General features: G+C 42.7%; 8 protein-coding genes across 10 annotated transcripts; 3 read left to right on the plus strand and 5 right to left on the minus strand.

Annotated features, from left to right (window-relative positions):
* Window positions 1–6135: 6135 nt before the first annotated feature.
* LOC121969417 (probable LRR receptor-like serine/threonine-protein kinase At4g37250) lies at window positions 6136–8806 on the minus strand. The gene is made up of 2 exons (XM_042519515.1): window positions 7111–8806; window positions 6136–7022 (listed from the first exon to the last, which is right to left on the minus strand). The coding sequence occupies exons 1-2, from the start codon at window positions 8804–8806 to the stop codon at window positions 6289–6291; spliced, it is 2430 nt and encodes an 809-aa protein (XP_042375449.1). The 3' UTR covers window positions 6136–6288.
* A 2305-nt stretch (window positions 8807–11111) lies between these two features.
* LOC121969418 (probable E3 ubiquitin-protein ligase HIP1) lies at window positions 11112–16350 on the plus strand. Of its 2 annotated transcripts, none has more exons than XM_042519517.1 (8): window positions 11112–11605; window positions 13304–13750; window positions 13841–14562; window positions 14726–14776; window positions 15228–15320; window positions 15405–15551; window positions 15620–15743; window positions 16084–16350. In XM_042519517.1, exons 2-8 carry the CDS (start codon window positions 13333–13335, stop codon window positions 16098–16100), a joined length of 1572 nt encoding a protein of 523 aa, XP_042375451.1. In that variant the 5' UTR covers window positions 11112–11605; window positions 13304–13332; the 3' UTR covers window positions 16101–16350. The 2 variants fall into 2 exon arrangements, with proteins under 2 accessions (XP_042375451.1, XP_042375450.1); XM_042519516.1 differs by having other exon boundaries at window positions 16111–16350.
* A 1142-nt stretch (window positions 16351–17492) lies between these two features.
* LOC121969420 (AP2-like ethylene-responsive transcription factor TOE3) lies at window positions 17493–20490 on the plus strand. Its single transcript, XM_042519518.1, has 10 exons — window positions 17493–18518; window positions 18633–18658; window positions 18805–18835; window positions 18905–18992; window positions 19081–19226; window positions 19336–19380; window positions 19450–19541; window positions 19621–19775; window positions 19861–20034; window positions 20110–20490. The coding sequence occupies exons 1-10, from the start codon at window positions 18061–18063 to the stop codon at window positions 20296–20298; spliced, it is 1404 nt and encodes a 467-aa protein (XP_042375452.1). The 5' UTR covers window positions 17493–18060; the 3' UTR covers window positions 20299–20490.
* Window positions 20491–21930: 1440 nt separating this feature from the next.
* LOC121969421 (probable sucrose-phosphate synthase 4) lies at window positions 21931–31686 on the minus strand. 2 transcript variants are annotated; one of them, XM_042519519.1, is made up of 13 exons: window positions 31177–31686; window positions 30992–31081; window positions 30022–30263; window positions 28302–28365; window positions 27239–27931; window positions 26767–26883; window positions 26511–26642; window positions 26216–26392; window positions 25195–25248; window positions 25059–25121; window positions 23977–24927; window positions 23164–23291; window positions 21931–22652 (listed from the first exon to the last, which is right to left on the minus strand). In XM_042519519.1, exons 1-13 carry the CDS (start codon window positions 31360–31362, stop codon window positions 22376–22378), a joined length of 3174 nt encoding a protein of 1057 aa, XP_042375453.1. In that variant the 5' UTR covers window positions 31363–31686; the 3' UTR covers window positions 21931–22375. The 2 variants fall into 2 exon arrangements, with proteins under 2 accessions (XP_042375453.1, XP_042375454.1); XM_042519520.1 differs by lacking the exons at window positions 28302–28365; window positions 30022–30263; window positions 30992–31081; window positions 31177–31686 and adding an exon at window positions 28051–28272.
* Window positions 31687–35212: 3526 nt separating this feature from the next.
* Window positions 35213–36239, minus strand: LOC121969422 (ethylene-responsive transcription factor 3-like). The gene has a single exon (XM_042519522.1). It carries the CDS (start codon window positions 35985–35987, stop codon window positions 35358–35360), a length of 630 nt encoding a protein of 209 aa, XP_042375456.1. The 5' UTR covers window positions 35988–36239; the 3' UTR covers window positions 35213–35357.
* A 300-nt stretch (window positions 36240–36539) lies between these two features.
* On the plus strand, window positions 36540–41388 carry LOC121969423 (serine/Arginine-related protein 53-like). Its single transcript, XM_042519523.1, has 6 exons — window positions 36540–37261; window positions 39634–39685; window positions 40368–40457; window positions 40765–40829; window positions 40921–41079; window positions 41152–41388. The coding sequence occupies exons 1-6, from the start codon at window positions 36584–36586 to the stop codon at window positions 41218–41220; spliced, it is 1113 nt and encodes a 370-aa protein (XP_042375457.1). The 5' UTR covers window positions 36540–36583; the 3' UTR covers window positions 41221–41388.
* Window positions 41389–41555: 167 nt separating this feature from the next.
* LOC121969424 lies at window positions 41556–43648 on the minus strand. Its single transcript, XM_042519524.1, has 3 exons — window positions 43518–43648; window positions 43341–43429; window positions 41556–41923 (listed from the first exon to the last, which is right to left on the minus strand). Exons 1-3 carry the CDS (start codon window positions 43554–43556, stop codon window positions 41773–41775), a joined length of 279 nt encoding a protein of 92 aa, XP_042375458.1. The 5' UTR covers window positions 43557–43648; the 3' UTR covers window positions 41556–41772.
* Window positions 43649–45004: 1356 nt separating this feature from the next.
* LOC121969425 (protein trichome birefringence-like 19) lies at window positions 45005–47926 on the minus strand. The gene is made up of 2 exons (XM_042519525.1): window positions 47340–47926; window positions 45005–47173 (listed from the first exon to the last, which is right to left on the minus strand). The coding sequence occupies exons 1-2, from the start codon at window positions 47787–47789 to the stop codon at window positions 46352–46354; spliced, it is 1272 nt and encodes a 423-aa protein (XP_042375459.1). The 5' UTR covers window positions 47790–47926; the 3' UTR covers window positions 45005–46351.
* Between the last annotated feature and the right edge of the window lie 21443 nt (window positions 47927–69369).

Raw genomic sequence — 69369 nt, forward strand, 5'->3', positions numbered from 1 at the left:
CAGCTTCGAGACACCTTCTGCTCTCCCTTGACCTCCCCGACTTGCTCGCCGACCGGAAACTTGATCTTCTGATGAAAAGTGGAGACGGTAGCCCGGAACTCATGCAGAGCTGGCCTTCCCAGGATGACGTTGTAGGAGGAAGGCGAATCCACCACAATGAAAGTGCTCATCCGCGTGCGCACCAATGGCTCAGTGCCCATGGAAATGGCCAGCTTGATCTGACCCATGGGTTTGATTTCATTACCTGTGAACCCGTACAAGGAAGTGGTTACAGGTTGGAGCTCAGCGGCGTCGATCTGCATCTCCTCAAACGTAGCCCTGAATAAAATGTTGTCCGAGCTCCCGGTATCCACAAAGACCCGAGCCACTCGGCTGTTAGCAATAACGGCCTTGATTATGAGGGCGTCGTCGTGGGGCAGTTCCAGGCCCTCCAGGTCTTGAGGTCCAAAGCTAATAACGGGGCCGGAGGCCTGCTCGTGGCTGCATCCCACGGTTCCCACATACAACCGCCGAACGTGCGACTTGCGGGCTCGGCCTGAGTCCCCGTCAGTGGGCCCTCCTGAGATCATACCGATCTCTCGCACAGCAACGTTGCCCCGATTCTCCAGTTCGCCGGCATCCCTTCGGTCTTCCCCGAGGCCAACTTGGTTAGATGGGCCGGCTAGGTCGGGCCGGGTCTGCCGAGCACGCCCAGCTGCAGCCCGTTCTTCCTCCATTCTGAATATTTAGGGCGCCAACGCCGGGGGAGGCAAGCCCTGCTCCGCAGCTCGCCTGGAGTCGCGGGCGAATTGGAAGCAGTTACTGAGATCGTGCGTCCTGGACCGATGATATGTGCAATATGGTGCCCCCCTTGGGCTAGGCCTGGGCGCGTGTACGGCGGCGACTCGCGGAGCTGGCCTGACTCCTTGAGCGGGCTGGGGAGCAGGCCTGCGTTGAACGCGCTGGAAGGGCTGAGCTAGCTGCGGTGCTCTCCTTTCAGGTCTGTTGCCCGGAGCCACCGTCTTCTCGGCCTTCCGCCTAGCGGCCTGCGCTTCTTCCACCTTGATGTAGCAAGAAGTTTTCTCCACCATATAGTCGAAGCTTCGGGCGGGGTTTTTGATGAGGTCCCTAAAGAATTCCCCTTCTCGTAATCCGTGGGAGAAGGCGCTCATCAACATTTCTGAGGTGGCGGAGGGGATGTCGTTGGCCACCTGACTGAACCGGTTGATGTAGCTTCGCAAGGGCTCAGTCGAATCCTACTTGAGAGCAAAAAGACAGTGGTCGATTTTTTGATACTTACGACTACTGGCGAACCGGCGCAGGAAGACCGTTTTGAAATCCACGAAGCGATTGATGGACTCTGGGGGCAATCCATCAAACCACTTTTGTGCCGACCCTGACAGGGTGTGTAGGAACACTCGGCATTTGACAGCGTCGCTGTATTGATACAAGATAGTCGCGTTCTTAAACTTCCTCAGGTGCTCTTCCGGGTCCTTGCTCCCATCGTATTCTCCAATGTTCGGGGCTCGATACCCTTTAGGCAGGCATTCCCTCAGGATATGAGCCGAGAAGGGTACCTTGTCATCCGGATCCTCAGGCAGATCTCTGGCAGGGATTATAGCTTTCCCCTTTCCGGAATCCCGAGGTGGATGTAGAGAGCTTTCCGCCACCGACGGCGGCGGCTCCTCTTTCTTTGGACTGTGCGCACGAGGTTCGGCTCGATGATAGTTGCGGCGAGGCTCCCGAAATGAAGTACGAGGGAGTTCTTCCTGCTGCTTCCTCTTTGAGCCCCTGTCGGAGGCGGGAGCCGGTTCCTTGGACGTTTCAGGTGCTAGGCGGGGACGTGAAACTGTTCCTTGCTTCTCAGAGGCGGCTTGCTTTCTAACCTCCTTGAAGAGCTCGTACTCCCCCGCGGTCATGGTTACGTTGATCCTCCTGCTAGAGCTGCGACCGGAGTCCTCCATCTTCACGCTCCGGAACAGGTTGTTGTGTTTTCCACAGACAACGCCAAATTTGATCCCGTCCGGAGGCTGAGTCGGACGGAGGCTGGTCGAGGTGGCCTGGCTGTTGACGGGAAGTCGCAGAAGATGATTCGGCCTCCACGGGTGGCTGACGCTGCTGCAGGACCCTGCGCACACTCAGACGATCTCCCCCTTCACGTTAGAGACCGAAACACAGGGAAAAAGTCCCCGGATCAGGCCCTCCGACGCTCAAGTCAGGTCCTTTCAAGAGAGAAGAAGAAAAAACAGTTGTGGAAGAAAGTGACGAGGGAGTGTGTGCGCGTACCTGCGTACGAGGGATCTCCTCCCCTTTTATGCCTTGTCCCTCTTAGAACCTGCCATCCTGTCAGAAAACGTTAGACGCTGGGCTTTGTCGTCTAGTCCCGGACACTTGTCGTATCGCCATTTGTCGTGGAAGCATCTTTCTGTTTAGGGACCTCCGCCTTTGCGCATAGGTTTTGTCTTGTAGCGAGAGACAGCTGGCAGGCTGCTACTGGTTGTGAGGGCATCTTTTCGTTTCAGGAACCTCCGCCTTTGCTTGCACTATTGGAATGTAATGATTATTCTCGCAGGACCGCTGAAATTCTCCGCACCCGCACTACTTAGCTTCTCCGATCCATTGTGACCTGTATCGGTTTCGCTTCTCCCTATCATTTCCAGCCTCTAAGTGTCACCTGCCGGATGGTCTGACTCTGCTCAGCTTTGCCGATCTCAACCTGCCTCTGCGCTTTGTATTTCCTGGCCCTCCACCGTAGACCTGTAGATCGAGCTGACTCTGCTCAGCTCTGCCGATTCCAACCTGCCTCTACGCTTTGTATTTCCTAGCCCTCCACCGCAGACCTGTAGATCGAGTTGACTCTGCTCAGCTCTGCCGATCCCGCCTTGCTTCTGCCTGGCTTTGCCAATCCCAACTTGCTTCCTCCTGGCTCTGCCGATCCCGATTTGCTTCCGCCTAGCTCTGCCGATCCCAATTTGCTTCCTCCTGGCTCTGCCGATCCCGATTTGCTTCCGCCTGGCTCTGCCAATCCCAATTTGCTTCCTCCTGGCTCTGCCGATCCCGATTTGCTTCCGCCTGGCTCTGCCGATCCCAATTTGCTTCCTCCTGGCTCTGCCGATCCCAATTTGCTTCCTCCTGGCTCTGCCGATCCCGATTTGCTTCCGTCTGGCTATGCCAATCCCAATTTGCTTCCTCCTGGCTCTGCCGATCCCGATTTGCTTCCGCCTGGCTCTGTCGATCCCAATTTGCTTCCTCCTGGCTCTGCCGATCCCAACCTGCCTCTTCCTCTCCCTCTCTCCTCGCTCTGCCGATCCCGATTTGCTTCCGTCTGGCTATGCCAATCCCAATTTGCTTCCTCCTGGCTCTGCCGATCCCGATTTGCTTCCGCCTGGCTCTGTCGATCCCAATTTGCTTCCTCCTGGCTCTGCCGATCCCGATTTGCTTCCGCCTGGCTCTGCCAATCCCAATTTGCTTCCTCCTGGCTCTGCCGATCCCAATTTGCTTCCGCCTGGCTTTCTCCTCATTCTCCTACATCTTTTCTCACGATCAACAAGTCTGTCTGACCCTTGGCTACCCCCCATGCTGAACTCTGACTGCCCCCTCCACCTGATTTTTCGACCGCCAAGTCGCCATGACTATTGACTGCCACCTCCTCTTGACTTTTGACCGCCACCTGACTTTTGACTCCTTTAATCCTTTCCTCTTGGGCCCCTCCATTACCAACCGTATCAATTATAGTGATAGCATCTCACTTTCCATTTTCTTCTTTTAGCCTACACTTAATTGAATTTATTAGTTCTAAATTTTTTTTTGAATTTTCTTACCATAAACGTCGTTTCGTCATTGTCAAAAGATGTTTCAGAATCTGGTTCCTCCATTGTTACCTTTAAGGCAATGTTCTGCTTCGACTCCTTTAGATATGCGCATCTAGACTCATGAATTTCAAAAATAGAAAATAGTTCTTCTAAATTATTTATCTCTAAGTCTTTAAAGATGTAATATGTAACTACTAAAGTTAATCATTCAGGAGTTATAGGAAAAGTGTTAAGCTCATACCTTAATGAATCTTGGTTAATTATCTTTTTTTTTTTTTTTTTAATTCATGAGTTTGGTGGTTAGCTCTTTAGCTTGGTGTGCAGTTGAGGGACTGTTTCACCTTCCTTTAGTCACAGATTTGTTAGTTGGTTCCGAAGTATATCTCTTCTTGTGAGCTTGGCTTTGGAGGATCCTTCATGAAGCTCTAGGAATTTTTCTCAAAGATCTTTTATAGATTTGTAAACTCCGATTATGTTTACCTCTTGTGGTGGCAGCGCACTTTGCAGATGGAATTCGACTTTTCTGTTGACCGCGAATTTAGCTTGTTTTTCTTTGTTCAGATTTCTTCTATTTTTTTTAGCTCATCGATAGGTACTGAAAAACTATTTTTTAAGATTGGAAATATATCTAATTGGTTTTCAAATATACATCCATTTTTTTCTAGTGTGCGAAGTCTCCCTCGAACTTCGATGGGTAGATGCTTGTCCTGACCATCATCTTTTATGCTTCATTTGACAATTAGTCCTTCTGAAGCTGTTGGGCTCAGATACTAATTGTAGGTCCCTTACGGTCGACAAGAGGAGGGTGAATTGTCCTATACAAATAAACAACAAATACCTTTCTCAAACAATCGAGCCTTAAACGATTACACACTTTAAAAAATACTACATAATTAAAAGGAGTATGAGACAAACAATTTACTTGGTTGGCAATTAAAGGATTGCTACTTAAAGACAAATAAGCTCACTATGAAGATTTGCTTTTCGAACAAAATGTTGGAGGCGGAGAAGCCTCATATACGAAAATTAAGCTTGGAAGTGAAAAACAGAAGAGATTCGAAGTACAGAGTATTGTACGAAATGGAGAAGACCAGAGTTCTATTTATAGCCCATTGGTCGAAACTGACCATTTGCCGACGTGGCATGGTCCGAGCGCCCCCAACTTGGCATATATTATCTTCTCGCAAACAGCTAGGCAACAGAAGTGGGATAAAAATTTATCCCGCTCCGAGCGTCCATACCCTTGCTGATCCTGATCCACAACGTCGAGGAGTCAAGTCGCCTCGGCTGGCACCAAAGTGGTCTGAGTGCCCGAACTCTGGGCACTCGAACAAGAGTCAACTCCCCAGTTGACTTTTTGTCCGAGCTTCCGTTCTGGCTCCACTCGCTTAGGTCATTTCTGTCATCCATAATTGGGCTCACCCTAACCCATTTTCCGACCTTCTTGAGCAATCTTTCGCTCCTGCTTCTCATCCCTCAGAAATGCAGCACGCTTCCTTCTCATCCGCTAGCATACTCTTTTGCAGCACTTCGTCCCTCGGATGCACCGAGCTCGTGGACTCCTTCTCGTGCTATCCTTCTCGCTAGCTGCGTCTCTCACTTGACTTCTTGTGCTCTTAAGTTCCTGCACACTTAGACACAAGGATTAAAACACAACAGAACCTAACTTGACTTGGTTGACTACATTAAAACTACATACACACCTAGACATAAGGATTAAAACATAACAGAATCTAACTTGATTTGGTTGATCACATCAAAACTAGCATGGGTTACTTACATATCCTAGGTTGATTATGATGTGATCAACCAAGTTAAGTCATGTTGTGTTTGATCTTTGTTTTTAAGTGTGCAAGAACTTAAGAACACAAGAAATCGAGCGAAATACACAGTTATCGAGAAGGGTGACATGAGAAGGGTGTAGATGGACTTGGTACATCTGAAGGATGAGGTGCTATGGAAGAGTATACCGATGGATAAGAAGGAAGTGCATGGCACATTCAATGGATGAGAAACCGGAAAGGAAGTTTGCTCAAGGAGAATGTCGGGGTTGAGTTCGGCGAGCTCAACTTCGGACGACTAGATGATCACCCAAGCGAGTGCAAGGAAGAGTTAACCTTTTGAAGTTTAACTAGATGGAACAAAGGCACCTCCAAGCGACTTAGAGGCACTCTCGCGCCTCTTGTTGAAGGTGCCTTGGATCAAATTGGAGACTTTTAGGATCGATTGATATTAGAAAGAGAGGGGATGAATAACTGATCGTACTCCATTTATTACTTCAATGTTATTAATATCTAACAGAAAGAACTCAAAATAAAACTCATACTATTAACCCATAAATTTACTTATATCCAACTAACTAAGAATATACAATTTACATACGAAATAGTATGTCTAGTTACAATAGATAAATGGAAGAGAACGAACATGTAATTATTCTCTCAAATAGTGTGCAAAGATTCATATAAATTATTCTAAGTCTACTGAGTTGTCACCATCATGATTCTGCAATTGCGAAAGCAGTGGATGCGGCGGCGGAGCATAGCGCTGCCTTCTCCAACACTAAGACCGCATCCTTAATGGAGGGCCTCCGATGCGGCGCTATCGAGCAGCAATCAAATCCCAGCCTGAAGCAGCGCAGCAGCGCCTCCTCCCGCCCCTCCACCTCCCCCCTCACCGCCGGGTCCGTCATCCTCAGAATCCGGTTCCTCTCCTCCACCACGAAACCCGCTGCCCCCTGCCCGATCTCCGCCTCCGAAAGCGCTCTCCCGGCGACTAACTCCAGAAGCAGAGCCCCGAAGGAGTACACGTCCCATTTAGCGTTGGGCTTCAGGTTCTTCAGCTTCTCCGGCGCCTGGTACCGTGCCGCCGCAACCAACCCAGCGGCCGCCGCCGTGCCGGAGGTGGATGCGCGAGGGCTGACTTCAGTGACCCCCGACAACGCCGGCGACGGAAGTTCCGTCGGGTTGCTCGGCGATTGCACCGGCCGCTTGGTTCCGAAGAGCCGAGCTGATGCGCTCAATCGGGGGACGCCGTCGCCGGAGATGAGGCGTTCCAGGCCGAAGTCGGCGATCTTCGGCTCCATCTCTGCGTCCAGGAGAACGTTGCTTGGTTTGATGTTGCCATGGGTGGCCTTCTTCTCGTGGAGGTAAGCGAGTCCCTTGGCCAGTCCTCTCGCCACTCGAAGCCGCGATTCCCAGTTCAGGTGCAACGCCGACGAGCCAAGCTTCTCTAAGAACCACAATTGATTGCACATAGTTGGTGAATCAATTCCGTAACGAGTAAGAAGAGAAAGAGAGAGAGAGAGAGAAATTTTTACTGGTAAATGAGACGTTGGCTAGGCTGCCATTCGAGGCGAAGTCGTGGATGAGGAGCTTCTCGTCGGCGCCCCAGTAGAAACCGCGGAGGCGGAGGAGGTTCGGGTGGCGGAACTTGGCGACGCTACGGACCTGCGCTTCGAAGTCCTTCAATCTGTCAACGGCGCCGCCCTCTCCGATGCGACGCACGGCGAGGGCGGTGCCGTCGGTGAGAACCGCCTTGTAGACGATACTCGACCCGGTGGCGCCGATCACGAAAGCCGAAGCCTTGAGCAGGGTTTCGAGCTCCAGCTGCGGCTCTCCGTCGACGGTGACGAGAGTGGCCCTCTGTGGCTTCAGCTGCCGCGGTAGTGGAGGGGTCCCTCCTCCGCCGCCGCCGCCGTCACCGTCATCCCTTTCTCTTCCCTTGTGGAGTCTCTCCTTTGCCTCTGTTTCGACGGAAGTGGACTCGCCGGAAGTCTCATCGCTGTGATCTTCGTCCCCTTTCTTGGTAAGGCAACACGGAAGGCCACCGAAGACATGGCATTCAGTGTCAGCAGCCTCGGCTGCCTGGTGCTCTTGACTTATTTCTTCTCTATGTTCTCCACTCTTCTTCTTCTTCGTCTGGTACACGTAAAAGAACACTGCTAAAAGAAACCCAACTCCGGCCAGGTCGCCAACTGCTATCGCAATGACTACCGCCGGGCGGAGCCTGCCCTGAGATTTTCCCACACTCGCCGGTGAATCCCCTTCGGCGTTTTTGGGCAGGACAGCGAAAGCGGGAGGAGACTTGGACGCCAATGGGGCTTCGGTTGTTGGATCCGGCGGCTTATATAGCGTGGAGGGGATCGTGCAGAGATTCTCGAGTGGCTTCCCGCAGAGCTCCGGATTCCCGGCGAACGCTTGCGGCTTCTGCGACGCGAAAGCACCTACCTGTGGAACTGCTCCGGTGAGATGATTGAAGGCCAAATCCACGGTGGCGTTCACCGGAATTTCCGAGGCGAACGCCGGCGGAATTTCGCCAGTTAACTGGTTGTGCGACAGGTTAAGGTACCGAAGCCATCGTCCGTCGAAGTCCTGCGGGATTGTGCCGTTGACGAGATTGGAGCTCATGTCCAAGTACTCAACTTTGCCAAATCCTCCCTTGGTGAGCTCGCCGCAGAGGTGATTATTCGCCACGGAGACGACGGCGAGTCTCGGAAGCAGCGCGAGGGTGGCCGGTATTCCGCCTTCCAAAGCATTGCCGGAGAGATTAAGCACTTGGAGGTTGCTCAAGCGACCGACATCGGGGAAATCGCCGGAAATCTCGTTGCTAGCCAGGGAGAGGATCCGCAGCTCAGACACGTTGAGAATGGATGCCGGGAGTGTGCCATAAATCGCGTTGCCGGAGAGGTCGAGGTGGCGAAGATGCTCGAGGAGGCCGAGCTCCGGCGGGACACGGCCTGAGAGGTGAGAATCAGGAAGAATCAAAGATATAACACGGGAGGCAACGGACGCAGTGGCATTGTCCACAGCGGGGAATCCCATGCAAGCGACTCCGTTCCAGAAGCACGGCGTGGCGTCGTCGGAGTTCCAGTCAGCGAGCGCGGCGAGGGGGTCGGAGACGATGGACCGCTTGAAACCGAGCAGCAACTCTCCATCTCGATTCATGCCCAGCGCAGGGGCAACGGAAAGAAGGGAACAGAGAACGAGAGCAAGAACGCCGGTCGTCTGCAACATTGATGGATGACAAGGAAGGTGTGGAAATGGATATTGGCGTCTCGCTACCAGATATATTCCTCTAATCCAGATTCGCCTTTTGCAATACATGTGCCGGGGATTGGACAAAATCAACGAAACACATTGGAAAACATCCTTGATTTGAAGACTTGCTTTGATTATGGTGGTCCAGACTAGCTCCGGAAGAGAATCTTCAAAACAGTTCGTGAATTACCATGCAAAACAGAGGATCGTAAGTTTGTAACTTCTATTTCACAGTGTGCAGTGTTTTCTTGTAGGAATGGTTTCAAGGCGCTGCAGCATTCAGTGAGTAATTTGCTGCTGCTGCTGCTGCACAGCGAGCCCTGTAAAGAAGAGCAGTCGCCATCTGAAATTAAAGCTACTTTCTCTTTGAGACGTAAAATATTCTTCACCTTCAGGCAGCCAGAGAATAACTGTTCCTCCTTTTCCTTTTAATCTTGGTAATTTCATTTTCACTCCACGTTTGAGCTGATAGACAAAGACGCAGTTCTTGGCAGCAGCCATTGTAGCATTATTTAGCGACGACCCCACGAGACTCCGTCCCTGACGATTAGAAACGCCCATTGAATTGGGCACTGAAAGGTAGGAGTCGAGCCCTTGTTTGTCGCCATGGCAGGGACCAGGGACCAGGCCCGGAAGGATACATAGTCCTGTGAGTTAGGCAATTCATCGAGCACTTTGAACGCTATTTGCTCTGCTTCGAAACATGAGCTTGTTCCTCTTTTAGCCAAGAATTCAAAGCGATGGTAGCATCGAAATCGAGCATTGATTGCCCATCAGATATCCCTGCCCACGTAATTGGCGTGCAAACGTTCTTTTCAGTTTCATGGTGTGAAGGATCTGTTGGCCACCCTGTGCATTAATTACGGACGGCAGAATAAATACAAAACCTAATCCTCTGATTACGCTAGGGATGCCCGAGAGTTATACAAGTTGTCCGTTTATCAGTTGGAGTCTCTCTCCTTTCCTCTTGAATAGGGTGTAATTGAGTCTAGTCAAGACGAAAATAAGAAACTCGAGCTTGGATTTGATTTGGTATCCCAAAACTCGAGCCCAATATATATATATACATAATCGAGTCTAGTCGAGACGAAAATAAGAGACTCGAGCTCGGATTTGATTTGGTATCCCTAAACTCGAGCCATATATATATATATTTCATAAATCAAATACTATTAAACTTGAGTTCCATTCAATAATATTTTAGAGCTCAAAATCATGTTCAAACTCAACTCATCAACTTAATCGAACAAGTTCGAATGAACTTTTTTTTAAACCTAGAGCGGGGTAGTTCATGAGTGAGTTAACCCGTTTACACCCCTATTTTTAACACAGTGAATCCTGAGGTTGAATGACCGTTTATCTCTTCTTTCACAGCCAATGTTTATGGTCCACTCCAGAATTCACTCATGGAATAAATAGGGCAAGGACCACTAGTCACTCATGAATAAATTGCTCTTTGTTTTATAAAATATTTTCTTAAAATATTATTTTAAATACTTATATATATATATATATATATATATATATGGCAGAATTCACTCCTTTAAATAGGAGAATATATTAGAATTGTTAAAAGGCTGTTATTTAAAATATATATATATATATATATATTTCAACATTATTATAAGAACTATGTGGTAGTTGCCTCGGAGTTATTGTATATTAGTTATTACAATTCAACTTAATAAAAAAATAAGGCATTTTTATATAAAAAATTCTTTATCAATACCTTTAAAATGATTTAAATTTAATCAGAATGGATTACATATTTTAAATCTTTATAATACTATTGTTACAACATTGTATTAATCAATTAATGACTGCTAAATAATATTATGATGATTTTCATCATGTTAAAATTATTTTGATTAAATTTAAATAGTTTTAATAAATTAATATAATAAAAGGACAGTATGATTTTATGATCAAAAGTTTAAGTTATGAAAATAGTCTTTTGTAGGAAGATTACGTATAATATATCAAATGTGATTCTATTCATTTTTGAAATTTTATATCAGTAGGAGTTTTGGTTCATCATATTATCTTTTGATGAATTAATATAACGCCGTAGTAGCCAATTGAATGTAGTTTTAATTAAGTTAATAAAAAATAAATATATAAGTGATTTAGGTATAATTTTTTTTAACTTAATTAAATTAATTTATTTTAAAATGGTACAGTTGTACCGAACACTTTATAGTTTTAATAATTAAGGATATTTTTTTTAAAATTTTTATCCAAAGATATATGCATTAAAAATTATATAAGTGGAGCTAAAAATTCAAAGAATTGACATGTTTCCTATTTAATCTCTTTGCGTAAGCTAACTATTTTTTTTCCCTTGGCTATTTATAAATTTTAGAGGCATTTTTAAGATATTTTTTTAAAAAAAAATGGAGCTCAAGTGTGAGGGTTAAAATGGAATTCTTCTCATTTAAATTTAAAACTTTGGCTCGATAAATTGGCAGTGGGTTGAAAATTAGAAGAATTACGAGGGCCAAGGAAAGAAAAAGCGAAGAAAAAAAAGATATATAAAGAAACGGCAACCAAATTCTTTGGACTCCCCATTTCCAATCGCATTCCTCATTTCTTTCATTTGCTTCCTGATTTCATTCGGCGTCTTCTCGCCGCCTCCCTCGTCCTTTTAAGGCCGCCTCCTGTCGCCTTGTCATCGGTCTGGGAAGGGCAGCAGCCGAAGACGGCAGCGCGGTTTGTGTGGAGTTTCGCAGGGGAGCGGCGGAGGAAGCTTCTTCCAGATTGGTTGGCGCTTCGAAGGTGATCACTTTAGGTTCCGCTTCCCCGATTCCATGTCAAGATTCAGTTTCCGAGAGATTTTTGCATTTACTCTTGTTTTCTGCTAGGAGAAAAAGAACGATTTTGCCGATTGATCTTCTTTGGTGGTTAGATAATGCCATTTCGTATCGTTTCTTCACTGAATATTTTCTTCCTCTGTCTTTTTTTTTTTCTTTTTGTTTGAGGAGCTTCTTCTTTTAGGGGATGAAGCAGTGATGCCGATGTTTCAGATATTGTTGGCTATATATTCTTTTTCTTGTGTTCTTTATTTGTTAAGCACTGATCATTACTAGTGCCGAATCTTTTCTCGCATTATATTGCCTTTGGTTTCTGTTAACCAGTGTTTATGAGTCGAATCCTTGCAATGCATATGAAATCAATCATCCACTGGTATGAGAGCTCATCATTTGACATGAGAAATCGTTGGATCAGCTGCCATGCTGATTAGAATTGAACAATATGATGCATATCCAAGACCTGTAGTTTTTCACTTCATCTAAGGGAGGATGCATGGTCAATCTTCGAATTCTATGATTTATCCATAAGAATTATCTGATGGAGCAAAATATATACGTTGAATATACACATGATATGAGCAAAATATCTTGTGTCTTTTATTAGGAAGTATGAGTGATTACTATCACTAATAGGATCAATGTAACCCCCTTGGACAAGAAAATGATCTTCATAAATAGCACACATTCAAGGCCTTAGGTTAAAAATGGTAAAGTGAGATGCAACAGTATAGTTGCAAAATTGTAAGTTGCTCAGTGAGTATTCTTTTTAGGAATCTTGAAATTTAACTGGCACCTTGATACCATGTTCAATTTTATGTATGATATGAAGGTATTAGGAATCAGCTGTAGGTAAGTTCCCAACTAGCAATTGGAATTTTTCTACGGAAGTTAGCTATTGCCTCCTGATTTGCTAAGGATAAGCCTTACGATTATCTATCCTTTTTAATTGATTTAGGAGAAGCTTATTCCAACTTGACATAAAATGAAAATAAAATGGAAAATTGAAGTTTGTTCAACAAGGATATATCCCTTTTTCTCATCTGATACATTTTTCATTATACATGGTGACACTTGTAGGATCGACACTTTTCCTTAATAAGTTTCCGTCATTCACCTATGTGTATTTTTTCATTACCTTTTTCATAAATTCTTGTCTAAGGATGTTAAGGTTGTTGTGCCTACCAGAATCGAATGCTGACAGTTGAATGATGCCTTAGTAATTCTGTGGTCTACTAGATGTTCTGACAAGTCAAGAGCATGAAGCAAATTTTGTAATAGCACGAGTAATGTCAACGTTTTGTCTTTGTTGTCCATAGTGAGAATATATGCTACATATCTTCATTCCATAAAGATAGGAAATATATGTGGATAAATGGATTATCTGAAGCTCTTATAATTTGCATTGATATTGCAAAATTCACTATTCACCGAAGTTGGTAATTGTTTTCTGTTGAATTTGATATCAGTCCCACTTTAATAATTTGGAAATCTTTCTTATTTTGGTTAAAAGCCTTCTTTCATTTATCAAAGTAGTGATTTGCTAACACTTATCCTTCATAGTTATTTGAAGTTTGATCTATTAAAGAACTGGTCTTTCTTCTTCCATTTATGTACAATTTCCTATGCACCTACTACTGAGTTGTTATCTAAGCTTTTCATATAGGTTGACTTCCTAGTTCAATCAATTCTGTCATGGATCAAAAAAATCTCCGGAATGAACTTGTCCCTGTTTCAGCTGAGAGCGAGGGCTTACTTGACAACTCGCGATTATCTAGCGGAACTGTCTCCTGCGAAAATGAAGCTAGCCAAGAGAATGCTAGCTTGAATATAGCCCACCGTGACTCAAGCTATAATACAGGGCATGCTGAACTAAGCAGACAGGTTCCTGAATCAGGACTTCATTCAGAAATCAGTAATCCAAGTTTAACACTGTGCCAGCAGGTTTCCTTCCCTGAAAACTCCTCAGGAGGGAGTTCTTCTAGGGCTTCCTTTTCCAACAATGATGGAGAGGAACAAAATGTAGCAGAATGCTATTCAGACAAGCGAAAGAACATTGAAAGAGACCTCGGGGAATGCTCAGAGAGTCAAAATTCTAGTAACCTTAATGAAGGTGAGAATATTTTTGAGACTTCTCTTTTTTCTCTTCTTTTAGGAGAATATCTGGTTTATTTATGTAATTAAACAGGTGTAAATCATGCAGGCAATGAAATAAATGCAAGAATCAGCAGTGTACAAAGAGATGGAACTTTTGACCATACTTCTGTTTGCGAAGCTAGAACTAGTGAATGGTTTCAGCGGAATACCCGAAGGAGAATCAGCCATGTTGATGGAGCTAATGCATCTGCACCTGATATACGGTCACAATATAACAATATTAATCATAATCCTTTGTCTCCCCAATCATCATCTGCACTAGTCCTGCCTAATCAGCCGATGTATGTTAGGTTTTTGGGTAGCAATTTGGAGCCATACAGGCAACACCATGTACGTAGTGTTCCTTCCCGGTTCCGACAGAGTGGCATTTCAAGAATGGAAATAGGTAGTTCTTCAGGCTCCAGGGCAGATGTGGTTGATCGTGCAGCTGCAGAATTGCATCTGCTATGTGTTCCAATCAATATCTCAGGGCAAGTCTTTGTTCTCCCAATTGCCATTAGGAATATGATACAGGACCAAACAACTTCGGCTTCAGCCAGTGGCAACCCAGTTTTATTTGGTAATTCACTGCTTACATCACAGGTCGTTATCGAGTTTGGTGTCTATTCATTAGAAGGAGCAAATTGGTTAGCTTACCTAAATCAACACCAGATATCTAGTGCTGTTTCCCGTGTTCAACAGCTCATATCTAGTGGTGCTTTGGGCATTCCCATGATCGCAGATATTTTTGCAGCTGCTGCAAGAGAAGGAAGGAACTGGATGTCAGCGGTATGTGCTAGGTTGATGAATGGTGCTATTAGAAAGTGTTAAGATTGAAATGGTTTAGTATTTGATATATATATATATATATATATATATATATATATATATATATAATTTTATTTTCTTTAGTCTTGCTTAATATGGAATGACATTATCCTTACTATTGTAGATTCAGGATATTATGCATCTCATTCGCCAGGGTGATAATGTACTTCGTGAGGTTAGTTCTATTTTTTTCCTTTACTACATTTGTGCAGCATTTGTCCTCCTTTCAGCAGTTCTGTGAATATTGTCTTATGTATGCCTTATTAGACATGGTTATACTTTTAAGCATTGATCAATGCCAACTTGTTACACAAAATATAAGATGACCAAAAAAAATTTGATTAAGACCTCACTTGTGTCATCCTTGGAAAAGACAGCACTAGTGCAATGGCTGATAACTGTAATGGTGCGGTGTTGTCTAGCAATTGGTCTGCATAACATAACATCAATTGCTATAGGTTATAGGTACAAAGAGTCCTTTAACATAAGATCAATTTTACTTATAGTAGATAATAATAACTAGACAGTCTAATACCTGCAATGTCCTATGTCTTTGTATGGTTGTGCTCACACTAAGTGTTATGGTACGATGCTACTGAACTGGTACTGTTAATGCATTCGGTCAGGAAGTTTTACGAGCCGGGTCAGCATTTTTAGGCATCAATCTCCAAGACAGTTACAGATATATGCGAATGGATGTTGATAATATGTCTTATGAGGTAGCCAAATTCTTCTCTTCTGGATTTACTTCATCGGATTAAGACGTGTCAAACTTTTGTTTTTAATGCTTCTTCATGCTTCAGGAATTGCTGGCACTGGAAAACCGAATAGGTAGTGTCAACACTGGACTAAGCGATGATAAAATTCTCCACTGCCTACAGCAATGCAAGTATGTATCTACTGTCTCTGAAACATCTGCGGCAGAAGTAGAGCCATGCTGCATTTGTCAGGTGAGTCGATATCTGGCTTTATGCTCGCCCTCAACGCAAAATAACTGCCATATTTTGTCTTGTGGCAGGAAGAATTCACCGAAGGGGAAGAGCTTGGGCGATTGGATTGTGGTCATGATTTCCACTATGCGTGCATCAAGCAATGGCTGACAATAAAGAATCTATGCCCCATCTGCAAAACAACTGCCCTTGGTAAGATGGATGAGTGATGCTTTAAAAGTAGTACATGCCAGTCTTTACTGAATTACTCCAATTCTTGATTTCTTTTTGTTTTGGTTATATTCTTTTTCATTCTGGATATCAAATATTATGTTCCCATGATTTTTGCAATTTACATAATATGAACAATTTGTGCACTTGATTCTGGTGTCCTTGGAAGGTAAACAGTAGGACTTCAACAGTCTTCTTGTGTTTCCCTATTTTCCCTCTTCCTCTCTAGTTTTTTTCCAAAGGAGACAAAAAAGAGAAGAGATTAAATATCATTTTTAACCATTTTGTTTTAGTCCATGCGTTTTTTTTTCTTATCTGATAGAAAGCCAAAGAGATTGATGACGGTCAGGTGAACCGAATGGCCCAGTGCACAATCATTTCCAACGTGGAGGGACAAGGATGGAGAGGAAAAGGAGGAACTGATATGATCTTCCTAATCAAATAGAGTGAAGTAAAGGTGACAGATTTAACAGTAGTGCAGACTTGATTGAGGTGATGTAACTGATGCCTGTGGCTATTTGTTGAAGACACACTCCTTCAGATTTCAGTAAAAAAGAGGAATTTTCTTTTTAAAAAAAAGAAAGCAAGTTTGTTTCAACAATTTTCGTTGGATTCTTCATTCAACATTGTACTTTAGGCCCTTGTATTGTGTTCCACGCTTTCTTTCTTCTATTTAAAAACCCTATAGCTAACTAACCCTACAAAGAAGCCCCTCCTCCTGACCTACAGCATGAACAAATTTACTCTAACTAATAACCTAATACAATTATTAACTCACTAACTCTACAATATAAAATATTAACATCTAATGTCACTTAATTATTTAAATCTTAAATTAAAATAATCTTGTTTTAGTTTAGTATAGTTTGATAAATCGTGCTTCATCCATACTGGATTAGTTTTTACAGACAACTTATAAAAATTGTAAACTGTCTTTAGTTCCCACCACAAATATTATATAGAATCAGACCAATTAAAGAATGGCTACAACTAGTGAGTTTCGAAAACAAAAAACAAAAACATAGTTTAATGAGGTGGAATCTTGTCTTCGAAGTTAGAACATGATCACAATATCTAACACTGGTTGGCTGCAATTATCATAATCAGAAGCCAATAGACAAAAAAAAAAAAAAAAGGAGGCAAAATGATTCCTGAAACAGATAGAGAGGCTAAATCTCCCGGCTTTGTTTAGTGGCTGCCCTCGATAAAAAGATTAACACGTGAGTTCGATTCTAGGAATTGTTTACTCGTCGTCGGCAGATCACGTAACCTCCACAAGTTTATAGTATTTCTTGCGTGTGCCATTCTTTAATGATTTAATTCGATGAATGGCTCACCTTCACAATAAAGCCATCAACTTTCTTCATTCACCCTTCAAACTAAACGGATTTTTTTTTTTAAAAAAAACTATTATGAAGGATAGTAATGATTTTATTTAGCCCCGGGTTATGAGGGTAAAGACATGTTATTTTATTTTTATTAAATTATAAAAAAGTAAGATGTAAAATTTTAAATTATGTGGGTAAAAGAATAAATAAAATATAGAGAGCAAAAATGAAAATAAACAAAAAAAAATCTGTAATATTTCGGTAACACAGACATGACTGAGAGTCTGAGCTGCATCGGAATTTGGAAGCGCAGCGCATAAAAGAAGAGAGAGGGGAAAAATGATAAAGAGGGCTAAGAAACGCTTTGAGGGCAGTGTTTTTTAAACAGAACCTATTAGTGTTTTCGATTTGGTTAACGTGGGAGGGCAAGGCGAGGAAGTGATTCTTTGCCGTTTTCTACTTGTGCGGCAATAAATGGGGCTGGTGTGGGAGGGAGAGGAGAGGACTCAGAGAGAGAAGAGAGGCGATTGGTTGCTGCAGAGGAGCACAATAAAGGATATCATTGAGCAAGATTGCCAAAAGGAGAAGGTAAAAAAATAGTAGAATAATTCTGTTGCTGTCAATTCACAGCACAGCAAATTGAAGAAATCTCCTCGTCGCCTTTATAATAATTTTAGCCGCTGCTGCCGCTGATGATGATATTGATGCCTATCTGTGGCACTGAGTTTTGTAAAGCTGCTGCTTTTTGGCATCGGTCTGTTTCTTCTGCTTCTTCTTCTTCTCCTCACCCCTTCTGCCATTTCTTGAGCACTTGAGTCTGCCCCGTCCTGTGTTTGGAGCATGGCGGAGAAGGATTTGCGGATCGTTGGAAGGTAAAGATTGGATTTTTGAGGTCGGGAGGTGGGAAAGGTTGGATTTTTGTATTGGAAAGGCGAGAAAGGTGGGAGTTTTGGTTGGATTTATTTTTTTGGATGGACGACGTGTGGGATCTCAACGACGAGCCGACGGCGTCTCCGGCGGCCTCCGCCGAATACGGGGAAGAGGACGAGAAGGGGAAGGCAGCGGGGGTAGCGTCGGCCGATGAAGAGAACGAGGATTCCGCCGAGACGTCCGAGGAGCGGGAAGCCGGCGTCGGAAGGATCTTCGGGTTCTCCATTTCTGGCTCGTCCGCCGTCGTGACTCACCAGTTCTTCCCTTCCGACGACGGGGAGGGGGTTCAGCCTGGGGAGAGCTCGGAAGTGGCGGCGGCGGCGGCGCCCCCTCACCCGCTTTGGAGTGGGAACAACCTGCGCCACCCGTCGGTGTCGGCGGTAGCGGAGGCGAGGCTGGCGTCCGTGAAGAAGAGCCGGCGAGGGCCGAGGTCGAGAAGCTCACAGTACCGTGGTGTGACCTTCTACCGAAGGACAGGCCGATGGGAATCCCATATATGGTTAGTTTCATTCTTCTCATCTTTTCCCCCTTTTGTAGCGAACTTCCGATTCAACCACCAAAAAGAAAACAAAAAACAAATCTTTTGATTTAGATTCAAACAAACTTTTTGCAGGGACTGTGGAAAGCAAGTGTATCTAGGTACGCACGAATCAATCATCTCCTGCTCAAATTTCCAAATGCTCATCAAGATTTCATCTTGTTCTTGTTCGAAACATTAAATAGGCCTATGAATGTACCTAAAGATCTCATCTTGTTCTTGTTTGCGATGCAAATAATTGTTGTAGGTGGATTCGACACAGCATATGCAGCGGCAAGGTTTGTCCCTAATGAACTCTAAACTAGTTCTTGTTCCAAGATCTCAAGTTTTCGAGTTTTCTAAACCAGAGCATACGATCGAGCCGCAATCAAGTTCCGCGGATTGGAGGCTGATATCAATTTCAGTTTGGATGACTATAAGGAAGATATAAAACAAGTAAATTGTGTATCAAAATCCTTCTTTTATTCCTTGTTTGTTCTGAGAATTGTCTAATTCGAAAGGAGAATGCTTGTTGATGGTGAAGATGGGCAATGCGACCAAGGAAGAGTTTGTTCAAGTGCTCCGGCGCCAAAGCACGGGCTTCCCTCGAGGGAGCTCCAAGTTCAGAGGGGTCACCTTGCACAAATGTGGGAGGTGGGAGGCCAGAATGGGCCAGTTCTTAGGCAAAAAGTATGCCTCTTTGCCTTCAGTTTATCGAATTGCATCTTGTGTTTAACTTGTTCTTCTCATCACGTGCTACTTCATCGCAATGCAATACTGGTTTATGTTTTTCCCCCAGATATGTATACCTGGGGCTCTACGAGACCGAGATCGAAGCTGCAAGGTATTTGAAGTTCTTATTGTAATTGCTTCAAGAAAGAGTTCTTGATAAAGTCTGTTTTGGAATATCTAGAGCTTATGACAAGGCAGCAATCAAGTTCAATGGGAAGGATGCTTTAACCAATTTTGATCATAAAATCTATGAGAATGAGTTTGACATACCGAGTAAGAAGAGCACTAATCACTTCGCACAATCTTTGTTGTTGGTCAAGTTGATCATCTAACACTAAATCTACTCTTGTAGCTGATTCTGCTGAGCATGATCTGGACCTAAGCTTGGGGACTTCATGCTCTAAAAGAAACAACATCGAGGTTGTGGACGATAACACTTCCGATATCGTCAATAAGAATTTGTACAAGGCTTCTGATTCAGGATGGAATCAGAGAATGGGATTTAAGGTATGATGATCTCTTTAGACTCTTTCAGATACTACTTATTCATAAAGGAATCGTGAATTTTCGCATAATTCACTTCGGCTGCTAGGCTGAAGGAAGAAACAACCCTGGAATGTTCCAGCATAGCAATGGGTTCATTCAGTATCCAAGTCCTAAAGTCAATGAAACATTCAACTACATTCCTTTCCAATCGAACACCAGCAGTGCCTTGTCGATGTTCGACGTAATGCCACAGCAATTCAACCTCAATAGCTTGCATCAAGTGTGTGGCACTCAACCTAATCGTTCTGAATTCACTTTGATCACAATTTTAGCACACTCTCCTTTCCTGATACAGTTTCCAGGAGGCAGCAGCAATGGAGAAGGATCAGGCAAATGGCCTGCATTATCGAGCAGCGATGAGGAACGACGACAGCGGCACATGGGTTGGGGGTCGGGCTTCAGCTTCGGTCCACAACTCCGTCCGCCGCCGAACGGTTCGCCGTCATTAGTTTTGCAGCATCATCAGGATTCCTGCCACCGGTAGCAAAATCAACCTCCAGTGAGCAACCATGTTTTCCTTCCACCCCCCCTTGCACACCACGACAACAACGTCAAACATTTGCAGCTCCTTTTACGGTGTAAAAGACGATTAATAGAGTGTCTGTTGTGCCGTTTGGTCAATTGTTCCTCTATTTCTTTGAAGATTAAATCAATCAATAAGTTGCAGCTTCTTGCATGCCATCATTCGGAAGCACAGTGCGGTCCTTTGAATCAGAGAAAGGACACTGATGCGAAAGGGGGATTGCACCATCAGAACAACAATTTGTCCATCTAATACTCATAATTGACTACATAGAAATAATGACATTGCAATGGCGTGCCAGTACCTCTCACACACTTCAATGTCCTTCCATGGCGTCTACGCAGGGAGAGAGAGAGAGAGAGAGAGAGACGGGATGATGCCTTCCTCTGTATAGCTAAACTACAGCAGTACAAGAACGAGTTTTTGTTTCCCAAAAGAATCTGATAGATCTATGATAGCTCCCTACTTCCTGTCTGACACTTAGGGAGACCTATACTTTTTCGTGCTAAATAAGCAATGTTTCCTTTTCAGCGAGACGTCGTGATGAAAGCCAGCACTTGGGAACAAATTTAAGGGGTCCAATTATAGTTTGCAGATCCATGGTGCTTGCTATATCTTCTGATGCAGCTTGTTGTGGCAGTGCATGCATGCAGCTTCGCTGTTTGGGGGGGTTTTCTTCAAAGGGTAATGAAGTACGTGTCTTGGTTCAGGGTACAAATAGGAACTAGCATGCAGTGTGCGAGAATCAGTATAAAAGGACAAGAAAGGATGTATATTTTGGGGTTAATATGGATTCTGATTTGGATTTAAGAGTGTTTGTCAGTCTAATGACGTTAAAATCCTTTCAATTTATAGTCTTTCACTATATAAAATATAATAAATATATCATATAACCAAAATTATATCAAGAATTTATTAATTAATCTATGGAGTGTTTGCACGTTTAATCATCTTTTAATCCACACTTTTTATTATGTTATATCTCAATTTAGGTATCAAGGATTCTTGATAGAATTATATTTGCATGATAAATTTATTATTTTCAATAGTGATAATAAATTTATTAAAAGCTATAAAGTATCCGATAATTTTAATAGTTAACCTTTTCTTTAAAAATTAACGTACTGTATTATAAAATTTAATTAAATTTTGTTAAATGTGACACCCACTCTATAATTTGTAGCAGAAAAAAATATTAATTGTGATCTGCCTAAACATGACACATTGGTCATCAGTATCCTTCAACCAATATGCACATGTGACAGAAAAACAATTAATTAGCATGGCTGGCCGTAAAGGTTTTATTAAAAGAGAAAAAAAAACAAGGCACTAAAGTATATTTAGCAGGCAACCATTCAAGTTACACAATGATGAAAATCCATGTTTTTACTTTTACCCCAAAGAAGTTGCACGAACCACTTTGATCGCAGTAAATGAATCGAGATTTTCAATTGTTCTGGAACGGGCAAAATGTTCAGACTGACTGCTTTTATTCTCTGGTTTTCGAAATGTAGCTGCACCAACTGACGCGGACATCGAAAACGAAGCAAGTTCGCCCAATAAGCTGAAACAGGTCTGAGGAAAAGTTAAAGATAGAGCAATAATCAACAATTTTATAGCCTACTAAGTAAATTTAATTCTTTACAGTTGTACTATTACTCCCAGCGACTACAAACTGTCGTCATCCTTTCAGAACTTGCCCAGCTTCATGGCCACAAGCTTTTTTGTCGAAGAAACAGTGACCCAGTCGGAATCACAAGCTTATGGAACACAGAAATATTGATATAGAAAGCTTTTCCAGAAACGAAACCAGGAAAAGCTTCATAGTCCAAGAACTGTAATTCAAATGTTAAGACACAGCTCTGTGTTTTATATTTACATGATCACCGCACTGTATTGTGCGATAAAAGCTTTGAGCTCTGGTAATATTTATTCAACCAAAAGCACCCTCATGAAGGAACATATTGCAAGAAAGTTGCACTAAAAACAGTGTCCGTCCCTTATTGATTAACTCAAGTCTCTCTGTGTCCAGAGGCAGTTACTTCTTCAGTATACCCAGCTTTTCTAGAGCAAACTTGATGTCGTTCGCCCCATAACCTTGAATCTGAAGAATATTAGGGTTGTCAAAGGCCACAACATCAGACAGTGGATAGCCTCTTGCTGAGTGGACCTCACTTGGAACAGTGTTAAAAGAACCCTTCAGTATTACAGATTTGTGCACTCCGCCAAGTAGTCCTTCATAGTCTGAGTCACCACTTTCACCTACACATACTACCATATTTGGGAGTTGTAGGCCCCATCTAACAAATAAATACCTGCAGAAACACAGTAAAATGAAGATGGCTATAAGACATTTCTTTGCCATTTACTAATATGATTACTATTAAATTTGGGCATCTCCTGAAAGTCACAGAGTTAGTTGATAAAATATACAAATGCAACATAAGATGGATGGAAATACGTTGATACATTTTACATTGTTTTAAAATATGCAAATGCAACATAAAATTCAAACTCCATTATTGGTTTTAATGCTGAACTTCCATGATTTTGTGTTCTTGTTTATTGTACTAAACAGTCACAACCTTTAATGATGTGTGATGTTTGCCAACCTCACTCAAAGTCTCAGTTATCAGATTTTAAAACCGAGATTGCAAAATCTGCATTGAGATTTGAATAAAGATAATACTCGATTTAGTTTGTGATCAAGAGATATTAACCGGTAAACAGTTGTAGGAAAACTAATATATTAGCAGCAAATGACGGGAAAAGACTAAATGATTTAGAAATGTTTCCTAAAACGAGAGAAACTAATTGATTTGTCACCTTAGTGCTTGGGATCGAGAAGCTAGTACTGGAATGATGTTTAGCTTGCTACCATCATGGCTATAAAGAACATGACAACGAAGGGCCTGGCTTCTCATCGGCTTCCGAAGCTCTTTGATAGGAGGAGCCTGTGAATAATTTACGAACCAGAAAATATGCAATTACATAATAGGTTTAGTTCATGCATATTCCAAGCAAGTAATTAAAGAGCACTATCAACATTGTGCCAAAAAATTAACAGCTTAAGTTGCACAGTTACATTTTGTAACTGATGTAACTACATTTCAACTTGTTAATTGCAGGCAAGACTTGCAAGATTAAGTGATAAATCAATGGGAAGAATAGAGAAAGTCACACGCATCCTAATGGTATACAAATATAAGAGTTTTCCCATACAAACTGACCTCAAAATCAGCCTGCATGATCTGTGATTTAGGCCAAAAATGAGATGTGCCATCATAATATTATTGTGTTGATAACAAATTAATGCACTAACATTAAAATTTTAAATATTATTACTGTCATTTTCTTGAGATTTGCTACCACCAGAATCTGAGTATTTTAAATATTTCTTTTCTCATACATTTAAATGGAAACACCTAAAATCTGAGGTTTCCTATCACTAGAATGATCATATATCACCTGACAATTTTATCTTACATAATATTTGTATCCCGTGATTTACCTCCCTTCACATAACTTGGGAAAGGCTGTGAGGGGTGCCTAGGGTGTTGCTATAATATATCACCTGACAAATTTGACTGCCTAGTTTGTGAGGTGAAATCATTTTACAGTAGACAAATAGAGAATTACCAGAGATGGGTTCTTCACTTGAAATGAATGGCAATAGGTTGAGGAATGTTCCACATCTTCAGTAACAATTTCTTTTCCTCCATTTTGGGAATTCAGTGTAGCAGCCCACCGAACTAAGGTCCTTTTCAACCCTTCTCCGCCCCATCGATACTCGATTTGTGAATGATAGTCTATGTCAAGATCAAAAGGTAGCTCAGAAGGGTAAATGAGATCCTCAGAATTTGAAGATGGATAGTAGATGTCACTTCCACTATTGCAGATAAAAGCATCAAAATCAGTAGAAACCATGCCACCAGTTGTAAGGAGAGAGTGAATCTCTGATACTGGTAAATGTGTTGCCAGTATAAAGCCTAAGGAACCAGACATACTGTCACTTGAAGCCACAAAAATACTTTTTATTATTGAAATAAGATCTGCATCAACAACAGAGTCCACTGCAATCACCATAACATACTTCCTCCTCAACAATGGAAGCTTATGAGAGTTATGATCAGTTCTTTCACCAGATGAAACCTTCTCTGCAGGTCCTAAAGCACCCTTCGATAACTTTGCAACTGCATTTTCCAAATTCTCCTTCCCATTAGCAGCAGTGGCATCTGCAGAACCTGTGATATTGCCAACAGTACCACTATCTTCGCTTTTTCCGCCATCTAGTGAAAGCTTTAAGTTCAATGATATATCTTTGATATCTCGTAATGAATCATTAGGTGAATCTGGTTCAGAATCTTCATACTGATCATCTCTCCTCTGCCAATGAGGATGCCTTGGTCGACATGAAAATATTTTTGATAAGTAGGTTTTGCAATGTTCTGGCCAGGAAAATTGGTGAATATTCTTCAGGCCGTGCTGCCGACACCGTGCCCATAATTGTTTGTCAGAAACCAGCTTGTAAAGTGCATCGGCTATTGCTTGTTGATCATGGGGATCAACAAGAATACCATTGTCAAGGACCTGGAGCACATTTGATTATAAAAAATAATTGAGAATCAACTCAACTTATAGGATACACTTCTGAGAAGAAATAAAAAACCCAGCGTGGAAGACTTGTATCCAAGACAAATAATGAAAATCAAAGAACAAACCTTGTGTATATCAACAGGGCCACCATTTTTTGTAGCCACAATAGGTAGACCACTGGCAGCAGCCTGCTCTAACCAAAAAAGGGAACTTTACACAAAAAATACATTGATAAGAAAAATAATCTAATCGTCAACCAACCTCTATCAAGGTAAGGCCAAATGGTTCAATGAAAGCTGGATTGATAAAAACACCCTGAAAAAAGAGTCAAGCCAATAGGTACACAATTGACTGTCAGAATTGCAGTAATTTTGTACCAATTGTGAACTATAACTAGAACACCGGAGAAAGTAAACATGGCACAAAAGAAGACTCACAAAATAGCTATAGAACAAATGAAAAACATCCATTTAGCCAAAGCCAAACGTTGCTGAGGTAACAGCACCAAATGAAAGAGAATTGAAGTCCCAAGTAAAACATTTTGTCATTTGTAAGGTCATATGTGAAGCAGTAGAAAAATACTGGAAAAAAAAATCAATGCAAGCAAGGATAACTAACTGCTCATAAAGATAGATATCAAGAAATAATAAAAAGAACCATTTCCAGCTAACCCAAATATCAAATTGACACCATAACAAATCTAAAAACTAAGGACACTCTAATCAAATTGATGATCAACAAACTGTAAACCAAATGGATAAACACTTACAAGCTTCAACAAATAAAAACAAAAATGACAATTAAGGACAAAATTCCTCAAGGACACTCTAAGGACACTCTAATCAGAAGGATGAAAATCAAGGTAAGTGATGATACAATAGTGGAGGTCCAGAGAGAAATAAAATCTTCTAATCACAGATTCCCATTACTCAATTTACTCTGTTGGGCAAATACAAGGAAATAAAAGAAGCTTTATTGCTGTTTGAGAGAAGAAGCAATCATGAATCCCTCAATTTTTCTTTCCTTTCTATTTCTCCAGCTTCTTTTCCTTCTAAATAAACACATCCTAAAGAAGAAATTGAAAATATTTTGAAACTTAACTCTCATTCTACAAGCTCATAAACTTAATTCTCATTCTACAAACTCATAAATCCAAATCACTAGCTCACATATTCATCCATGGAGACATTGGAGCATTGTTGCCTCTAATTTGCAAGCCACTGATTTTCAATAACAAAACAAATAGAAGCATTACAATTGTGATCATATGTTAAAAACGCACCTTTGTTTTTGCTGCCAAACGATAAATTTCAGTAACATCTGACTGCCTGTGATGTTTTGGATATGCCACTAGGCCATACAAATCATACTTGTCGATTAACTTCAATACAGTAGTCAAAACTGATGAATTTGTACTTGACATTTCATCTATATCATCACGGTTACCCATTATGAGAGTCTGTAATCCGTAAGTTAAACTTGAGTTAGTTTATACAAACTCATATAAAATGGTTGCCCAATATCTACAAATAATGATAGTAGATAGATCCAGTCAAAGAGAAGAAACTTCCACATACAAGATTTGCAAGCTCTCTTAGTGGGCGACATTCACCAAATGCTTTCACTAGAGTAGTAATGTTCTTTTTTGGGTCTGGTCTTGAAAGTGCAAGAATCATAGGCTTCCGAGGATTTGTAAAGAACCGCATTATCTGATTGAGTGTTTATATAAAATCACATTTAGTATGAAGAAATGTCATTTAAATGAGGCTACCATCCAAAAAATATTAGAAGAAATGCACAACTAAAATCTAGAGTCCATGAATAGTATGAGACCTCGGACCAAATCAGTGGATCAGGGTTTGCTGGATTGTCATCATTTCCTTCAGATTCACCATCAGCATCGCCATCATGTGAAGCAATGTCTTTAAATTCCATGCCCGGAGGGATAACCTGAAAAATAACATCTAAATATCAATATTCAAAAGACAAAGAATACATCTAACTAGATAGTTAAAGTCCATAGAAACTAATGGAGAAAGTTTAGGGTTTTTTAATCCATGATAATACTCTACCAATATTTATTGTTCCTCAACATAAAAATTACATTTTAAAGCTTGTAACACATGATATATACAATTAGGCCCCCAATATTTACAATTAGATTGCTATAAGTCCGAAGTAATTAGTTTTGTAAATGAGAAATACAATATCAAAGGAATTGAGTGTGATAATTCAGAGCTAAGTATATTTCTTAAAAGCAGATATAAATTAATTTTTTTAAAAATAAAAGAAGTAATATACTTACAACCATACGAGGCATATGACGACCATAACAGCTTACACCACGCTTGATTCTAGCTCGTAGTTTTCTCTCAAGTATAACATCAAAACCATCATATAACCGCCACTGTTCTTCTATCTCCTGTCTTGTACTAGTGATAACAATCTCAGAAGCATCAAGAGAAAGTTCCTCTGCCTCAATCCTACGCATTATCTTGTATGTTACATTTATTTCTTCTCTTGTTTGTCGCCCTTGCTTCAGTAGTTGCTCTAACTTATCTCTTCCAAGGGAGTGGCCTGTGAATAGCATTGGAACATTTAATGCCCCAGAGAGTAAAGCAGCGGAGTCGCCTGCATCTGCATAATGTCCATGAATAGCAACAGGCCATACTGGCTTCCCCCCACCAATTTGCTCCCCTAGTACTTTTGACATCTGCATAACATGGCTAAGTGCACCATCAACAAACTCTTGGATATGTGGCCATAAAAGTTCTTTAGGAATGTATTTATCTTTTGGTCCAAATGGAATGCGAATTATATATGCCCCACTGCTCTCGCCCATCTCATGCATATCAGAGGTTCTTGGAGTCAGCATTTCTGTTGGTTCACCATAGCTCCAATCAACATCTGGCGCTGATATTTGCCTCGTAAGTAAATCAACTCTATATACTCCAGGCATTGAACCCAATGCTCTTGCAAGTTCAACAACATACTTCACCTAAAACATTCATCAGAGAATGAGTAAGGTCATTTATCTAGCCATGTTTGAAGACTAATAAAACCCACAAGTTGTTGCATAATTCATCATAGTTAATTTCAGAATTCTAACTAACATACTTAATCAAGATTTATGCAGGGTTGGCATGATCGTGCAGTCAAGTGAATCATGAGTTTGAATAGGATGGCATGTCAGTGGCCCAGTAGCACATCAAATAATTCCTTTTTCCTACTTACACTTAGAAACGTATGGGATGAGAAATATTACTATCATATCCGAAGGTTGAAAAAAATACAATGACTTGTCAGCTTTTGAGTAATCAAGGTAATCATTGTCAAACCTAACTATGGAATTCCTTAGCTGCATGTACCTGGCCACCGGTATCAGAATCGCGACCAAGCTCCATATTTTCACCCCGTATGAGACCGTGAATGCTGCATAGCAAAGAAGTTTCCTCGCAAATGACAAAAACAAATAGTACCATGCATAGGGGAACAAGGCATTATCTTACCACCCAACATACACACACAATAAAGTGATATAGAGATTTTAGGCCATAGCTTAAGAAAGATGGAAAAAATGAAAGTGATCAGGATAATCATCAAAAAAGAAAACAACTCAAGGCAAATAGAGATTCTTTCTACAAACATAAATAGTTTAGTAGTTATTCAATAGGCACAGACTATGGGCAATGTATCAATGATAGAACATAATAAAAATTTCATTTATTATTTTCCCATTTACTATGGTTACAGGTAAATACTAATGAAACAAATTACTTAAAACAACATTAAATTGTAGCTTTAGTCCTTGATATAACATACATCTTAGCAGAATGTCCATTATATAATACACATACAATGGATATATTAAATACTGGCTAATTTTTTTTTTTAAAAAAAAACAATAGCTAGAACAGTGTAGATGGAAATTCTAAGATTAATATTCGGAATTCCTAAAAAATGTAAAAAATAATCGAAATTACTATTATCTAGAAGCAAATATGTGCAGCTCTATAAATGAAAAATGAGAGAAAAGTGATAAAAATGGTATAGACAAACTTACCACATAGTCAGACAAATTGAATTGTGGTAGAGGAAGATTAAGGAAAACTTTAGTTAACATAATTAAATGCAATTTAAAGATTATATTTCTAATGATAGAGGTTACATATTTGAATTTAGTTCTCCTTCCATGGTGATTGTTTAAGTTCTACAGAAACCAAACTCATCGATGTAGTTATTAGACATTATTTGCTTTTGAAAACAATGAAATACTCTTTCTAGTCAGCAAAGATCGTGCATTCCTTCCAAATTTCTCTATATTTTTCAATTGTGTTATTAAATAAATAGCATTATATTTAGTCTTCTTGAAATGAAAAGAAGTTGTTTCTCATGCGTTTGTTTTATTCCTCTCAATAATACTTAACAAAATTTTCATGGCATGACACATCTACTCAAGCCATTATAGGAGCAACACTGTAGGTCACCTTTATCTTTAAAAATTTATACCAGAAAACTCTTCCTCTATTCCTCAGGCATCTTTTCATTCAAAACTTTGTTGCTTACTCAGTTGACATTTATTTCCTTTCAGCAGATGTACTTTGAAAAATTAGATGAAAATCATTGAAGTCCAATACTTCCTTTTAACACAGGAAATAATATACAGAATAATAGTAATCACCTAAAAGCTAAGAATTGTGTTACACTTTTGTTCAGAAAGCCTAGGTTTACTCAACTATTTAACGAAAAAAAGGCCACAATCTGGCCTAGATCAGTCACAAATCCAGAATTAAAGTGTCAAGTAGGCAGACTGACCAGCTGATCTAGTTTTGCAATTTTTAATTTTATGCTATTGTATTTTTCTCAGACCTGGTTGAACTGCAAAAGGTTTGGTCCTTGGAATTGTTGAGGTCCATAAACAATGGTGCACAAAGAACTGACTCTCTAAAAATCATTAAAGATGATGGTTATTCTTCTATATTCATAAGCATATTCAGATAGCAAATTAGAAAGCAAGAATGACATGAAATAACATCTAGGGAAGTATACCAATATTTTAGCTTATGCATTTAGCAAATTGGTCCTTACCTTATCAACACTATATATAATTTTCTGTCCTTATACTGACTTGCCCAGGCCTCAATGGCTTCAGCAGAGCTAATCCTTGGCATTCTGCCTCTGTTACTGTCACCATGAGTTGGCATATCATTATTGGCATCTCCTTTTTCTCCTTCAGAGAGGTCTTCAGACATATCAGCAGTTGCATCACGACGGGCTCTTTCACGTTCAAGGCGGCTTTTGGAAATACCTAGAGCTTCCTCTCCCTCAATCTGCTCTTGGACATTAAACGGGAACAGAAATTGGATTTAGTCACAAGTAAATTTTATATAATTAAGATTGCAATTGTCCAGCCAAAATTCTCTACTACAACAACAAGATGCAGCCACGATTCTTAACTATTTTGGATCATTTTATTTTTCTGTTGAACTCTATGTATACTTAATAGTTAATATTACCACTAGCATCCAAATCTATTAAATTACTTTTTTTCATTTATATTCTGTCTCCCTCTGTCACACATGCATTTAAATCTAATCGATTCAACTATTTATTGATCATCTTTGAACATATTTATATCATGACAACCTATCTTTGAAATTTTGATCAACTATTAGAACTATACTTAATCACTCCCGGTAGTAGCATTTTGAAATTATCTTTTCAAATAGCTACCTCCATCCATATTAATATTCTCAACTCTACTACACTACAAAGGTCTCAAAATTTTAAGTACAAATAAACCCTTCGCAAACTCTTGATGCCATTCTTTTTTTCCTCCTTTTTCTTTTGCAATGTTAGACCGACGGGCTCCAGGAAATTTTTAAAAACAACTACATCGATAAATTGAAGAGATAATCCAAAATCAGGCTGATCAACATATCCAATAATTTGGAACGGCATTTCTCCCCAAATTTAACTCCAGGAAAAAAAAAACAAAAAAGACATATAACTGAATTTAGAGAAAAAAACAAAGAAGAGGAGCAACAATAGCAATCACCTGCTTCTTCTTACGTGCCAAATTCCAAATCCTCCAGCACATGTTCTCCAGTCGCGTGTTCCTTTCCTGCAGGCTCCTCATAGCCGCGGCCTACCAAATCAAAAATTTCCACCCAATAAAACCACTATTTCATTAAATCGGAGAACAAGATCCCTTCGACCGGCCGCAGAAATAAAAAAACTCACCCGAACCCAAGTCTTGTACAGATCCGTCTCATCGAAGCCGGTGATGACCTCCTCCACGAAATAGCGTGTGGGGCTGAAGCTCCCCCTCTCCCGCAGCAGCAACGACGAGGCCTTGGCAGCGTCGATGCCAGGGCCGGCGTCCAGGATCGCCTCCAAGTAGCTGTTGATCCAATCGTTTCCTGCCATGGCTCAACTCGCGAGATGAACAGGGAAAGAAGTAAAGCACGCTGCTCGCCTTCGCCCCCTCCCTCCCCTCTCTCTCTCTCTCGCGCGCGTTATTTATACTCCCTTGCTCCTGCCACAGAAGCAAGGGCAGAGGCGGTGACGGTGCGGCGAGGCAAATAACGGAGCGAGAGAATCAGCTAAGAAAATGAAAGGCTGCGAATCCAAAAGGTCCCGTGCGGTCCTTCTCACGAAACCGATATGCGGTACCGATCATCCACCTTGACGATCGTTATTTCCCTTATGCTTGAATGCTTCCCGATTCCCGAATAAAAACTAATGGAAGATGTTGATGATGGTCCCTTAAGTTTTACAGGACACACATAATAGTGGGTACGAAAAATAATTTTATTCATTTCAATAAATAATATTGTTTATTATTATCATTTAAGTGGAATTACGAGAATTAAATAATGAATTAAAAAAAAAAGAAAACAAAACAGTAGAAGATGGAACATATTCTAAGAATTATGCTTGGTTGATTCCCTAGCTTCCGTGTCGGAGAAGAAAGTATTATTGTTGCTTTAAATTTGATTTCTAAGTCACAATTATGGACTAATCAATACCATAATTAAATTAGTCGAAAGGGTATGATCTGGATCGGATCAGCCTATTTTCTTATCGTGCCGAATTGGGTATGGCAATTATGGTTAGTTGTGGGCCGCCCCCGTAATGATCTGTGATGTGTCAGTGATCAGACACAGGTTCGGCCTCCGTCAAGCTAGGTTAGTTGGTGCCTTGGTGGTGGCAGTGAACCACTTGCGCCGGTCACTTTGTCGACGGGAAACTAATCTTCGCCCATGTGGAGGCCACTCCGGTTTTAGTCCAACAGTGCCATCATCAAAGGAACAAACGGCAACTGGCTCTGCCCGGGTAAAGTGAGTTGTGGGCTTGCAGGATAAAAGAGACGCATGTGATGTGGTATGACTCAGCATCATCTTCGTTGGGAGAACAAAAAAAAACAGATGGGTAAAAGGATCCTTATGTTTTTGGAATCATTCAAGCATCTGTTTTTAACTTTTTTTTTATTTACTATGTCTATTTTTATCTCCGTCTAAATCGGTTAGGTCCACTATAATATATTTGTAACAATTACTATTTAGTAACTATTATAATACATACTTACCTTATTTAAAATGTTCACATTATATTAATTACTATTTTATTGATACTATAACGCAGATTTAATTATGTTCACCTACCATTCATAATGTAACAAATATAAAAACAATAGTTACTATACATATGATAACAGCTATAAAATCATAATTGCTACACAATTGAGTAATTATACCTAGATTGCAAGTAGAATGGAGTGATCTTTTGAATAAAAATAAAAATAAAAATAAGGTACCTTTGATGATTTGGAAAAAAAACATGAGAGGTCCTTTCAATTTTTGCTAAAAAAGACTATCTTTTCTTTGCATCTTCCCTCAAATTACAAGCTAGGTTGCGATTGTTGTCATTTAAAAAAAAACTTGTAAAACTCAAGGTACTTCTTTTTTGTCTCAACTCCACTTACCCTTTTTTTTTTTGAGTGAGGGTTGTGGCTTAGTCTTTGCTAATTTAGTGGTAGGACGATATCAAAACTAGTACTGCAAAACTGTGGCACTGTATTCTACTAGTCCAGCAAATGGATATATTACTTCACTTTGTAGTAATTGAAAAATAAGAGAATGAATGGAGACCTATATATACTGTGACACTGCCAAACTTGCATCAGCATAATAGGTCCAAAATTCAAACTATGATACGTTTGGTCTGAAGACAAAAAAAAAATGTGGATGGAAATAATAGGGAACTTCTTTTAAGCCACCAAATTAGAAATACCGACTGAAACTACCAAAGCATTTAATTGGAAAGGAAAAAAGTTGGGATTTCGCAATGAACAGACTAATATTCAAGCAATGGCTTCTACCGGAAAGTTTTTAAGTGTTGGATACTCTGTTGTCGCTAAAAGTAATAAGGAATTAGAAACTATAAGTTTATTGTTCCAATGATTCTATCAAAAAAGCAAGGAGTGTCATATACATTCTTGAATTTATAATTGATAGGGTCGAAAACTCAAAGCATAAACACAAATGAGGATTTCAAATATGTCCTAAATGTTTGGAAAGGTAAAAGTGTATTAGTCCTTTTATAAAAAGGAAGGGGTAAAACTGAAGCTCCGGTTGATATATATATTCAAGTATGGTTGATTATTCAAGTATGGAAGATTTAACGAAGGGATTAAAAAGATGTTCAAGGTATCGAGGAAGATATATATTAGTAACAAAAAGTAAGAAGATAGCAAAATAACAATCTAAATGTGTGTATATATAAACAAGGATTTGCAAATGATTTTTATCGTCCTAGACCTGAAATTACGAATTATAAAATACAGTTCCAAGATGATTATCATATCAGATTCTAGAGAAGGAAAGAATACTCATTAATTATATTAATGTAATAAAGAATGCTAAAATATAATTACTGGCATTAGAGCGATTGAAAGTAACAAATGATTTTCCCATAATTGTAAACAAGATGGTTAAGATCAAGATTCTACCTACAAATAGGAAGGGATTCATAAATATGGATCAACAGAGATCCTATGTAGAAACAATATGGGATTATTTTACTAAGTTCAAAAGGTCCTAGCTCAATTCAGATCCTTAGTACTTAGGATCTACATTGTTTAGGTCAGGTCAAGATCCTACAGTTCACATCATAATCTTGACTTTCTTAATTATGAACTAAATTGAGGATAAACATAGAGTCCTTCATAAGTGCTAGATGAAAGATAAACCGTCTTGGTATAAAGTTATTTGCAAATTTCTGCTAATTGATAAAAAAAAATTATTTTTTATATCTGAAAATCATATTACAGATAAAGAAGACATAAACCCAATGTTTAAATTAAGTAGAATAAAAAACAAATATATAAAAGAAATATATGAGTTATGGATTTGGATTTATTATTCAACAAGAAGAAGATATTAATGAAGATATCATTAACATGATAAAAATGGATAGCTGAAATGAAGAGTTTTTAAAGTCTTAGTGTGATCCACATGTGCCTTTAAGGCTAAAAGAAAGACTACTTGTTGAACTCTTCACGCTTCATTAATGAATGTGTTGTATTAGAAAAAATGCACAAGAAATTAATGTGATACTAAGAGAAATGCGTGAGATTACTAAACCAATGAAATGAAAAATATTCTAATGTAACAAGCAATTAGGTGTAGCGCTAATATAAAAATGAGACAAAAAGGCTTAAAATAGTACAAACATGTCAAATGATGACTAATATATTCTATAGTTAAACAAGTTAAATGAATTAGAGAGGATATTTGGGCTATAGGGAAACCAAAGACTTGAGAGTTAATTGAGTGATGATTGTCCAATGAGCAAAGAAATTATTATTTCTTGAAACGTTCTTAAATCAAATACAGGTAGAAACAACCATGGTACATTTGTCTCAACCAAGTAGATGTTTCACAATAACCAGCTTAACAACATTCTTGGCTGCACTTAAATGGGACCTCTTATTCCCCATTTTGCATCAACAGCTCAAGCAATGACCATAAGGAAGCTTTTATTTAGTTCTCTAATTTCATTTCTTTACAACTTGTTAGTGATATTATTACTAGCTTTTCCCATCTGTCTGTAAAACATCTGAAATTTTAATTCTCACTACAGTTGTAGAAATGCATAAATCATATGAATTAATGCAGGAAGCTATTTTAGCTTTCGCCAATTTCTTATTCATTAAACGTAATAGATTTTCTTTGTACAGAGGCTAAAAAGTGGAAGAGAGGTAGATCCAAGCATATCTTCGAACTGTTCTTGATATCACCAAATATTCAAAAGCCAAACCATTTGTAATTCTTAGCTAACAAATATAACACGACATAGATAGAACAGAAAGATCGAGATCAACATGCAGATATAGGTTCAGGAAAGGAGAAGACCTTTTTTTAGTGAAGATCATCTTTACTTTTCTTAGAATTGGGACTGGTAATCAAAGAAGGATCATCTTCGAGCGAAATGTTGAGATCCAGGAGCATTGGCTGTTCCTGCGCCGAAGCGAGGTCACCGTCCGTGTTGTCGACGACCGAGGACGACGAACCGCAATCACTGTGGCAATCCTCCTCGCCATCAAGAACGCGCGGGGGTAGCGGGTTGGTCTGACTCCGGAGGTGCGACTCTCGGGGGAAGGCCGGCGGGGTAAGCCGTGGGCCGCCGAAGGACTCGACAGTGCTGCTGAGGCTGCTGGATGCGGCCCGCTGCGGCGGAGACTGGTGACGATGGCCGCCGAAGGTGAATCGCGGGGCGGAGGAAGAAAATGGAAGGAGGGTCTGCGGAGGAGGGGACGCGGAGGCGGGGAAGTTAGTCTTGGCGTCGGGGCCGCGGAAGGCTCTGGCGGCGGCATCGTACGCCCGGGCGGCGTCCTCGGCGGTGTCGAAGGTGCCGAGCCACACCCGGGCCTTCTTTACTGGGTCTCGGATCTCGGCCCCGAAGCGCCCCCAAGGCCGCTTCCGGACGCCTCGGTACCTCACCTCGGAGGACTCCGCCGAGGCTGCCACCGGAGCTCGCCCTTTCCGCATCTGTCCCCTGATCGATCGATCGAGAGAGGCGGTGGATCGAACTTGAAATCGCGATCGCAAATTCAAATTCCTGTTACAATCTGAGAAGCGACATCACGGCTTCTTTATTTCTTCCATCGATCGCATCGCACTTCCGCCTCCGCCCTCGCCCATCGCCATTTTTGCGTCCGTGACCTTCGCCCGCGTCCGATCCACGATCGCTTCCTAAATGGCAAAGGCTTCCAGAAAATTTTATTTCGCCCTCCATGATTTATGCCAAAAATGCATATTTACGCTTTTACTTTCACGCCTTTAAACCATGAAATAAAGTAAAGCACAATACCATGAAAATTATTTTTAAATATATTTAACCATTTTGAATTTCTCACGTCCTAAATATAAACAGATTTTAAAAATAATATAAAATAGAACACAAATTAAGGGAAGAGCAATTTGACCGTATTTGACTCGCCTAGGCCCATGGGCCATGGGGCGTGATTTTAAGCAATCGGGTTATCGGGTCAACGGAGTCATCCGAAATCAAAATCCGAAAAGCTCGGATCTTCTGCAGTCACCCACTCCATCTGCTTCTCGTCTGCGTCGAGGAGAGAAAGGAAATGGAGGAGGAGAAGGCCGCCGCTTACTACGACGAACTCAGCCGCAAGGGCGAGGGTGCTGCCCGATTCAAGCAAGGTCTGGGCTTCTCTTCCGCCTCTGCCAGCGACGAACCCTTCGCCTCCAAGCCCAAGAGGCCCTCCTCTCTCTTCTCCGCCTTCGTCCGCGCCTCCAGCCCTAGCGCGACATCGCTCGACGAGCCGCGCCGCAAGCAAGCGCAGCTCGAAGTCATACAGAAAAAGCTCAGGAAGGAGCAAATCCTCCGATCCTCTTCCCCTTCGCATGACCGGCATCGCCGCCGCCGCTCCCGTTCTCCTTCCGCTGACCGACGTCCGCGCCGCCACTCCCTGTCCCGTTCTCCAGACCGCAATCGGAGACGCCGTAGTAGTAGGGACCGAGAAGACCACCGCTCCGATGAACGGAGGCGTCGTTCACGTAGTCGGGAGAGGCGACGAGAATCCGACTGCCCTCGCCGTTCTCGAGATCGAGAGGAGGATTATTCCCATTCCAGAAGTAGAAGGCGAAGTCGATCGCCTAACAGGGATTCCCGCGCTGGGGATCGTGAACGTAGAGGGCGTCGTGAGGAGGAGACAGGGGGCGGCAAACACAGAATCTCGAAGAACGAGAACGGTGGCAGTGGTGTTGATTACTCTCAGCTTATAAAGGGTTACTCACAGATGGTGAAATTTGCTTGCTCTGTTCTTCCGCCTGTCTTCAGGTTTTTGCTTGTTTCTTAGCTGTGGAGAACTGATTGTTAATACCTGAGAACTTATTGCATTTGAAAACTAGAAATTCACCCGTTAGCTAGTTGTTGAATTCGTTCAAAAGAAATAAATTTTGTTTGTCCAATTTCATTTAGCTGCATAAATTTCAAGGATCTTTTCAATCCATGAGTAAGCAATATTGTTGCAACAAAGACTAGGTTGATTTGAGGGATTAAAATTTTTTGTTACAAAGAAACTCCATGATGCCTCTCAAGAATAAGATTGCTTGGTGTTTGAATCTGAAATACAACAAGGATCACATTGACAGGAGTGGACCATTCCCTAAATTTTGTAGGATAAATGATACTATTAACATGGATTTTGAGTGTCCTAAGTCACTAACACTTCTAGGATAGACCAGTTGAGAAACATGCTCTGAGATAAGATTGTAAGAGCAGCACATGATGATAGGCTCCTCACTATGCTGTTTTATTTTGAATGCACGATCAAATTTTAGGTATGTTATACTGTAGTTATTTTGAAAGATTTTGGTGCAATGGTAAGCTGCAGAGATGAATGTGTATGGGGATTTAAATTTTGTGTTGATACCTTTGTCATGTTTTAAAAGGTATCCCAAGCTGGCTGCCTATGAGTATTGACAGGGAATAGATCACATAAAAAGTGCTTGACCATAGGCATTAGCTTTTGTACTGCCTGAGATGAAATCTGGCTGCATTTGTGACTCCCAGATCTTAATTTGTTTATAATGTTGACTAAATGTACACAGAATGTAAGTTTAATTATACCAGATTAAAGAAATTTTAAGGGGAAAAAACTAACCTTAGCCCTTTCCTCTTGCTTCCGTTTGTATGCTGTCCTCCATTCTTATGGCAGATATAACTTGCATGCTTCTTCTATCCACAAGCTACGACAGAAATGTAGCAATGTCAGTGCTCTCTGTCAACAATGACCCCTGCAAGCTTCGAGGTTTCCTGCATGCAACAACTGAGACCCAGTTTTTCCTCTCAGTCTCTCCCAATTTGACCACCACTATCTCTCAACACCATATTGTTCAAATCATATATCTCTTTCATTTGTCTTTTACCACTGCAATAATGTAGTTTGGTATTAGGAAAACTTATTAATGCTAATTTTAGAATTTGCTGGCTGCAAGTATAGGTGAGTGTCATTTGATTTGTTGTCATATTAAATTTGATTTGTTTGTTGATTGCTAATAGCAGTTGGAATCTGTTGTTAATGTGTTGATAGATTGTTATTAGCATACTAGTAATTTGTTATTGTTGCTAATTAATTAGTCCATAGTTTACTAGTTATGTACAGCATACTGGAGCTTAGGTTGTTGTCTGTGATTATAACATGATTCAACTTTGAATATATATTCTAATGTTATATTTAATTGGTTCATAATTTAGTTTTTGTGCGATTTAGATTTGGCTTAATTTAGCAATTTGTACAACATATGAACATATGACTACAAACTAGCACAGGGTCCTGAAGCTCCATCGGTAGATACTTTTTGTTCCACCTCTCCCTTGTCTGCAAAACGTAAGCTTTTTGATTACCCTTAGTCTGCAAAACTATACAAAATACAAGAATAATGATAGCAATGCTATTATCTCATTCATTGTAATTGTGTTTGGCCCATGGAATTTTTTTTAGTTTTCTATTGTTGTAAAAACAAAAGAAATTGAGAATTAAAAACATAAAAGATATCAGCTTTTTGACATCATTTTATATTAAAATTTAGTTTTTACACTAAAATGCTTAATTTTTCTCAAAAATAAGAAATAATATTATGATAAACGTTGGGAAGTAAGAAATAAAAACAGAAAACCAATGGGTTTTTCCCATGCGCATCATGTAATCTTATTGACAAATGGCACTTCTAAATTTTGTATTCTTATTTTATACCATATAAACTAAATATGTTATATCCTCTCTGACATTCTTGACAACTTTTTAATTGTGTATACCAATTATATTAGAATGTGCAGTGGCGGTTGTGCTTTGGCCTGCCATCTTTTTTTTTTTTTTTGTCCTCCTTGATATGATATGTGTGATTTCAGATATGTGACCGCTGGTACTTTTTTTGCTTCTTTTATCAACTTACTTCTAGTTAGCTAACAGATTGCCTTCTCATTTTGTGTAAATTTAATTTTTTCTGATTTACCCTATTCTTATATATGTTTATATCAATAGTTTTAATGAGAATCTCTTTATTTCCTTGTGAGAGTTAAGGTTTTTTCTTTGCTAGAATTTTATTTTAGGCTTTTTCTTTGATAGAGTTATTCTTTCTTCACTCATCAATGATCATTTTTGCTAATCAGACACCAGCTGAAAGAGTTAAAGCAAAGATGAAGCTTCAGCTTTCTGAAACTGGTATTTATAATTCCTAGTGTCAATTTCATACTTTTCAACAGATTTCAGTGCTTCTGCAAACATTAAATTTTGGAGATTCGGACCCTTAAAAGGATGTCGCACTTATTGTGTGTGTGTCTTTCTTGAGATACGGAAGCTTTTGACCGGATCGAACCCAATCTAGGTTGGGAAATGTCTCCTCTAACTAGGGCTGTTTTTTGGGTTCTAGTCAATTGTGTTCACTTTAAAAAAGTTGAGTCATCATGTTTGGACCAAAACTCAACAAAATGCATGAAGACCCATAATATTAGATATTTGGATATGCCCATAATTTTAATCCCTACATATTTATATTAAACAAGAAAGTGCCTTGTTTCAAATTAGATTAAAGTTTGAGCTAGCGAAGCTCATCGAATTGTGATAAAATGTTGGGAGTAGAAAAGCTGTTATGCAACTTTGATGTGTTGCCTTAAGTTCTTTAATGATATTGGTTATTTGTTTTTTAGCAACTACTGGAAACTTGCAGTTGGTAGTTCCTCCTGCTTTTGGTGCTGATAAATTGCCTACAGTATTATGCGAGTATTGTTTATCATTGATTTCTTAATGAAATCTAGTATCTGTTTGAAGTTGTTGATGGAAAGCCTAAATGAAAGGTTTAGGTTTGAGAAAAATGAATTGTAGTGACAAGTGTATGGCTTCGCAGTTGCTAAGGATACAGATAAGGGCAGTGGATGGGAAAGGTTTGATTTCAACAAGGATGCACCACTCGAGGAAGACGATAATGAAATTGAAGGTAAAGATTTTGCTTCTCATCCTTTTTTTGTCATTTACTCACTGTGCTTCTGGATTTATCTAATTAATTAATATATGTTATTTTCACCAAATGCGATTTTTTACTGTCTTGCTTCTGCTGACTTAAGAGACCTAATTTATTAATCTTTTATTCTTTGCCTTTTCTTCACTCTTTAGTAGTTGTGGGTTGCCAAATTTGTCTTTTGTAGATGGAACATGAACCTGCAGAAAGTCTTGATTGCAAACATTCTAGTAAATATATAACGTAAGGTATCATCCATTCACCAATAAGTTGCTTCGATCTCCAGTTGCAGACGACGATGCTTCACTTGTCAAGGATATTGGAAAAAGTTTCAGATTTTCTGCTGTCGAGGTACAAGTAGTTAGTGTAGTAATGCTCCCAAGAGTGTCAGCTAAAGATGCCAAATTATCATCTCTTATGAGATGTTTTGTTGTTATTTAAGACCAAACGGGAAGAAGAAATCAAAACCGCTCATGATAACGCTATGTTCGGAGCACCAGCCACTTTAATTCAAGAAACGAAATCTGCTGATGACAATATCAGAAGTGCTCCTGAAACCGACATTGACATCGACGACGGAACTGTTCTTTTAAGTGACAAGGTAAAAGTAGCATGATCGAATTCCTCCAGGGAAGTTAATGAAATGATTAATAAAGCTTCATAATGGTGGCAGGTGATTGCGATGCAGCAAAGCTCCTGGCGAGATAGAGCTCGCAGATTCCGTAACGACTCGGAAACTTAGCTGATGTTGATCTTTTATCAAGCGTAGTGTTTTATCAAGATTGTGGCTCTAGGACGTTTGGTTCACTATTATTTCGGAATAATTCTTAAGAATATTACATTGAAAATGTCAGGATATTGTTTTTGATTTACTTTTTTTGAAAATAAAAAGAAGAGAAAATCTAAGGTCGAGGTGGACTTAGTAATTATCCTTATTAAGAAAGAGCGCATAGATAATTATAAAATTCATGCTAAGCTATTTAAAAGTTACTAATAGCTGAAACAAATGAATATTGAAATATATAATTATATAATTAATTTCACTAAGACAAGCTACAACTGAATTGGACCCAAAAATAATAATAATTTATATTATTTTTTTGTATTTAGTTCCACAAAAAAAATTATTTCCAGATCTCAATGAGATCAATCATTCAATACATGAATTTTGGATAATGGTTCATGTTGAAGGAAATGAAATATCAAAATTTGATTCTGTATGACATTTTATTTTAAAGGCAATAAGAGAAATGGAAACACTGCATGAATCAAGCATCAATTTCGAAGCTACTTCTCATTTGGATGGATTGGTGAAGAAATCATTGACTCCAGGCATGATCTGAGGGGTTTTGTTCCGAACGAATTTCCGAACTCCATGCTCTGCATATCTCTCTCCTTCTGCATGGTTATCGAGTATTCCAGCAGCCCTGTTTTCCTTGTTGACCCTACAGTTCACCAAAAACAGAAATCTAAGTAGATGAAATGCTCACAAAGAAAACTAAAGTACTGCATGCAGTTCCTAGGGGAATGGAAAGAAGGACGTGTCTTCGTTATCGTTATCCTAGTAATATCGCAAACCGCCCTTGTGAGTAGAAGGATTCTACTTCCAAAATTAACATCAATTTGAAGAAGCATCACAGTCCAATATCTGAATAGGACATCAGTCCATGGATGAAGGAATGCCTCCATTTATCAGAGAGGCAAGTCCTCAAAACTCAAAATTGAGAACTTTGTCATCTAATATCACCATCTAGTTTAAGGGTAATTTACATTTAACATTTCATTCTGTTATGTCATATTGCATTTACCATATTGTTGTTTGGACCCAAGTTCACATCATCCTTAATGCAACTACATATAGAAAACAAAAGACTAAAGAAATCTGACACTGGTTTAAACTAAATTCATGAAACGTCTATCAATTTCAGTGTCAATGCAAGCCAACATTTTAAAATGAAAGTCCTCATCTTGTCACTGAATTATATTCAGCAACTCCAGTTAGCAAGAAACTAACAGAAGTTAGGGGTGGGTGTCTGTGCGAGCGCGGGGAATTATTTTAGAATTCAATGATCTGGCATAGCAAATATTCCCAGAAGAAATTGAAGAGGAACATCCACTAATTATACAAAGCATATCTGTTGTGATCAAACTATAAGACTACTTTTGATTAAAAGAGCAAGAAAAAAGAAAGAGAGTAGACAAAAAAATCATAATTCCAATAGATACAGATATATTTCATCAAAATCCTCGTATTTAAGAAAACTATTGAATTTGAAACCATCAAAATGCCCTCTCGAGTTTCTAAACTTTTGTCACCTCGCACCCTATCATAGGTTTTATTACCTCAATTTTCCATTAAGAAAAATTAATAATCTCAATGGTTAGGTGGTGAAATCAGAAGAATTGGAAAACTTTAAAGGCATTTTGATTATTTTGAAACTCTGGGAACATTTGAAAGAGAAGGTAAACTTCAGTGGTGAAACGAACTTTTCTTCTCTCTCTCTTTTTTTTTTCTCAGTTTCTCTCCTTCCATTATTCCAAGAAAACAACAACAACCAAATGATTACAAAAAGAGTGTCAGCTACAAATTGACGGATAACACTTCTCAATACATGCCTTTATACAGCCTCATTCTAGGAAAATTATTGATTTACATTAACAATGATCTAAACGTCAATTATTCTCAGTTTTCTTTTCTCGTACAGCGATAACCTATAATTTCCCCCAGAATTACGGATCCAATACCATCAAATCAGATACAAAGGTTGATCAAACAATTCCCCTCATTATAACATGATAAACTTTAAAAAAAAAAAAAACAAACAGATCTAGATCTTTATTTAGGTGAAACCATGAGAATACCTCACTTCCGGGTTGATGCAGATGTTGCGGATAAGCTGGAAGCCGCAGATACCCACCGCGGTACCGACCGCTGCGAGCAGAGGGAAAACCTGATCGCATAAAAACAACCGACATCATCGACAAGTGCAACGGCAAGCGAAAGGGGAGACAGGATCCACAACCGATAAAAACACAAACCTCAGGCCTCAACCAGCGGCTCGCGGTCGACGAAGCCATGGATGCAGGAAGGCGACGAGATCGATGAGGCGAGGGCGGCAGGAGAGACCGAAACGGAGGAGGCAGAAGGAAGGGGAACTCGATCACTTTAAATCGGCAAATCAACGGTTAAGATTTTCAGAATCAAATAGACGGCTTTGAATCGTCAATGCCATTATTTTCATTTTACCCCAAATACTATCTCGTTTTCCGATCTTCTTTCCTTTAACGTCGAAAAATTGAATCCACGATTCATGAAATTTGAAATTCTTGTAATATTTTGAGGGAAAGTAGAAATTTCCTCTTGTAGACAAATTTGACTTTTCCTATTTCGATCGGATTATTTTATGGGAAAGTACTCCTTTTAAATTGGAATACGTAACCAATAGCACGCGACAATAGAAAAATGCACGTGTATAAATTATTATTTTTGAGAAATTTATTGAGGGAAAACATTATTATTTAATATTTTATAATAATTTTGATAGAATCAAACAAAATTAAAAAGTTAATCTGTTTTTAGCATGTGAACCCAATAAATAATGGTCGCCTCTACTCAAGGCGTGGATCCTCCTGCTTCATTAGGACAGGAAACATAGAATCTCCCAATGGAAGCTCTCGACTCTTATCGTGTTTCCTGTCTCCGTCGACACAAATGATCAAGAGCCGTCCCCGGTTCACGAACAGCATACTTCCCCGGGTGGCTTACACGATCAATGGGCATGGTCAAGCGACCATCTCGCTAAACCGTTTCCAAGAGTTATCCTCTATTTCGTACCAGTCGCGCTGACGCAGCGAGAGGAGTGGGTACTTCTGCGGGTACGTTAAGCGGCCATTCCGGTGACGCTGGGTTCATCAGTCCTTTCGCTTTATATTTCCTCCGTTCCAATCACGGCTCCTCATCAAATCGCCTGCCTCTTCCTCCTTAATCCTCATCGATCGCCACTTAATTGCAATCCATCTCACGTTCTTCGTCAATGATCTCCGCCGTAAGCAACTTGAATCTCTAATCTCGGATTTCGTTGTTCTTGTTGATGTTGTAGTAGCGATCCAGCGATCTCTGGGCGCAGCGGTTTATCGATCTCTTCCTGACCTTGTTGGTCTCTTTCGTGGTGGATTTGATCGGTTTTGTGTCTTGCCTGTTGAGGTTACAAAGCGGGAATCGGTCGATAAACCTCTGCATCCGGACTTCCATATCCATCCTTTTCCCCACCTTTTGTTTCCCTCTCTCTCTGAGTTTTTTTAATAAAAGAACTATCTAAACATTTTGGTTTGCTCGATTGGACCCAGTCGAAGCAGATCTGTTTCACGGTAAGTAATTTGCCGACGTTTTAGACGGTATTTGATGTTGTGATCATATGCATTGAGACTGCTTATCAAGTGAACTCAAAGAATGAGTTTTGTTGTTGAGGTAAGAACTCATTTACTCAAAGATTGAGTTTTGTTACATATATATTTTTTGTTTGTTCTTGAATTTTTCTTATTTTTTTTTTTCTTTTGTTAGATTATTTTATCCATCTTTTGCTATTCTTGAATAAAATGTCGTTATTTCTGCGTTTGATAAATATAGTTGGGCGTAGGACTGCAAGCGCTACTAGAAAGTAGAAACCTTTTTCTAGAACGAAAGCAAACTGGCTCCATTGGTTCTTCTGTTAGAAACAATCGATTGGAATATATTCGGAGATGCTTTAATTTGACCTTATGAGCCATAAATAGGGAAGATAAAGTAAAGCTTTGTCGAGTTAATGAGAAACACAGCATGGTCCATGATGAAGATGGTTGCTAAGTTGTAAGCTAGTTTTCTTTTGAATAAAGAGCTTATAGTATGATCACAGGGAAAAAATCCATAGGATTTGTGAAATTCAATTGACATGACAAAAATAAGATGTGAGAACCCTAAGATTTGGGTTAAAAGAATCAACCTACATGGATGCTTAATCTGTTATTCGTATTGCAGATTCAATTATTTGCCACAGTTGATCTTTATGTTGCCAATGAATATTAAAAGCTGTAGTGAACACATGTTTTTTTTTTTTTTGTATTGTGAAAAATGCAATAATTTGATCTTTAGATTTAGATATTCTCTTTTCTTCACTCTTCTGTTCCCTTCATTTTACGATCCTATATTTTCTTTTTTGTTCAAATCCTATCTACTTCTTTGATATTACTATGCGTACCTCTCCTATGCACAATTTAGCATTTTTATTGGGAGCATTTCCCAAGGCATTCTTGTCTTTCTGTTTTGTACTTGAGTTGCACAATAAGCAATATTATCTGTGAAAGCAAACTCTTTTACAGCAAAGATGTTTGCCTCGTTGCTAGAATTCTATTGCCCATGTATCGAAAGTATCATAATGTATAAATTGGTGCTGAAGTTTAGGTGCTGTCAGTGGCATAAGACAATATGAAAGAGTTTTGTCATGATCGGTTCATGGAATCTGGTCCTCGATTGTGCGTCTTTAATGTAACTAGACCATAGGCATCTATCTGCTTTTCTCTGTCAGACGCCTGCCATGTTCATCAGCTCTGTTGGATTGGATGTTGCATTCTGCTGCAAACAATTTGTTGACAGTGAAAGTCATGGCACGAGAATGATTGCAGCTTCTTTTACAGCAATTGCATCGACTTTCATCTTTCTTGGCTGAATCACAGCAACTTCGCTAGAAAGTGCTGCTAAATGGGCACTAGTTTGGTGCGATAGCCCTGGGCTACCAATCGATCACTTCTCTGTTGAGAATTTTTAGTTTCCATCTTGAAAAAGTAGTAATACTTGTTCTAGTTTTTTTACAACAAATATAAATACTTTATTTACTGATCTATCTAATTGTTGATGTGCTATTGTACAATGATTGCCCTTTGGTGGTAGATCTCCCTCCCTCGGTCTTCATCATGAAGAGTAAAAAGTCATTCCATGTATCTATCGGTCCGGGTAGGCACCAATGCACACAGTCATTGTACAATATCACATTCGCATTTGGAAGATGGCCATATCGACTAGGGTGCCCATCCGGTCTCAACAGCATAGCTTCTGTCGTGTCCAGCAACCTAAACTTGATCCCCCCCTTCCTCCCCTCTGTCTCAGCTGCATTGAACTCTTCAATTTGCGTCATGTACATCTCCAAGTTGAACCCTTCCAACCTCGTTTCGGTTCGGTGGAACGGCCGCTGCCTCAAGCAATTTCCCCCTCGGTTCCACTCACCGCCCTCGAAATGTGCCGGCGAGAATGTTCGGAGGAACACAGTGCCCTTGAAGCGTGTGAGGTTGTTGAACGCGCGGAATGCAGTCCGGAAAGCCATTCGATAACCGTAGTATCTGGTCAGGTCGGTTACATTGCTACTTTGGCAATAGTAGCACCCGACAAGCTGACCATTCTCGTAGTACATGTTCGGCCGGAAGAACCACTGGCCGACGGAGACGATGACGATATCAAATTCCTCCACTTTGGCAGTCCAATTGGCGTCGGGCTCGTCCAAATACAAGTCGAGCAAACCGGTTAATATGGAGCCATTGGGTTCGGTTGGCTGGGCTCTCACCAGAAAAGGCGACCAGAGGCTCGCCACGGTGAAGTTGTGGGCTGGGAAATGATAGCGTTGGAACATTTTATCTTGAGTTAGCGACGCATCAACTGCATGTGTGACCTACACAACAAAGTGCACAAGATTACTAGACAAAGAAAGACAACGAAAACGCAACCACTTCACAAAAAAAAAATTGGTTAAGTTGGATTTAGCAATCGTAATGAATTAATTAAGAATAAACAATCGAATTTCCAACTAATGAAACGAATTAAGGAACGAGGCATACTCTGAGAAGAAGGCAGATCAATGACTGCATCTGGTTCCTGCCGACGGAGTCTCCGACGAAGGCCAGCGACTTGCCCCGGACCAGCTCCAGGAACTGCGCCGGGTTAAACTTCGGCAGCTCGCATCCGTCCGGCCGCCACCGCCACCGCAAGAACCCCGCGTCCGGCCGGCCGTACTTCATGCAGTTCTGGTTCTCGTGGATCGCCCAGCAGCTCTCGTTGGTGTAGTAAGGGGCCTTGGGATCGGGCACCCACTCGCCCTTCGATAGATCGCAGCGCTCCGAATCCTTCCCTCCCCCCGCCACTGCTCTCGAACTTGGAGGAGAAGGTAATGGCGGCGCTAAGCCCGTCGACAGCCGCCATGGGAGCGAGGGGAAGAGGTAGAGCGGAATGAGAGTGAGGGAGAGGAAAACGGTGGTCAAGAGGAGAACGGTCCTGTTTCCCGGCTTCATGGCGTCCGTCTCTTCACAGGATTGAAGCTCTCGCTCCGCTAGCTCGCAGCCTACACCGACGCTGCCGACACCGCGGAACTCCGCATGGAGAGTTGCTATATAATTAAGCAGAGAAACAAAGTCAACTATATCGCTCGGGCATAAAGAAAGAGGATTAGGTACGAAGTTGATATCTTATTTCAAAATCGGTAAAGAGTTGTTATCGATCGATCGTTTGGTGCCGAATAACGGCATTAGAAAAATTGGCATGCATGCTCTGCCAAAGAAGAAGTGCAATATCCATGATGAACTCGAAAAGAATGAGCTGTCCTGACCAGTGACCAACCGGTTGGTCAACTTCTGTTTGCTGTCGCTGTAAACAGACAACTGATCATTTCACCTTGATTCCCCTTGTTGTTGATTCAAGCGAACGAGTGGAAAAGAGATCGATGCCTTTGTGAATCCGCATCTCAAGCTGGCAGTGGAGTGAGATGTAGTTGGTCAACCTTGGAAAGCAGAGGACTGCATGTGTTATGCATTTGTAATGGTATCTCCACCGCTCTTTACCCACTGGCTCAGCAGCCTTGTCCTGCTATAAATGAACTCCGTTGCTCTGTTGCAGCCCCAACACAGTCGAGGAGTGAAGTGTCCGGATGGGAGGAGGCCAATCCACTGCCGGTCTTTGCTCTTGCTTTTGCTTCAGGTGCGCCGACGAGGAAGAGGAGAGGGAGGGAAAGTACTGTCCGAGCAAGGTGAGACCGAGCGACGAGGACCGGCGCCACTGGGTCGGCGAGCCGGACGTGGACAGGAAGGCGTCGGCTTTCATAGCCAAGTTCCATGAAGCTCGCTTCATGGACCTCGAGACTCAAACCTAGGACGTGGACAGTCTGTACAGTCTAGATGGTAGCTTTATATCTCTTGGTTTTTTTTTTAATCTTAATTAATTTGATAATTATGATCTATTTTCTTTTCGATCTTTTGGATTAAGCTTGCATAGATACGTCTCTTGTACTTGTACAGGCCGTCTCAACTCTTCTACTCTTCTTGAGGCCTTAGGCTTAAAAAAAAAAAAAAAAGATGTTAATATTTTTTTAAAATAAATATTATTAGAGAGGTTTAGTTTTATTAGTTATGGTAAAAAGTAAAAGTTGTCACCCTAACAGTTTAATACGATCAATTTTAAGATTATCTATGAGGAGGTAAATCAAGAAGTTGTAGTTGACTACTGTGGAAAGAGCATTTTTCTCAGCTTTACCGGGATTCAACCCATGCCCATTGTGTATTAGCCAACTCAACTATTCCAGGGGTGACATTTAATTTTATTAGTAAAATTTAAACGAACAATTTCATATATTACCAATAATAATTTATATAATTGAAAGTAGTGACAAACTAGCTATGCCACTTATCAATAACTTTATCTTACGTCAAACTTCACTTCTTTATTAGTAAAATTTAAAAAATAAAAAGTATTTATGTTAACTGATTTGGAAATGACTAATAAATTATAATAATATTATTAATATGCATTTTAATTGTTATTTAAAAAAATATCGATCAATTTTAACTTTGAGGAAAGAAAGTCTTGACACAACAATAAATTATTGTATGTGATCCTGTCCGAGAATCGAGGCGATGGACAATAGGGGACGTGGCGCTCCTGTTGACTCTTGACGGACTCCGAGTTGAAGGAACCTGCAACCACAACAACGTCAGTGCCGAGCCAGGATGGGGTTCCTCGACGATGACCCTCCGATGCTCAAATCAGTCTCCGACGGTATATAAGCGAGGAAACAAAGAAGCAGAGTAACAGGAGCTATAGTAAAGTGTGTATACCTCCGTCGAAGCTTGGAGCCCTTTATATAGGGCTCCGGGGAAGTACGTGCACGCTTCTCGAGGTATACACGCTTCTCAAAACTTCCCCTGAAAAGACATGTCAGGAAAGCATCCCTGATGCCATATCTCAATGACCCGGGCATATCTCTGACATGACAGTGGAAGCTTCCGTCATACGATCCTATGTCTGTCCATGCTGCCAACCATGTCGTCTGTCAGTGGTGCGAGTTCTCACGAGGATATTAGCTGATCCTCCTTTTGTCCGTTAGTGGGCCGAGCGGGAGGGCCGCTTGGCCAACCCCTTAGCCGTTCAGGTGGTCTAGCCCTTCGGCTGAGCGAAGTGGCCGCTCGGGCTATATTTCACTGTCAGAGTTCCGTTGTGCTGTGACCCCCTTTTCATCGGCTCCGAGGTTCGATGTAAGTTCGAGCGAGCTAGCCGCTCGATGTTTGTCTTGCTTTGAGCGTCAGAAGCTCGATGCCTGGCCAAGCTGTGGTGATATCTGATCGATACTTCTTTGTTCCGGTCGGGCGAGTGAGTTGTCCGACCGATCACCGATACATGGATGTTGACTGCTTAGACTTTGACTGCCACCATGACCATAACCCCATGAGGGGTGGGCCCTTATCGCCGAATCACATGCCTCCCCTTCGAGTCTAGTCGAAGGAGCCTGTAAGTCAGACTGATTGGACATCAAGAAGCATGGGACCGGTTGGCTGATCTGCCACCATATTAGTAGAACTCCGATCGATTCGTCGAAGAGTGTCGGCCGATCGTGAGATCGACCCCGGTAGCCGATCGGTGCTCCAAGCATTCGTACTTGGGCTTTCTCGTTCAATGCCTTCGGACGTTTGCGGTCAATGCTGACGTCACCAAAATCTCTTTGGAATTAGTGCAAATCACCCCATTAAGGCCTATCACGCGCCTATTAAATGCGAACCAGTGAGGGAATGCCACATGTCGCGGCCGCAGTTGCCATCTACCTGAAGCGACAGGCTTTGACGCGACGTCATGCGGTTTGAATTCTACGACTGGATCTGCGTCTTGGATTTCATGCCCTAGATCTGACGACTCTGCTCGGCCGAGCTGGGGGCTTATAGCACCGCAGTGCCGCCTTCCTTGCCATTGCTTTCTGCTTAGTGTTCCGGTGATACGTGACCAGTTGCTCCAGCGTTTCGCGATCAGTTGCTCCAGGGACTTCCCGTCTTCCTCTCTTCGTCCACGACAACCTTTCCTGTTCTCTGTAAGCCTTCTTCGATCTTCTCGTAGTTCTTTCAAATCTTCTCTTTTTTCTTGCGCTTTCTGTCCCCCTATTGAAATCCTGTTCTTGTTTTCCGACCATGGCTAGCTCTTCTCGGTCGTTCGACCCTGCTTCTGGTCTCTGGTACAGTACCATGAAGACCAGATTTGACGCGGGCGACGCCAAGAGCCTTAGGAATGTCTTTGAGATCCCCCTTGACCATGAGATAATCTTGGCCGATTCGTTCGATCGGCCAAACAATCCGTCGGCCGACAATATTTGTCTTTTCCGAGACCAATTTGTGGTCGACCTTCGATTCCCGACCCACTCCTTTATTCTTGAAGTTTGTAACTACTTCCGTGTCCCCCTTCCACAGCTCGTCCCCAATTCTTTTCGCTTGTTGTGTGGCGTCGTGTTGTTCTGGCTGCACGATATCTCTCTAACCTCTCAAGTCTTTCATTATTTCTACTATCCCAAGCAGTCCGAGCTAGGGACCTACCTTTTTTAGTCTCGGGTCGGCCTAGTCTTTTTTGACAAAATGCCAACTTCCAATAAACATTGGAAGGAGTATTTTTTTTTCTTTCTGCGACTTCCCGAATGGTCGAGCTTTCGGACGTGCTGGTAGGTCGAACTACCCCCTCATCCGGATCTGAAGAAGTATAAGAGCCAATCGGATTACCTTCACGCAGTGAACATGCTGGTCGATCAGAAATACGACATCCATAAGCTACTGCTGGAGGGTGTTATGTATATCTTTGATTTGAGTCTGATCCGTGCGAGGCTCCCAAGCGACTTAGGTATGGGATTTCTTACCCTTTTCCCTAAAATCTAATTGATTTTTTCTTTTCTTTTGCAACTAAAATCATGATGCGAGCACGTGCAACCGGTTTGACCAAACTCAAGGATGCTGGAATCGAGGTAGCTGTAGCAAGGGAAATGGCAAGCCTCTGCTTGACGCCGGTCGGCTCCCACAAAGGCACGCTGGCGGAGAGCGGCGGGACGCCTACTGTGGGCGAAGGCGACACCGGCCGGGCGACCAACACAGAGGTGGCAGGAAATCCACTCCCCTCCTGAGCGCAACCTGTCGCCCAGGCCGGAGGCTCCGAGTCTTCAGGTTTTGGCGAGCCGCTCGTCAGGTGCAAGAGACGCCGCACGACCACGCCTTCTTGATCCACCACCTCGGTCGCGAGGTCCTTTGAGCGAGGAGGTACATCGTCTCCCGCGGCCATCCCCGAAACAGTGGAGGCCACTTCATCCGATCAGACACCCTCCTTGGTCGATCTACCGACGGAGCCTATTGCCACGCGACCGATCGCGTCTCTGCCTCCGTCTCAAACCCAACAAAGGCCACTGCGGTCCAGGATCGATTTAGCATCAACTGCTGCTCCTTCCGGTTCGACGATTTCCTCCTCATCAGACTCGAGCGGCCGGCGATCGGTGACCGCGACCCTCAACCAACAGAGGACTACCTAGAGCAGTGCACCCACCTGACCATCCCTGAGCATAAGATTCTGATCCACGAGCCACTTGCTGGTGTTTGGGAGGAAGCGAGGGCCCGAGCGGCTACGATGCCCCCGGGGCAGCTCGGCAACAACCACCTGCAGATGTCCACCGGGGTACGTATTTCGCTACCAATTCACTAGTTACCTCTGATCGGTGCTAACATTTTTCTGTTCCATTGCAGTAGTACTGGGTGGAGAGTGTGACTATATGCCAACGACTCACTTTTGTAGAGGATGAGCTGAAGAAGCTCAAGCTTTCAGGCGGCACATCCTCTTCCCAGGGGCCATCAATCGCCGAGCTGCAGGGCGATTTGGAGAAGGCCAACAAACTCTTGGAGGTCGAGCGGAAGAAGTCCGCCGATCAGGCTATCATGTTGGGTTAGCTCGAGGGGCAGGTGAAGACTTATAACAAGAAGATCGAGCTGGCCACAACCAGAAAAAATCGTGCCATTACTGACCTGGAGCTGAAAACCTGGAGGCTCGGTCCTTCGCCCAGGAGCTCAAGGAGATGAAAGACCTACTGGCCCCTGAGCGAGACGACCGCTCGACTAGGGAAGCTACTCTTCGGGGGGCAAGTGCAGACCCTCGAAGATGCTCTAGAGGCTTCTCGCGCTGCTCTGAAGACTTACCAGGAGGCTGAGTCGGGTCGGTTTGAAATGATGAAGCAGGAGTACCTTCGCTCGAACAAATTTACCGACAAAGTTGTCCATCGGATCGTCCGAGCCTTCGAGTTGGCTATCGACGGGACGCTCGATCAACTGAAGGCAAACGGTCACCTTCCCGATGCCCTGACAGATGGCATCATCAACCGTAGCTAGCTGAACAATTCGATGTCCGATGACGTTTTGATTATCTTGAGTGAGGTAGTCCTGTAAGAGTTTTTCTTTTTGAAGTCTGAATGTATGCCCGTCGCTCGGCGGTGCCCCTTTTCGATTAATGGATATTCGCCTATTCGGCGAGCTTTGTTTTTATAATTCTCATATGTTTGCCCTCGCTCCTTTATTTTGGCGATAAGTGCTAGCCTCACATTGCCTTCAGCGAAGCATTTTTACAATATGGCCTTGAGTGGGCGGAATATTAAGGGCTCGGGTTGTCGTTTGACCTAGATGAATTCAGCAAGTTTTCTCGAGTTTAAGACCGCCGCTCGACTGTTGTTGGAAGCATGAGTTTAATGTCACCGCTTGACGATTTGACGAAGTTCAGGGTTTAAGGTCACCGCTCAATCGTCGGTAGACTAGGGTTTAACGTCACCGCTTGATGATTTGACGAAGACGTGAGTTTAAGGTCACCACTCGACCGTCGGTGGAGACTAGGGTTTAACGTCGCCGCTCGACGATTTGACGAAGACGCGAGTTTAAGGTCGCCGCTCAACCGTCGGTGGAGACTAGGATTTAACGTCGTCACTCGATGATTTGACAAAGACGTGAGTTTAAGGTCGTCGCTCGACCGTCGGTAGAGACTAGGATTTAACGTCATCGCTCGACGATCTGGTGAGCCGTTCAACCCGGAACTTTGAAACCCTTGGGTTCTTTTTTACTTATCCTACAACCAGAGTACAGGGCTATCGGGGTATAAAGATTGACTACTACATGAGTGCACCTCTTATCCGGCTCGGTAGGGCTGGAGATGATTTGCGTTCCATGGTCATTCCAATCATCCCTCGTCCTCATCCTCCAAGTAATAGACACCCGAGCGGAGCTTTCCCATGACCTTAAAAGGCCCACCCTAGGGGGCTTCCAGCTTCGAGACATCACCGACCGACTTTACTTTCTTCCACTCCAAGTCGCCGACCTGAAACGATTTAGGGATCACCCTTCGGTTGTAGCTCTGCCTCATCCTTTGCCGGTAGGCTATCAGCCGTACTACCGCTTTGGCGCGCACCTCGTCCACCAAGTCCAGCTCCAAGAGCCTTCACTCGACGTTGCCCTCACTATAGTGTTGTATTCGATCGGATTCAATGCCGACCTCGACGGGGATGACCGCTTCTCTGCCGTACACCAGGTGGAAATAAGTTGCCCTGATCTCTTCCTTGGGAGTCGTGCGAAGCGCCCACAATACACTGGGGAGCTCATCGACCTAGCTGCCTCCCATATGGTCGAGCTGAGCGTGGAGGATTCTGAGAATTTCGCAGTTGGCGACCTCCGCTTGCCCATTGCTTTGAGGGTAGATTACCGAGGTGAAGGCTTGCTGAATGTCATATCCCCGACACCATTCTCTGAGTCTTTGATCGGAAAACTACCTTCTGTTATCTGAGATGAGCCGACGGGGGATACCGAACCGGTAGATGATGTGCTGCCAGATGAACTTCATAACCCTCTGCTCGGTTATTCTTGCCAGCGGCTCGGCTTCTACCCATTTGGAGAAATAATCCACCACGACAAGCAGGAACTTCCGCTGACTTGTTGCCATGGAGAATGACCCGACAATGTCCATGCCCCACTGGTCGAACGGGCAAGAGATCGTGGATGCCTTCATCTCCTTGGCCGGCTGGCGTGAGAGACTATGATACTTCTGGCAGGACAGACAAGTGGCCACCATCCGAGCAGCATCCTCTTGGAGGGTCGGCCAGAAGTATCCAGCCAATAGGATCTTTCTGGCCAGTGAGCGGCCACCCAGATGTCCTCCGGAGGACCCTTGATGGACCTCCCGTAGTATGTAATCGACGTACTCCACTCTGACGCACTTAAGCAGAGGCCTAGAGAAGGCCTTCTTGTAGAGCTGATCCTCGATCAGGGTAAATCGACCAGCTCTTCTCCTTAATGTGTGAGCCTCCTCCTGATCGGACGGTGTAACTCCTGACCGCAAGAATTCACTAGAGTCGTTCTCCAATCACTTGGAAAGGAGAGTCCCTCCATTCAGTCGACATGAGCCACTAAAAATACCTACTCGATCGGCTGTGGTATGACGATCGGCGATAGCGAGCTGGCTAGCTTGGCCAGCTCGTCTGCAGCTTGGTTCTCCGATCGAGGGATTTTATGTATGACGACCTACCAGAAGTTGGCCTTTAATTTTTCGAAGGCTTCGGCGTAGAGCTTGAGTCACATATTACTTATCCCGAATGTCCCAGTTAGCTGCTGAGCGGCCAATTGAGAGTCCGAATGGATGAAAACCCTTATGGCTCCAACGTGCCGAGTGGCTTGTAGGTCGACTATCAGCGCCTTGTATTCGGCTTCATTGTTTGTTGCCCTATAGTCCAGTCGAACGGACAGCTGCATCCACTCGCCCCTGGGAGGAGATGAGAAATATACCGACCCCACTTCCTGCCAAGTAGACAAACCATCCACATATACTTTTTAAATGACTTCGGGCTCAGGATTGTGTACCTCAGTGATGAAATCCACCAAGGACTGCGCCTTGATGGTCGTTCGGGGCTAGTATTGGATGTCGAACTCGCTGAGCTCCGTAGTCCATTTGATTAGCCGTCCAGATGCTTCTGGATTCAGCAACACCCTCCCCAAGGGATTATTGGTCATTACGATGATGGAGTGGCTGGGGAAGTACGGGCGAAGCCTCCGAGCGGCGAGTATCAATGTGTAAGTCAACTTCTTAAGACCGATGTAGCGGGATTCAGCATTTTTCAATATATGACTCAGGAAGTACACTGGATGTTCCTCGTCGTTCGGCCTAACTAGTACTGAGCCGACTGCATGCTCGGTAGAGGATAAATAAATTCTGAGTGGCTCGCTGACAGTTGGCTTAGCTAATACAAGCAATGAATTGAGATATTCATTTAGTTCTTTACACGCTCGGTCACACTCCTCGTCCCATTGAAATTTGGTGACTCGACGTAATATCTTGAAGAATGGCAAGCTCCGATCGAATGCCTTGGAGATGAACCGAGACAGTGCTGTTATCCGACCGGTGAGACACTAGACTTCGTTCAGATTTCTAGGAGGCGACATGTCCTGTAGTGCCTTCACTTTGTAGGGGTTAGCTTCGATACCCCGTTCGATGACAATGTAGCCCAGAAATCGTTCGCTTTTCACGCCAAACAGACACTTGTTTGGATTTAGCTTGATCCCATATGCCCTAAGTGTCTAGCAGGTCTCCTTGATATCTACACATAAGTCAGCTGCTCGGAGGAATTTGATTAATATGTCGTTGACGTATACCTCCAAGTTATGGTCGATCTGTCATCGGAATACTTTGTTCATCAACCTTTGATAGGTGGCTCCAACGTTCTTCAATCCAAATGACATGACATTATAACAATATATACGTGCCATCAACCATAATAAAACTGACCTTTTCTTGATCTTCTTGGGCGAGCGGCACTTGGTAGTACCCTTGATATGCGTCCAGCATGCATATCAGCTCACACCCAGTAGTGGAGTCTACCATCTGATCAATCCGAGGCAGTGGGTAGAAGTCCTTTGGGCACGTCTTGTTGAGGTCCCGGAAGTCAATGTAGACTCGCCACTTGTTACCCGGCTTCGAGACCAGCACTACATTCGTGAACCAGCTCGGGAATTGAACTTCCCGCATGTGGCCGACCTCCAGCAGCTTCTCCACTTCCGCCCGGATGATCAGATTTTGCTCGGCGCTAAAGTCTCTCTTCCTTTGTTTCACCGGATGAGTGTCCGGTCAGACGTGGAGTTGGTGTTGCGCGATGCTAGGGGAAATCCCGGGGAGCTCGTGTGTCGACCATGCGAACACGTCGTGGTTTCACTGGAGATAGGCGATCAGCTCCGCCTTCTGTTCAGCTTCCAGGTCGAGCGCTATGAAAGTTGTTGCTTCCGCTCGGCGAGGATGGATTTACACTTTCTCTTTCTCCTCATAAACTAGAGTAGGCGATTTTTCAGTGATGATGCTTACCTCTAGTCTGGGAGCCTTTCGAGTGGATCTGGCCTCGGTCTTGCCCATCTCAATGTAGCAGCGCCGAGCGGCTAGCTGGTCGCCTCTGACTTCTCCAATCCGATCGTTAACCAAGAACATGATCTTTTAGCAGTAGATTGAAACTACCGCCCAGAACTCATTGAGGGGCGGCCGACCCAAGATGACGTTGTATGCTGAGAGGGCATCTACCATGATGAAGTTTGTGCTTCAGGTCCTCCTGAGTGGCTCCTCTCCAAGTGATGTGGCCAATTTGGTTTGGCCGATCGGCTGCACCTCATTGCCAGTGAACCCATATAGTGGGGTCATCATTGGCAGTAGCTCGCCTTGGTCAATCTGGAGCTGATCGAAAGACTTCTTGAAGATTATATTCACCGAGCTCTCTGTGTCAACAAAAACTCGATGGATAGTATAATTAGCAATTACCGCTCGGATGATGAGGACGTCGTCGTGCGAGACTTCTACTCCCTCAAGGTCTCGGGGCCTGAAGCTGATCTCAGGTCCACTTGCCCTTTCTTGGCTGCACCCCACTGCATGTATCTTCAACCAGCGGATGTATGACTTCCGGGCTCGATTGGAGTCACCGTTGGTCGGCCCACTAGCGATGATGTTTATTTCCCCCTGCGCGACATTACTTCTGTTCTCCTTCTCCCGAGCGGATGGCCTGATTCACTCATGCGCGGCTTGGGAAGGATCAGTGCTTCCCCTTTGCTGATGATGCTACTGCCGCTCGGGAGATATTCTCGCATCTTCCCGTCGCCCGGCAGATTGATGCCTATGTCGCCGTTTGGGAGAAAGAGATCATCGACGATAGCCCCTTGGGGCCGGTTTGGCGATTGGTGCTAGACCATGACAATCACGTGTGTTGTGCGACGTCGATTGGTGGAAGGAATAGAACATAGGTGTCCATACCTTGCCCTTTGGTGCCTTCGACCGATCGGAAGCCACGTGCTGCACGGCATGTGCCCTCGTTTCTTGGTGCGGTCGACCTTCAGCTCTTGGCCCCCTTGGTAATTGGTGGCTGCTCGATAGTCGTCGTTCGGTTGGCACCGAGGGTTCGACTGGTGCTTCATTCCTTCTAGCTGCCTGGGCCTCCTCCACGTTTATATACTCATTAGCCATCTTGAGCATATGGTCGTAGTCTCGGGGCGACTTCCTGATGAGCGACCGGAAGAAGTATCCCTCTACGAGCCCTTGGGTGAAGGCATTCATCATAGTCTCAGATGAGACCAAAGGGATGTCCATAGCTACCTGATTAAATTGTTGGATGTACGCCCGAAGAGCTTCTCTTGGTCCTTGCTTCAAAGAAAATAAACTGACGCTTGTCTTCTGGTAGCACCGACTGCTCGTAAAATGATGTAGGAAGGTCGTTCGGAAATCTTTGAAGCTTTGTATCGATCTGTTCGGCAGTCCCCTGAACCATCGTTGTGTCGAGCCGGAGAGCGTGGTAAGGAAGACCCGACACTTCACCCCATCCATATATTAGTGAAGGGTGGTCGCGTTGTCAAACTTGCCCAAATGGTGGTCTGGATCGGTCGACCCGTTGTCTTCTCCAATAGCCAGTGGAGCGTAGTGTCTGGGCAGAGGGTCCTGCAATATCACTTCGAAGAACTGGCGATTGATCTGCTCGAGGGATGCGTTTGCTCGCGGTGCTTTGCCTTTCCTGGCATCCCGAACGGACGCTTCGTCCGAAGAAGATCCGCGCTCTTGATTCGCTTGCGCGATTTCCGAGAGCATCTAGAATAGAGCTCGATGGAATGGTATTGGCACGGGGGGTGCTTCTCCTTGCGTGCCAGTCGACCCTCTATTTTGCCCCTAGATGGAGAGTTGCTCCGGCCGGTCTTCTTACACCGCTCAACCCCCGAACACCGATGTTGCTTGTTGTGCCAGCCGATCGGCTAGCGCCTTTTGCTATTGCTACTCGACTATTTTGGTTGTCCGAGCTTGCACGAGCATATCGAGCTCCTCTTGAATGAGCGTCACGGTGTGAAGCCGTCCAACTTATTCCATTTTCTCAGCTCGGATACAGGTGTTAGGACCTTCGGACGCGGCTAGAGAGGGGGGGGGTGTGAATAGCCGACCCCAAAATTCACGTTTCTTCCTACAATTTTAGTTAGCGCAGCGAAAATAAAAGATAGAAACGAAACAAGAGAATATCAAATCTCAAACGCGACGATATAACGAGGTTCGGAGATGATACTCCTACTCCTCGGCGTGTCCGTAAGGTGGACGAATCCTATCAATCCGTCGGTGGATGAGACCCCGGAAAACCGGCTAATAAAAACTCCTTCTGGGTGGAGAAACCTCGCCACAATCTCTCTTGCAACAGCAAGATAGGAGTACAAAGATAAAGCAAGAAGCCAAGAACAATATGAATGTAAAAACACTAGTTTGTTTGCCTTCTCATCGACTGGTGATGAAGCAACCACTTCACGGATGCCAACAACAGCAGCAACTGATCAGTTGGAGTCCAGCCGAGGGAAGCTCACACGAAGCTTCAGCAGTGGAGAGCTCAACAAAGCTCAGATCACAGGAGCAAGAAGAAGTCCACACCACTCTAGAGGCCCTCCACATCTTGATTTATATGAACCTGCGAAGAAGAAGACACAGATACAGAAATCTAGCTGTTGTGACTCAACGGCTAGACCTGGACCGATCAGGCTCCACCCTGATCGATCCAGGACGGATCTGATCGGTCAGGGGACCGATCAGGCCCTAGGCTGATCGGTCCCCAGACCGATCCCAACTCTCACAGAGAGGTGGTTGCAGAGCCCTGATCGGTCTGTGGACCGATCAGGCCATAGGTGGATCGGTCCACAGACCGATCCCTCCTATTCCTTCTCCCAATCTGTTTGGTTACTGATCGGTCACCAGACCGATCAGATGACCCACAGTGAGAATCAATGCATCACTGGATCGGTCAGCAGACCGATTCAATTTCCCAGCCTTAAACCCTAAAGCCTTCCTGATCTAGAGAATGAGCTACCGAGCCCTCTCTGACCTAGTCCGGAGAACGAGCTACCGAGCCCTCTCCGACTTCCACGTCCGGTCCAGAGAACGAGCTACTGAGCCCTCTCTGACCTAGTCCGGAGAATGAGCTACCGAGCCCTCTCCGACTTCTACGTCCGGTCCAGAGAACGAGCTACCGAGCCCTCTCTGACCTAGTCCAGAGAACGAGCTACCGAGCCCTCTCCAACTTCGTCCGGTCCAGAGAACGAGCTACCGAGCCCTCTCTGACCTAGTCTGGAGAACTAGCTACCGAGCCCTCTCCGACTCCATCCAGTCCAGAGAACGAGCTACCGAGCCCTCTCTGACCTAGTCTGGAGAACTAGCTACCGAGCCCTCTCCGACTCCATCCAGTCCAGAGAACGAGCTACCGAGCCCTCTCTGACCTAGTCCGGAGAACGAGCTACCGAGCCCTCTCTGACCTAGTCCGGAGAACGAGCTACCGAGCCCTCTCCGACTCCATCCAGTCCAGAGAACGAGCTACCGAGCCCTCTCCGACCTCCCATGCCAAGCTTCCATACTTGGACTTTTCCCCGTGCCCAGCTCCCTGCTTAGACTTTTCCCGTGCCAAGCTCCCTGCTTGGACTTTTCCGTGCCAAGTCTCCATACTTGGACTTTTCCCAAATCAGGTCAACTCAAGTCGGGTCAACCAGGTCAACCTTGACCAAAGGTTGCACCCACAATTCCCCAAGTTCCTATTCTTGTCAAACATCAAAATATAACTTCTCCATTCTTGTCCAACATCAAAATATACCTCGAGTCAGGTCAACTCGAGTCGGGTCACCCAGGTCAACCTTTACCTAAGGTTGCATCAACAATCTCCCCCTTTTTGATGTTTGACAAAAACCATAATCAAGTTAGGTTAACCCGATAACCTAACTTAGGTTTTCCAATAGTTCTCCAATGTTCTTCTTTGAACATTCTCTGAACATTCTCCCCAAACTCCAATGTTCTTCCTTGAATATTCTCTGGACATTCTCCCCCTTTTTGACACACATCAAAAGGAGTGAGTCAAGGTCAAGAGTTTCTTCCTAATGAAAGTCCCATACCTTTCATTGAAACCCTTAATTTCCCCCTTGATATTAAAATCAACAATCAACTTAGTGATAATCACTTATTAAAAAAAACTTGACGAGCAAAAATCCCCCCTAAAAGTCAACTCCCCCTTGACCATTAGGTAAAACTCCTCCTAAAGGTCAACTCCTCCTTGACCATTGCACCAACAATGTCTTGGAGAGTTTCAACCCTTTAGAAATCTAAAGCACCAACTTCCATAGCTGAAATTTCAGACAACAGTCGAAAATCAGCATTTTGGCACGCTCTGATCGGTCACCAGACCGATCAGGACTCCACTGGATCGGTCATCCGACCGATCCACACTACCCTGGATCGGACCAGTGACCGATCCAGACTTCCCTGGATCGGACCAATGACTGATCCAGACTTCCCTGGACCGATCAGGATCTCCTCTGATCGGTCCACGACTCTCTGATAAGGATTTCTGATTTTTCTCTCGAAATTCAGAAACCCCTAAAAATAAAAACACAGAAAATTCCAAATATTGTAAAATTTTGAGGATACATTCCTCATAACATATATTATCATGGAAAAATAATTTTCTATGAAAATAACTCCCATTTTTTAATCTTGATACAAAGTTCGAAAGACTTTGAAATAGCTCAAGGTTAATCTATCTTCGTATCAACTTGCTCAATGATGAATGCTATCACTAGAAAAGCTTTATCAAGGTTTTTCAAATCAATTTTGAAATGATCTTAAACCATTCAATTTAGGACCACAATCTTAGGGCTAAATGTACATGCCTTGTACACAAGTTTTCCCTATGATCCTCAAATTTGAATTAGGCTCATCTAGGTACAAGAGCTATGCACCTTGATCCTAACTCATCATCCTAATATCTCACACACATCTAAGGTGTATCAAACATATCCAAGTCAATTTTGATGTGAGATATGAGTTTAGGTCATCTTAAGCTAAGTTCTCATGCATTTTCTAAACAACAATTAGATCTCCATATCAAATTGTGTTTTTATCCTTAAATCAATTTAATTGATCATAAATGCAAGAGATAATGACATGACATAAAATAATATCATAAGTAGAAATATGTGCCAATGTCATGATGTCATGACATAAAGTATGAAACTTAAATAAGGCATGACATATAACTAACCTAAGTATTATCATGACATTTCAAATGATAATAAAATAAATATGATGTCATGACATGGCATATGACAAACAATGTATGGCAAATAACATATAAAAGTATAGAAAATGCCTAATTCTAGCCTTAGTTGTCATTTTTGATAATTTTGATCATTTTACCATAAATTCTATATTCCTAAGTGTAATAGACCTAAAATCATATACTAAAGATTTTTAGATCACTATGTACCAATTAGATTGACCCTAGAAAACTCCTCAAATGTGGTTGACACATCCTAATCACCTTAGGAATAATTTTTAATTTCATTTTCAAGGCTTGATTACACCTTGAAAATTCCTAAAATGCCACTTTTGCCATGAGTAGGTTAACTACCTATCCAATTAAGGTTGACACACCCTAAACCATCTAGCGTGAAGGAATCACGCTCCTAGGAACCCAATACCTATTTGAGCTCATTGGGTTCACTAAATATTCACTAGGGATGACTTCCCTAGCAACCCTCCTAATGACCCTCCTAGGCTTTAAAGCCTTGGTCATTTGGAACTCATCAAGATCAACTCTAGGGGTGACTCCCCTTGTGACCTTAGTGGTGGTCTTCTTAGCCCTAGGTCTTGTTCCATAATCGAATGGAACATTATGATAAGCGGGCTTGACCACTTGAGACTTATGTTTGTGACCCAAACCTCTCATGTCCTTGGGCTTTGATTTTTGACCCTTAGACCCTAGAGTTGACTTCTCCAAATTCTTAAGAGCCTTTTCTAAAGTGTCAAGTCTTGACCTCAAGACTTGATTTTCCTTCTTTAATACCTCAAGCTTTAATTTTCCATTTTTCTTTGAGGTATTTTTAGGCATATGTCTAGTTGTTTTGGGATTCCTATCTAGGTTTTCCTTAACCTTAGATGAGTTAACTCTAGGGTTGGCATTTCTAGCATTGTCCTTATCTAGGCTAACATGTTTGGCACCTAAGCACATGTATCGGTTTCTATGGTTATCATGCTTATCATTATTGACAATTGCAATAAAACTACTAGCATGTGTCTTATTAGAATTGCAAGAATGTGCCTTAAAGAATACCTTAGGGTTTGCCTTAGCTCCCCCCATAGTTGTGCTTGATCTCTTGTCCTTGTGAGGTTGCCTCCCCCTTGGACATTGACTCCTATAATGCCCCCTTTACTTGCATTGGAAGCACACCACGTGCTCATTGCCCTTGCGTATCGGGACTCCGACTTCCTTGACTTTTGGTGCCGGTGGAGTCTTCCTAATCCTCTTTGGACATTTACTTTTGTAATGCCCATATTCCCTACACTCAAAGCACATTATATGTAATTTACTTGAAATTAAGTTGCTTGAGTTACCTAGGGTTGAGGATGGATATAAGCTCTCTCCGTCATCCCTTCCGGAGGTAGAGGCTTCTTCTTCTTACTCCAGTCTTGAAGAAGAACTCTCCTCCTCTTCTTCCTTAGATGTTGAGTAGCCCTCAACTTCTAATTCCATACCTCCATGATGTGAGCTACTTGGCTCACTTGACTCCTCTTCATGACTTGAATTGGAGCTCTCCTCATGGAACTTAGCCAAGTTGTTCCACAACTCCTTGGCATTGTTGTATCCACCTATCTTACACAAGATATCATTAGGTAATGAAAATTCAAAGATTTTCGTTACCTCGTCGTTGATTATGGATTGGTGGATTTGTTCCTTCGTCCACTTCTTCTTCTCGAGAGGTTCTTCTTCTTTATCTACCGGAGGAATAAAACCTACTTGTACACAATTCCAATTTACTAGGTTAGTCATAAGAAAATACTTCATTCTTACCTTCCAATACGCGAAGTCGTCGCGATCGTAGAAGGGTGGAATCGTGACGTCTTCTCCAAGTTGATCCATTCTCTAGCTCGTGCTCCCCCGGGTGTTAATCCGACGAAGAGCGACCTCGCTCTGATACCACTTGTTAGGACCTTCGGACGCGGCTAGAGAGGGGGGGTGTGAATAGCCAACCCCAAAATTCACGTTTCTTCCTACAATTTTAGTTAGCGCAGTGAAAATAAAAGATAGAAACGAAACGGGAGAATATCAAACCTCAAACGCGACGATATAACGAGGTTCGGAGATGATACTCCTACTCCTCGGCGTGTGCGTAAGGTGGACGAATCCTATCAATCCGTCGGTGGATGAGACCCCGTAAAATCGGCTAATAAAAACTCCTTCTGGGTGGAGAAACCTCGCCACAATCTCTCTTGCAACAGCAAGATAGGAGTACAAAGATAAAACAAGAAGCCAAGAACAATATGAATGTAAAAACACTAGTTTGCTTGCCTTCTCATCGACTGGTGATGAAGCAACCACTTCACGGATGCCAACAACAGCAGCAATTGATCAGTTGGAGTCCAGCCGAGGGAAGCTCACACGAAGCTTCAGCAGTGGAGAGCTCAACAAAGCTTAGATCACAGGAGCAAGAAGAAGTCCACACCACTCTAGAGGCCCTCCACATCTTGATTTATATGAACCTGCGAAGAAGAAGACACAGACACAGAAACCTAGCCGTTGTGACTCAACGGCTAGACCTGGACCGATCAGACTCCACCCTGATCGATCCAGGACGGATCTGATCGGTCAGGGGACCGATCAGGCCCTAGGCTGATCGGTCCCCAGACCGATCCCAACTCACACAGAGAGGTGGTTGCAGAGCCCTGATCGGTCTGTGGACTGATCAGGCCATAGGTGGATCGGTCCACAGACCGATCCCTCCTATTCCTTCTCCCAATCTATTTGGTTACTGATCGGTCACCAGACCGATCAGATGACCCACAGTGAGAATCAGTGCATCACTAGATCGGTCAGCAGACTGATCCAGATACCGATAGTATCACTGGATCGGTCAGCAGACCGATCCAATTTCCCAGCCTTAAACCCTAAACCTTCCTAATCTAGAGAACGAGCTACCGAGCCTTCTTTGACCTAGTCCGGAGAACGAGCTACCGAGCCCTCTCCGACTTCCACGTCCGGTCCAGAGAACGAGCTACCGAGCCCTCTCTGACCTAGTCCGGAGAATGAGCTACCGAGCCCTCTCCGACTTCCACGTCCGGTCCAGAGAACGAGCTACCGAGCCCTCTCTGACCTAGTCCGGAGAACGAGCTACCGAGCCCTCTCCGACTTCTACGTCCAGTCCAGAGAACGAGCTACCGAGCCCTCTCTGACCTAGTCCAGAGAACGAGCTACCGAGCCCTCTCCAACTTCGTCCGATCCAGAGAATGAGCTACCGAGCCCTCTCTGACCTAGTCCGGAGAACGAGCTACCAAGCCATCTCCGACTCCATCCAGTCCAGAGAACGAGCTACCGAGCCCTCTCCGACCTCCCATGCCAAGCTTCCATACTTGGACTTTTCCTCGTGCCCAGCTCCCTGCTTAGACTTTTCCCGTGCCAAGCTCCCTGCTTGGACTTTTCCGTGCCAAGTCTCCATACTTGGACTTTTCCCGAATCAAGTCAACTCAAGTCGGGTCAACCAGGTCAACCTTGACCAAAGGTTGCACCCACAATCCCCCAAGTTCCTATTCTTGTCAAACATCAAAATATAACTTCTCCATTCTTGTCCAACATCAAAATATACCTCGAGTCAGGTCAACTCGAGTCGGGTCACCCAGGTCAACCTTGACCTAAGGTTGCACCAACAACAGGTGTGTTCCCACAAACAGCACCAAATTTGATCCTGTCCAAGAATCGAGGAGATGGACGCTGGGGACGTGGCACTCCTGTTGACTCTTGACGGACTTCGAGTTGAAGGAGCCTGCAACCACAGCAGCGTCAGTGCTGAACTAGGGTGGGGTTCTCCGACGATGACCCTCCAACGCTTAAGTCAGTCTCCGGCTGTGTATAAGCGAGGAAACAAAGAAGCAGAGTAATAGTAGCTACAGTAAAGTGTGCATACCTCTGTCGAAACTTGGAGCCCTTTATATAGGGATCCGGGAAAGCACGCGCACGCTTCTCGGGATATACACGCTTCTCAAAGCTTCTCCTGAAAAGACATACCAGGAAAGCGCCCCTAACACCATACCTCAATGACCCGGGCATATCTCTGACATGACAGTGGAAGCTTCCGCCGTACGATCCTATGTCTGTCCATGCCGCCAACCATGCCGTCTGTCGGTGGCACGAGTTCCCACAAGGATATAGTTGATCCTCCTTTTGTCCGTTAGTGGGCTGAGCGGGAGGGCCGCTTGACCAGCTCTTGGCCATTCGGGTGGTCTAGCCCTTCGGCCGAGCGGAGTGGCCGCTCGACCAATATTCCACTATCAGAGTTCCGTTGTGCTGTGACCCCTTTTCACCGGCTCCAAGGTTCGATGTAAGTTCGAGCGGGCTAGCCGCTTGGTCTATGTCTTGCTTTGAGCGTCGGAAGCTCGATGTCTGACCGAGCTGTGGTGATATCTGATAGATACTTCTTTATCCCGGTTCAGCGAGTGAGTTGTTCGACCGACCACCGATACATGGATGTTAACCGCTTAGACTTTGACTGCCATCGTGGCCATGACCCCCTGAGGGGTGGGCCCTTATCGCCGGATCAGTATGTAACCTTGAGCAATAGGTTCAAGTACTAAATATAGCCATTACGTAAAATAGACTCTTTCTTGAAATCTTGTATTAGAGGGAGCTTCGTAAACTAAATTATCTTTTTATTAATTATAATTTTGACAAATTATTAAGAAAATTTATTTAACCAAAAATAGTTAACTGTTGGAATCCCAAGGTGTTTTAATGTGATCAAACAGATTAAGTTAGGTTTTGTTTGGTTTAACCCTTGTGTCTAAGTGTGCAAGAGCTTAGGAGCACAGGAAGTCGAGCGGAAGACGCGGTTAGCTAGAAGGACGACATGGGGAGAGAGCCGACGGGTTCGGTGCGTTTGAGGGACGAGGTGCCGCGGAAAAGTACACCGGTGGACGAGAAGAACGTGCGCGACGTTTGAGGGACGAGAAATCGGGGAGGAAGACTACTCGAGGAGAAGGTCGAAACTTGGGTTTGGGTGAGCCCTTTTTCAGATGGCCGAGATCACCCAAGAAAGCGGAGCCGAGCAGAAGACCCAGATCAAGGCGAGCTGAACCAGAGCAGAGGGCTCGGACTAAAAAAGTCAACACTATTGACTTTCTTGGTCCGGGTGCCTAGAACCAGTCCGGGGTGCCCGAACCTGGATTTTATCCAGATCGCGGTCAAACGCAATCTATACGAAAAGGGATAAAATTTTATCCTCTCCTAGGCGCCTGGAACCCTTCCAGGCACCTCGACCAAGGCTCTAAATATAGCCTTGGTCCAAGAAGCTGAACAACAACTTGTAATCCATTTCTGTTTGTTCTACTTTTCTTTGTGTGCTGTTAACGTTGTAAAAGGCTATTCCACCCGAAGGAGATCTTCAGATAGTGCGTTTAATTCTTCTTGGATTAGCAATCTTCTAATTGCAAACCAAGTAAGTCCTTTGTGCCTATTTCCTGTTTAATTAGTCTTTTTATTTTTAATTGCAAGTATTCTTAATTTAGTTATAAGTCGAGAAAGGGTTGATTTATTTTTTCAGAGCAATTCACCCCTCCCCTCTTCTGGCCTCCAAAGGGACCAACAAGTGGTATCAGAGCGAGGACGCTTCAGAAGGACTAACCGTCAACCGAAGCAAAGCAACCAATAGCCGAACCAAGCATCGTTCCACCAAAATTCGAGGGAGATTTCACACACTGGAAACGCCGTATGGAGGTATGTCTGAAAATGTACTTTGAAATTTGTTTAATAATAAAATATGATTTTGTAGCTCCTACGAATCAAAATGGAGAGGAAAAAGAAGAAAGTCTTTGGACGAAGAAAGAACAAAACGATTCTGTAGCAAATAACCGAGCAGAATATCACTTGCTGAGCGTGTTGCCGCCTTAAGAAGTCAATCGCATCAGAAGCTACTCGTTGGCCAAAGAACTCTGGGAAAAATTCCTGGAACTCCATGAAGGCACATCCGAAGCTAAACTTGCAAGAAGAGTTATACTTCGGAACAAACTGACAAATATCCATCTGGAAAAAGGTGAGAAGGTAGCTGATCTACACGCAAAGATAAAAGAACTAATCACTGGACTCGAAAACCTCGGTGAAATGATAACCAACCGGGACACGATATGCTATGCACTCAATGCCTTTCTCAGGACTCCAGAGTAGACCTCAATAATCAATACCTACTATATCTCGAAGGACCTGGAGGTAAGTACCTTAGAGGAACTCTTTTATACTCTTGAATTACATGAAACTAGATGTGCAGGGACATCAAAAGACTTAAGCCAGATTATGACGCTAAATGTAACTAAGAAGGATGAACCCGAGTCAGACTCAGAAGAAGATCAAGAAGCTTATATGGTAAGAAATTTTAAAAAATTCTTTAGATCTAATAAATTTAAAGAAATGTAGAATAAGAAAAATCCAAGAAATAGAAGAAGGGTTCGTTGCTACTAGTGTCAAAAGGAAGGACATTTAAAAGAAGATTGCCCAGAACTCAAGAAGGATAAAGTCAAGATACCCAAGAAGTACAGGACTCTAAAAGCTACTAGGGATGACAACTCATCATTTGAGTCCGAAATACAAGAATATGACGGTATAGCATTGATGGCGAACCATGAAGAGCAAATCACATCAGAAGCCAACATCGATGAAGGGGGGAGCAATTTCAGATGAATGTAGCGAAGCAGGGGGAGAGTCAGGCTTTAAGTCTGATATGGTAAGTGAGGTATGACTCTTACCTCCTGATCATCTTTATTATGGTATTAAATCTATGACAAAATCTATGTATAAATTAAAAAGTAAAAATAATAAATTAAAGAATGAAAACTTAGGAATAAAAAGAATTTTAACAAAATCATGTCTTATAGAAGATTTTGATAAAGTAAGACTTGAAAATGATAAATTAAAAGAAGAAATAGAAAACTTAAGAAATTCTACTTATTCAAATATTTATGCTTTTAGAAACTATAGAGGATTAAACTGTTACT

The sequence above is a fragment of the Zingiber officinale genome, chromosome 4A (genome assembly GCF_018446385.1).
Source record: "Zingiber officinale cultivar Zhangliang chromosome 4A, Zo_v1.1, whole genome shotgun sequence".
NCBI lineage: Eukaryota > Viridiplantae > Streptophyta > Magnoliopsida > Zingiberales > Zingiberaceae > Zingiber > Zingiber officinale.

Coding starts and splice junctions, on each gene's coding strand:
- LOC121969417 (XM_042519515.1), bottom strand. CDS start 8,806: ATGTTGCAGACGACCGGCGTTCTTGCTCTCGTTCTCTGTTCCCTTCTT. Junction 7,023..7,110: donor AGCCAACGTCTCATTTACCA/GTAAAAATTTCT, acceptor TGTGGTTCTTAG/AGAAGCTTGGCTCGTCGGCG.
- LOC121969418 (XM_042519516.1), top strand. CDS start 13,333: ATGGATCAAAAAAATCTCCGGAATGAACTTGTCCCTGTTTCAGCTGAG. Junction 14,563..14,725: donor GAAGGAACTGGATGTCAGCG/GTATGTGCTAGG, acceptor TTACTATTGTAG/ATTCAGGATATTATGCATCT. Junction 15,552..15,619: donor AGCCATGCTGCATTTGTCAG/GTGAGTCGATAT, acceptor GTCTTGTGGCAG/GAAGAATTCACCGAAGGGGA.
- LOC121969420 (XM_042519518.1), top strand. CDS start 18,061: ATGGACGACGTGTGGGATCTCAACGACGAGCCGACGGCGTCTCCGGCG. Junction 18,993..19,080: donor ATAAGGAAGATATAAAACAA/GTAAATTGTGTA, acceptor TTGATGGTGAAG/ATGGGCAATGCGACCAAGGA. Junction 19,776..19,860: donor ATCAGAGAATGGGATTTAAG/GTATGATGATCT, acceptor TTCGGCTGCTAG/GCTGAAGGAAGAAACAACCC.
- LOC121969421 (XM_042519519.1), bottom strand. CDS start 31,362: ATGGCAGGAAACGATTGGATCAACAGCTACTTGGAGGCGATCCTGGAC. Junction 23,292..23,976: donor AAGTGAAGAACCCATCTCTG/GTAATTCTCTAT, acceptor AATTATTCACAG/GCTCCTCCTATCAAAGAGCT. Junction 22,653..23,163: donor TCTCGATCCCAAGCACTAAG/GTGACAAATCAA, acceptor GTGTTTCTGCAG/GTATTTATTTGTTAGATGGG.
- LOC121969422 (XM_042519522.1), bottom strand. CDS start 35,987: ATGCGGAAAGGGCGAGCTCCGGTGGCAGCCTCGGCGGAGTCCTCCGAG.
- LOC121969423 (XM_042519523.1), top strand. CDS start 36,584: ATGGAGGAGGAGAAGGCCGCCGCTTACTACGACGAACTCAGCCGCAAG. Junction 40,830..40,920: donor TCAGATTTTCTGCTGTCGAG/GTACAAGTAGTT, acceptor TTGTTATTTAAG/ACCAAACGGGAAGAAGAAAT. Junction 41,080..41,151: donor CTGTTCTTTTAAGTGACAAG/GTAAAAGTAGCA, acceptor TAATGGTGGCAG/GTGATTGCGATGCAGCAAAG.
- LOC121969424 (XM_042519524.1), bottom strand. CDS start 43,556: ATGGCTTCGTCGACCGCGAGCCGCTGGTTGAGGCCTGAG. Junction 43,430..43,517: donor GCCGCTGGTTGAGGCCTGAG/GTTTGTGTTTTT, acceptor TTATGCGATCAG/GTTTTCCCTCTGCTCGCAGC. Junction 41,924..43,340: donor TGCATCAACCCGGAAGTGAG/GTATTCTCATGG, acceptor GGTGAACTGTAG/GGTCAACAAGGAAAACAGGG.
- LOC121969425 (XM_042519525.1), bottom strand. CDS start 47,789: ATGAAGCCGGGAAACAGGACCGTTCTCCTCTTGACCACCGTTTTCCTC. Junction 47,174..47,339: donor TGATCTGCCTTCTTCTCAGA/GTATGCCTCGTT, acceptor TTTGTTGTGTAG/GTCACACATGCAGTTGATGC.